At 35.4% G+C, this 72089-nt stretch overlaps 4 protein-coding genes and 2 pseudogenes across 5 annotated transcripts; 5 read left to right on the top strand and 1 right to left on the bottom strand.

Moving 5' to 3' along the window:
* The first annotated feature begins 5750 nt into the window (after window positions 1-5750).
* LOC149398747 (receptor-like protein 9DC1) lies at window positions 5751-7595 on the top strand (annotated as a pseudogene).
* A 179-nt stretch (window positions 7596-7774) lies between these two features.
* Window positions 7775-10504, top strand: LOC149398748 (receptor like protein 24-like). Its single transcript, XM_089614661.1, has 3 exons — window positions 7775-7778; window positions 8217-10226; window positions 10306-10504. Exons 1-2 carry the CDS (start codon window positions 7775-7777, stop codon window positions 10223-10225), a joined length of 2013 nt encoding a protein of 670 aa, XP_089470787.1. The 3' UTR covers window position 10226; window positions 10306-10504.
* A 5408-nt stretch (window positions 10505-15912) lies between these two features.
* On the bottom strand, window positions 15913-18133 carry LOC149398749 (uncharacterized). Its single transcript, XM_089614662.1, has 2 exons — window positions 16095-18133; window positions 15913-16015 (listed from the first exon to the last, which is right to left on the bottom strand). The coding sequence occupies exons 1-2, from the start codon at window positions 18116-18118 to the stop codon at window positions 15913-15915; spliced, it is 2127 nt and encodes a 708-aa protein (XP_089470788.1). The 5' UTR covers window positions 18119-18133.
* Window positions 18134-37862: 19729 nt separating this feature from the next.
* On the top strand, window positions 37863-38676 carry LOC149398750 (uncharacterized; annotated as a pseudogene). The gene is made up of 2 exons (XR_016297173.1): window positions 37863-38275; window positions 38354-38676. The product of XR_016297173.1 is annotated as an uncharacterized LOC149398750 (transcript).
* A 665-nt stretch (window positions 38677-39341) lies between these two features.
* Window positions 39342-42432, top strand: LOC149398751 (receptor-like protein Cf-9 homolog). The gene is made up of 2 exons (XM_089614663.1): window positions 39342-42070; window positions 42155-42432. The coding sequence occupies exon 1, from the start codon at window positions 39355-39357 to the stop codon at window positions 42067-42069; it is 2715 nt and encodes a 904-aa protein (XP_089470789.1). The 5' UTR covers window positions 39342-39354; the 3' UTR covers window position 42070; window positions 42155-42432.
* A 9319-nt stretch (window positions 42433-51751) lies between these two features.
* Window positions 51752-56660, top strand: LOC149398752 (two-pore potassium channel 1-like). The gene is made up of 4 exons (XM_089616104.1): window positions 51752-51947; window positions 53856-54417; window positions 55115-55459; window positions 56401-56660. Exons 2-4 carry the CDS (start codon window positions 53858-53860, stop codon window positions 56564-56566), a joined length of 1071 nt encoding a protein of 356 aa, XP_089472230.1. The 5' UTR covers window positions 51752-51947; window positions 53856-53857; the 3' UTR covers window positions 56567-56660.
* The last annotated feature ends 15429 nt before the right edge of the window (window positions 56661-72089 follow it).

Here is a 72089-nt window from a genome sequence, read left to right on the forward strand (position 1 = left end):
CTCTCCGGCCTTGGTTCATAGTGGCACGTGGCTTCGAGGTGGCTAGCTGGACAATGACTCGTCGTCGCTTTGCCGAGTAGTACTCTCCCGTCTCGTGGCTCGTCGCCTCGCCGAGTACATCCCTCATGCTTATGTTTTATGTGTTGGGCTTATCCATCTTGCCGAACGGTCCATCCGGTGCATCATCCCGTGACCTCGTTGAGTGGTCCGTCGGAGACTCTCCCGTCTCGTGGCTTGTCGCCTTGCTTGAGTACGTCTCTCCTGTCCATCTTGTGGCATGTCGCCTCGCCGAGTACGTCTTTCATGTTCATCTCGTGGCATGTCATCTCGCCTAGTGCGTCTCTCTTGTCCGTTTCATGGCTCGTCGCCTCGCCGAGTGGTCCATCGGAGACTTGCCCATCTCGTGGCTCATTGTCTCAATGAGTACGTCTCGTGGCATGTTGCCTCGTTGAGTACATCTCTCTTGTTTGTATCGTGGCATGTCGTCTCGCCTAGTGCGTCTCTCGTGTCCGTCTCGTGGCTCGTTGCCTCGTCGAGTGGTCCGTCGGATACTCCCGTCTCGTGGCTCGCAAAACGCACACATCAACGGTTACATGCCGAGCGCACAAGGAATATCCCAAATTACGCATGTCATGGGAACAATTACTCTTTAAACCGTCGAGAACGTGGGACTGGTCACCCCACGTACTTGACCAAAATACCCCTATAAATAAGGAAGGAGTTCGCTCAGGAAATGATGACATATATTTTATGCATGCACAAGCACTCGCCACAAACTTCACCTATCATTCAACACCCTCGTTTACTATCTCTCTTTTACCAGATTCGTCTGTATTTAGAGATAATCCTGCCTAAAGACTCGGACTTCTCGAGACTGCGTTCTCAGAACCAAGTGCTCTTAGTGAGACGATTGTTGTACTAATTTTGTCTATCAACAAAATGCATGAAAAATTACAATTCGTATTTAATTTGGAGAAAAAGTTGGGCCAACTTGATGTCTCAACACGCTAGAAATAATTCACATAAGCTGAACATTAAACTGGCAAGTATAAAGGACAATGTGTTAAGAATAAGATCAAATTTTGCGTGGACAAATTCATATTTATGGCAATAATAATCCGCATGTCTCTTAAACAATAAGGCTGAATTTTGGAGAAATTGGAAGTCCCAATTTACAAATTTGAGTTTTGAAATTTTAATGGAATTTTGACACAATTAATTATGTTTTCAATAATCGTTTCTTAAAATAAAGTTGAATGTCCAAATTTTTTTCTTTCCTGTTCTGATGGTCAAAATTTAGTTTAATAAGGTGGGACCTATAACTTAATTGATATGTTAGAGTGTCACATCAACAATTTAATCTCCCCATGTTAGTCTAGATAGACTTGTTTATGTTGAATTTTCAAACCCAGAAAAAAGACTAAGGCCCCGTTTGGTTTACTTTTCCAAATTCATTTTCTGTTTTCTGATTCTAAATTCTAGAAAACAGTTTTAGAAAAACTGTTTGCTTATGTTTTTAGAAAACAGATTTAGAATCATGTTTCTGTTTTCTTTGAAATTTGTTCAGAAAACAGAAAACAATGAAAAGTTGTTTTCTATTTTATCTCTATACAATTGAATGAAAAACATAACCAAACAACATTTAAAATATTCTGAAACGTAATTCTAAATCTGTTTTTTAAATTTAAAAATTAGAATCAGAAAACAGAATTTAAAAACAGAAAACGAGTTTAGAAAACTAAACCAAACGGCCCCTAAAGACTTGAAAAATTGTACAGGCTGGCTAGTGGCTAGTGGCTAGTGAACGATCATAAATAATGTAGATATTGCTTTTATTTACAGCACAGAAACATTTATGTATGATATTATATTGATATGTTTAATAGCGCATCATGAAAAGTTACACATATCACATGTAATTTACCGAATTGACTTCAGTTGTGTTGATTTCATAACTCCAAAGTCTTATCATTGATCAATTGAACATAAATCTGATATTCTTGTCTTTGAAGCAGACGAAATTCTGAAGCTTCCTAGGCAACCTTATAGATCAACATCTGGAAATTAAAGATCCCACTCGTCAAAATATCATTCCATCCTGATTATCGAAACTATTTTATTTTGGCACAAATCACCATTTTAATTTGTCCTATTATCGACATATTCGCCTCTAGCACTGCTATGAGCTTTCCTAAACTTAAGATCTATTCCAAAATAAAAATAAAAAACCCACCAAAATTGACAAACAAAATCGAACGAGCGCAAGATAAACAGAGGAAACGCTGAAAGGCGGAGCAAAACAAATGCTAAACATTGTGAGGAACAATTTCTGAAGTTTAAGACTGATCAAATGCCAATTTATTTTAATTCCTTAATAATTGAACCCGCAAAAAAATATATTTTCTTTCTCCTTATTATAGCTTAATGACTCGACCATATTTGAGTCCTATCGAAATGGTATAACAATAACGTGAGAGAAAGACCTGAACTTGTTTGGGACAAGTGGTAATTACGGATAGAACGCGAGATCGAATTCTGTTTATATTTTGGAGTGTGTTTATGAGGCATAATAATAGATTCTCATATTTGTATACATCTGTTATTGTATTATTGGCTAATAATGCCCTCTTCAAAACATAATAATAATAATAATAATAATAATAATAATAATAATAATAATAATAATAATAATAATGATAATAATAATAATAATAATAATAATAATAATAATAATAATAACCTCGATGGTCATCACGCAAATCACATTCCGCTGAAAATTATCATGTGGTTCTATATATGTGAAGTCAATTTTCAATAAGGTGTGTAACTTATATTTTTATAGATCTCATTCACTTTTTTCAGGTGAATTCCTAACGGGCACTAACTTATGAATCAAAGATTGATAGTTTAAAGTCAGTTGTATTCATTAACATTCTTTATCGAAATAATAAGAAATAAACGATCTAATAAAGAGTCTTTTGATTTTGCTCAGAATCTAAACTTGGTCTTTGCTCTACTCAGTTGTAAATTATATTTGACGTGTGTAGCCTTTTGTGTTGTGGTATTAATGATAATATTCAATCGCACATGATATATCTTTATTTTGTAAATAAAAACAATACGAAATACTACTTCATTTATTGTGGTCATAGACCCGGTCAAGATAACACAATCATGATGTTTTTTCATCTTCTTCTATCAAATTGTGGAACAATACAATTTTGAACGTTCAGTAACCAGGCAAAACAATTTTCCATGAGGTTTCCAAGATTATTGCTGCTACAAGTCCATTTCATTATGTGGATCAATAGATATATTAATGATAAATCAATATTGAATCACGCATGATATCTTTATTTTGTAAATATAAGGAAGGAAATACTTTCTCATTTTCTGTGGTTATAGACCCAGTCAAGTTTACACCATAACAATGTTGTATTTATATTTCTTCTATCAACTTGTGAAACTGACATGACAATACAATTTTCCATGAAGTCGTTGGTCTTAGTTGGGCAAGTATTGAAACGTCTAATTCTGAATAAAGTCTTTAATCTCCATGTAATCAACACATTAAAGTTTTTTTAGTCATTTTCGGATGTGGAAAGTAAACACAAGCAAGCATGTCTTGACTAACATAAATTTAGTTAAACTTATAGGTAATTTACGGAAAATATTGCCGGTGGCATTATCAAGTTATAAAACTGGTATGACACCAATTATCAAGAAACAACATTTTTACATAATTGCCGATATAGTACATTCACTAGCCAACCAATACATGGTTGAATAGAAGTCTTTGTGGTCCAACATTTTTATTCAATGCTGATAAGAACACTCACCAGCCAAGCAATACAATCTTCCATCAAGTCTAGCCTTTTTGTTTTTTGTGTTTTTTTTCCTTTATGTATTTGAAAAGTAAACACAAGCAACCAGGAACAAGTCATGAATTATGTCAAGGAGGGCTAAAATTAATATAGATTTATAATTTTATAGATTTAAAAAAAAACTCGATAATGTCAGATAACTAGTTTTATTATGTATAAAAAAAAATAAGAATTGATTATACAATTAAAAAAAGTAATCATAAATATATAACAATTAAGATGTAAAATAAATAGACCTACATTAGCAACATATTTTTGTATCTATTATTTGTTTGATTTATTCATACTTCTCTTTCATGTCTATTACATGTTTATACAACTAAATGGCCTTTGTAAAAATAAAAAATCAAATGAGCCCAATATAGCAATAAAAGAAAAAAAAAATTATAACTTATTAACCCATTCCAAACATCACGTTTGGTATATAGCCAACGTTTGAAAACTTTAGGAAAATAGCTAAACAGATGAGGTGTCACTTGAATAAGCCAGTCAAATTTCATATTTTGTCTTTCCAGTTTTTATTTTTTATTTTTTGCTACAGTGATTCGTCACTTTCTCTATCATAAAGTTTTTTTTCTCATCAAAACTTCAAAAATCCATATCTTTCTCATATGAACTCGAAATTTAGTGATTCCAAAATCCTACGGATTCGTAGCGAGAAGAGCTTCAAAAATAGACCCATTGTGTTGGATGAAAAATCATGTCTACGACTGTAGAATTCCGTCGGAGTTCACTATTGGTACATTAATTGTCAAATTTTTAAATTATTTACATTTTTTTTTTGTAAATTATAACATGTTTAATATAAGGATATTTAAGTAAAATATAATTGTCATTGACTATTTTTCTAAAAGTTTACAAACATTGGCTATATTCAAATTTTATAGTTTAGTTTTGGTTACAAATCTACAACGCAAAAAAAAAATGTAGATTGTGAGGAGTTTTATCAATAGTATATATATGGAGATTCAAAATGACGCATATAATTAAGGTCTTTAAAAGTATTATTTTACTATGATTTTATTTCAGAAACACATATACAAATATTAAAATTTACTTAGTAATAACATATTTATTTTAAAAAAAAAACTAGATGATTAATTTAATTATATGTTTCAATATGTTAGATTAAATTATGATCATCGGAGAAAAATTTCATTCAACCTAATTTTAGAAAATAATTAGAATAGAAAAAATTCTCAAGTTGTGTCTAATTTCCATTAAAATTTAAAAATGCATCTAAAATTGTATGTCAGCATTTTAAATTTATCCAAAATTAAGTCATAACGTAACAGACACGCGTATTATTATTGCATAAAGTGAAAGATCAGGTTTCATTAAAACCTGTTTTTCGGTAGAGTTCATACTGCATTGGTTAACTTAAGTCATGATACCCATCGATGCTAACATTTAATGGCAAATATGAATCTTTCCAAACAAAATTTGAAAAAAAAATCATCCAATATAATATTTCATTATTGATAAATTAAGTTTGCCTAACAGTTCTCGATATTAAATACGAACGGTAATTCTTCATGCATATACTAACATTAGCACTAGTGTTGTATGTAATATCAGTGGTTTATATAAAAATTAAAAAGTTACAAAGTCCGCTTTTGTAATTCTCTGGATTGATTGCAATTACAACACTTTTTTTTTATAGTCTCGGACCAGACGAAAGTTATTTTTATCGCTGGTCCCGATTTATCTAATTTATTGTGGATGTAATCCGTTGCGAGTGTATCTTAGAACTACGAATATGCCAAAAAAAAAAAAATTAAATGATATTTATTGGGCGAACTTATATATAAGTTGTATCTTCGAATGTGATAAAATAAAACCTCATACAATAATATCTCATCAGTACTCGATCAGATAATGGGTTGGGTTTTGTGTGTGATTCCTCTGTTTCTCTTCTTCCTTAATCCTTTTTCAACAAACTCTTCGCCAATACTCTGTCATCCTCATGAAAGATCTTCTTTGCTCACTTTCAAAAACTCTTTTCATATTGAATCATGGAATATGAGCAAAGATTGTTGCAATTGGGATGGAGTCACGTGCGACGATGTGACCAGTCACGTCATTGGTCTCTTCTCCAACAGCAGCCTTTTCTCTCTCACTCATCTCCAATCTCTCTCTCTCTATCGCAATGATTTCAAAGGATCTTCAATCTCACCCAACTTTGGTAGGTTTCCCTTTCCCTTATAGAATCCAATTTCAGTGGAATATTCCTCCAGAACTTGCTTACTTGTCTAACTTGCTCATACTTGAAATCGGTTCTTTTGAATTCGGTCAATATTATGAGTTAAGAGCCGAGACAAGTAGCTTGAAACGAATCCTGACGAACCTAACTTCTCTCACAGGCTTGAGTTTATATGATGTCAACATGTTTGACGTCTTACCCAATTCTTTCATGAACCTCTCAACTTCTCTCACAGATCTGTATCTTACATCCAACCAACTCAAAGGGAGATTTCCAGAACATATTTTTCAGCTGCCAAATCTTACACGTCTCTATTTACTAGATAGCCCAAGTCTCAATGTTTCGAATAGGCTGGCAATGTCTTGTTATGAGGAATTTACTGGCTTCTTTTTTTTTTTTTTTTTTTTTTTACATGGCTAAAAATTTCATTATGAATATCTACTCTTGATTAAACAATTCGCTCTCATAAAAAAAAAATGAAAGAAAAGAAACTCTGAGTAAATGTTTCTTCTTAATAAAATGTTTAATAAGTGGTTAAATATTTAAAACGGAGAGGTATTCTGGTAGTTGGAGTGACTGCACTTAATATTCTAAACCCCGAAAGGAATCCCTTCTCTAATAATTTGCATTTCAAAGTACTTAATGTACAATGTTTCTTCTATAAGGTTAAATAAGTTCTGGATTTTCCGGCTTTGCCGCGGTTCTAATAAAGTCAGCTGTTTCTTTAAAAAAAAAAAAGGTTTAATAAGTTGTTAAAGGAGAGGTTTTGCTGTAGTTGAAGTGGTGACTGCACTTAATGTTCAAACCCCGAAAAGGAAATATCTTCTCTAATAATTTGCGTTTCAATTTGCTTAATTATAAATTTGGAACTGAAAAAAAAGCAAGTTGGTTATGTTAATTGCTCAATTATAGGATCGAAGTTATATTGGTTTCTGTTGCTCATGTGTCGGAATTTTAGGGGTCTCGATTTTTTATAGATAACCGAGAGATGTCGGCATTCTTATAGAGCTGCTAAAAGAACTTAGTAATGTTCTGTTAAGAGAATTAGTATTTGCTTCAAGGGAGAATAAGGCTACTTACTAGAAATAAGACCGTGGGTTTGAATTATCTAGTTATCTTATCTTAGTTTGTAATTTAGAAGTTTATTTAAGTTTTTAGTTTTACCATTCTCGTATTCGAATAGGTTTCTTCGTATAAAGAGTCAGCTTCATCCATTGATAAATAATTCAACCCATCTATTTTCAGTCTTTTACTGATAGTCTCAATGTAACAACGTTGCTTAAGGATACGGCTACGAACCGTCTTCTTGCTTTATTTAATTCTAATAACTACAAGTTTATATCTATGAAAATCTCGGTTCGCCTACTGTCTAACTCAGCAAAGATAATTTCTGGGTTTCGAATCTTTCTCAATGTTTCTGACAACGATATAGAGTTCTATTCACGGTCTTTTTTCAATTGAGTTTTATTCTTTGTCAGATACTAGCCGTGATTGTCGAAAGCTTATAATGTATGACAACCTAAAAATTGCAGGCTTATATTATGTGCCTTCAACACTTTAGCCAGCGACGATGATTTTGTGGACTTGTTCTGATTACAGACTTCTCAAACATCAGTCTGGAAAGCATATTTATTGTAAGTTTTGACATTTTTTAACACTTTTGAGAAAAATGTGTAACTCTCTAGCCATGGGTAGATAGCCACAAAAAAAGCTCTTCAAAGCTTCGGGTGAAGTTTCAGTATGTTCTTCGAAACTTTGGTGATCTTAAACGTTGACACTTCTTCTCAACGGGAAAAAAAATGAAAAATGTTTTAAGTTATTCTGTGTGGAAAATCTGTCAATGTAATTTGCAAAGGTGTGCTGATATTTAAAATTTTAAACTCGTTATCTTTTTTCCCCTCACTGTAACTTTCCCATTTGTTAGTAACTTTTTGTGTAAAATGCGACTGAATATTATTTATGAGATTTTGCTTCTGCAGCCTTGGTGGTGAGCGTTTTCTTAATTTCTTCTTCTTGTTGAGATGATTATTTTGAAAAGGGTGCGCCGATATATAAACTTGTTACTTATTTTTAATTTTTTTCCCATCACTGTAACTTTTCAATTTGTATTATTATTGATGTGTAAATAGAGACGTGTAAGATAAGATTATTAGAAAGAGATATAACTTTTCATTCCCAACTCACCGCATTGACGCTTTCCAACATAAGATTATTAGAAAGAGATATAACCTTTCCAACATGTTTCAGCAGTGAAATCACTTTCTTAGATCTTTCATACAACAAACTTGAAGGCCAGCTACCCTATCTTTGTAGCAACTCATCAACTAAAAAAGCTTTTCTATGTGACTCTTCAAATCATCAACTCTTGGGACCTCTTCCATTGAATTTACAAATCTTGAGATTAGACAACAACCTTCTTTATGGGACAATACCCACTTGGTTATATTCCCTTCCAAATCTAGAGTCCTTGTTTCTAGGGAACAATAAATTGAGTGGTGTCGTGATATTGGAACATTTTTTAGAGCTTAGAACACTTGATTGGCTGGACCTTTCTTTTAATAGCTTATCTGTTATTTCCATCCCCCATTCTAACCACACTGTCTTGAAGTCAAAAACTCTTTCAACTTTGACATTGTCTTCTTGCAATATTTCTCAGTTCCCAAACGGTCTGAAAAGCTTAGAGCGATTAGACTATTTAGACCTTTCCCAAAACAAAATTGAAGGTAGTATTCCCGCATGGTTGTGGAATCTCTCCAAAGATAATTATCCATATTTTCGTAGTCTGAATCTTTCTTACAACTCATTTACACACATAAGCCCAATTCCTCCACTGAATCATAGCTTCGAATACATTGACCTCCGATCTAATCGGCTTCAAGGCCATCTTCCGATTCTGCCTCAGTCTACAGTTGCATTTTTTGCATCCAACAATCAATTGAGTGGAGGAATATCATCTCTGCTTTGCAACCACAATTTTCTCGAAGTTCTCGACCTGTCAAACAACAGCTTCAACGGCAATATCCTTCCGTGCCTTGGAAATTTCAGCAACTCTTTGTCAGTTTTGGATTTGAGAATGAACAAGTTTGATGGCATTATTCCTTCAGCGTTTTCAAATGGAAGCTCTTTGAGAACGCTAAACCTCAACGGAAACAAATTGGAAGGCCCGCTGCCGCGATCTTTGCTTAACTCCAAGCGTTTGGAAGTTCTAGATGTCGGAAACAACGAACTCAATGACGTTTTTCCTCAGTTCTTGGAGTCTCTTCCAGAGCTACGAGTTCTTGTATTGAGGTCTAACAGATTTCATGGTGCAATAAAGAATCCCAAGAGTAGCTTTCCTTTTCTGAAGTTGAGAATCATGGATCTCTCCGACAACATGTTTGTGGGTGTCTTGCCAGCAAAATATTTTGAGAATTTCAAGGCAATGATCGGTGCGCATGCAAATACGTTGGAATACTTGGATAACAAAGAAAACCCGTTTGCCTATTATCACGACTCTGTGGCGGTGTCAATGAAAGGAAACTACATCGAGCTGGAGAAAATCCTAACCTTGTTCACAACGATTGATTTCTCAAGAAATGGATTCACGGGTGCGATTCCGAAAACGATCGGGAAGCTCGATTCGCTCAAAGGCCTCAATTTCTCTCACAACAGCCTCGTCGGTCCGATTCCACACACGTTGGGAGATTTGAGTAATCTCGAGTGGTTAGACCTCTCTTCCAACGAGCTCGTCGGAGAAATCCCGCAGCAATTGGCCTCGAATCTAAATCAGCTCAGTTTTCTAAATCTATCCTACAACAACTTGGATGGAAAAATACCTCGAGGAGGACAGTTCGATACGTTCAACAACAATTCGTACGGTGGAAATTCGGGGTTGTGTGGATTTCCATTGACGAAGCCGTGTGGCGACGAAGAGGATGACAAAGAAGAGGATGACAATGAAGAGGTTGACGATGGCGATGATGAAACACTGACGTGGAAGCTGTTTGCAACTATTGGATACGGTGCAGGTCTCGGAATCGGAGTATCCATTGGGTACGCTCTGTTCTTCACCAGAAGATTCGATTTTTGGCTTCAAAAAAGGATTGCTAGAAAACCATACTGCAAATGTCTAGCGGACATAATAAAGCATATTAAATAAGGTGTGATTTTCGGTAATTTCCTCTTTGATATTTTATATCTTGCTGTTCATATTTTAACTCTTTTTTTTTTTCTACTCAGGAATGAGCACGAGAAGTGGTGCTGCGAGTTCTACATTTGTTTGAAGATGCACTTGTTTTTTTTTCTTCTTTCTATTTTCATGTAATATGATCTGAATGGACCAGAGGATTTGCCGATTCTTCTCTGTTCTTTTTAAGTGTAATCAAGTTAAACGTAATTATCTACCTTAAATTTCGAAAAAAAAAATATCTACCTTAAATTGGGTCTTTTATTTATTTTGATGGGAAGCTAACAAATATATATTCTCGAGTTTGGTCAAAATTCACTTTTTTTGCTTGTAATTTCAGTATCAAATAATTAACCCCCGACTTTGTGATCAGGATGTGAAATATATATACCATGCATGAGCCAATTTTATCATTATATTTTACCATGCAAAAAGCATGAATCCCGACTAATTTACATTTTTTAATGAATGAAAAAGTAAATCAACGGCTTGATGATATTTCACAAAATCCCATGGTAACGTTATGCAAGTATTTAATATATTTGTATTAATGAATTTCGACCAAATTACTGAGAGGATATATTTGTATTTTCACATGTTGTCTTTTTGTACATATCTCACTCATTGTCATGAAAAAAACTACATTAACGATATTTAATGACAAAATGTTATATGATAAAATGTTATTAAACAACTGTTTTTCATGACATTACTGTTAATAGTTTTAGAATAAATGGCTCATATTGAACAATGAGAAAAAACACTACCAAGATGTCATATTTTTAGCCCTATCATAAACTCTATTATTGCTATATAATAATTGCAATTAAACTTCGACAAGAGAGGTTAACCACTTCTCAAAAACACATGGAGAAGGGTAGGTTAGTAATCCTTTGGCCTTGGAAGGTTAGTAATCCTTTGGCTTAGAAGAATTGTAGATTGATTAGAAGTTATAGTTATTAGGGAATGTTGGGGATTAGGAGATTATAATTAGACTTAGCGAAAAATTTGATGTAGTTTTGAGGGCAGTCTTGGATAAAGTAAGAAAGAATGACAAGAACCAAATAGTATTACTGTATTAGCACTACTATATTGATACTTGATTTAATGACTGTTTCTCTTCTTCTCTTCCTTGTTTCTGAAAAGCTCGAATGCAATACAGTTTGTTCAAATTGGTAGGATTTTGGCTAAGTGTCATCTAGCTTGTAAAATGCTTTGGTAGGAATATGATGCTCTAACCAAAGTCTCATTAATCAAAAAAAAAAAAATAGCATTGCTAATCAGAGAGTTTTAGGTTATAATGATTTAGGTGGTTAGCATGGTTACCCATATAAAAAGGATTAGCCCAAAGTGGCTCTTTTTGAATGTAAAGACAGTTTGAGAACATAGAGCGATCAATCTTTTAGCAAAAATTCTTGTGTGTCAGGTTCGCGAGTTGGCCGATAGAGAGTCAGAAGACGGTAAATAAGCTATTTTATTCTTTTTTATTGTACATAAATAAGTCATTGGGGTGGGTCAATTGAGGTACGATATTGTTGTCCTTTTCACACCGAAAAAGTTGGGCGTTCCAGTCATTAAGAAAATTTTATGTCATAAATAAAGATTTCTTTTAGCCAATCTGTGCGTCAAGTTAATTTGTTTTCCGATTTTTTACGCTAACTACGATTATTTTGTTGATATTTATTTTTTGGTAGGATATGATTGAAAATGTGTTGGAGATCAAAGACACGCGTGTTAGAGAGGTAATTGATATTCAAGATATTGCAGATATATTACTTACAATAAGAGGAGCAGAGGACACAGAATCCTCTGAGAACGAGTCTTAACTCTACTGTGAATATATAATTGCAGATTAATTAAACGTACACAAACATTTAGACGGACGATGGCGCTTGGGACTGCTCGGAACCACAGCGGGTGCGCCTCTCTTCTTCGTCATCTCTGCAAAAGTCCGTGAAAACCACATTAGGGCTGACAATGCTAATAGATCAATGAGCATAAGTGAAAAATCACGATCGTATAACACTTACTTGAATAGAGGTAGCGGTAGTAGTCGTCGAGAAAGTCAGAGTCCGACAATGTAAAGGTAGAGAACGCTCTTCTTTAGACAAGTCAAGGATCTCAGAGATATCTGAGACTAAGTATAAGTAATCGGGCATTGGTCAAAACCATAAGCCCCCTCAACCCAAAAGAAATAATCCTTCCGGTTCTTCTGACTACTTGGAAGGCGCTCAACTATTTTCTCAGACTCCTAATGAGTATAGTACGGTTGATCGGTACTCGACTTCAGACTTCAGAATATGGGACGGGTTTAGGAATCGGAGTATCTATTGGATACACTTTATTCTTCAGCAGAAGATTTGAACTTTGACTCATCAAGAGGATCGCTAGTCACTAGTACAAAAAACAGCATTGGGTGCGACTTTTTTCGCACCTAAAGGTCGAAAGTCGCACCCAATGACACCTTTAGGTGCGACTTTAGGTGCGACAAAATCGCACCCGAAAGTTCGCACCTAAAGGTCATGGGTGCGACTAGTCGCACCCGATGGCCATGACTTTTAGGTGCGACTTTTAGGTGCGGATTTTCGCACCCATATCCGCACCCGTAAGTCAGAAAAGAGGAGCGAAAAAGTCCGCGGGAAGGCCATTGGGTGCGACTTTTCGCACCCAAAAAATTGGCGGGTAGGCCAATGGGTGCGACTAGTCGCACCCAAAAAATTGGCGGGTAGGCCAACAGGTGCGACTAGTCGCACCCAATGGCCTACCCGCCAATTTTTTGGGTGCGACTAGTCGCACCCGTTGGCCTACCCGCCAATTTTTTGGGTGCGACTAGTCGCACCGGTTAGCTTTTTAAAGGTTTTTTTTTTAATATTTATTATGCTTATGAATTCTATAATTATAATCAAATAACTAAATAATTTATTAATTAGAAAATTCATTAATTAATATTCATAATAACAATAAAAACAAACCATTTGTCGTTCGATTACAATAATTATTATAATGTACGATAAATAATTAAAAAAAAATGTTCATTCTTTTCCCTTTCCTTTTCCTCGGTTTGTAAACCAATCCTTGAACAGTTTACTCCCTCTTCCGCCAAATCTTCCTCCAGAACTGCTGCTACCTCCTCGTCCACTGCCGCTCGTACGCTCGCTGCCGCTCGTACGCTCTCGCAGGTAATCTGCTGAACCTGGCGGCGTCGTCTGAGCATCTGCCATTGAAACTGATGGCGGCGTTGTCTGATGCATAGGGTGCATCTGAGGCGATGGCATCGTCTGAGGCATCTGTGGCATCATGCCGGGCGACATCTGAGGCATCTGTGGCATCGTGCCGGGCGACATCTGAGGCAAGGGCGAAAACTGCTGCCTGAACGCGAACAGTTGTCGCTGCACCTCCTCCATATGTTGTTGGTTGGCTCGCCTCATCTCATCCATAGCGAGTTGTTGTGCCGCCACCTGAGCTTGAAGCTCGTCAACCTTTGGATCTGGAACGCGGCGCCGCGACGAGCCTGAGCCTGACGACGAGCTTTCGTCCTGAGCCTGAGCAATAGCCCAAGATGATCTCGGGACCGATGGACCTATTCCAACGTACCAATCTTGACGGTTCCCGAGAATTTCTTGCATCGCGTGCTCCTCTGCGGCGTCCTGGTTAAAGACTACGCCTTGCTCTTCTGCTTGTCGCTGAAGATCCGCCAATAGAGTAACTATCCGCGCCTTTACACATAAAAAAATTATTAAAAATTAATTATTTTGTAAGTAACGTAATCTTAATTATCACATATGACTTACATGTGCTCGTCTCGCCCAATCTGTCGTCCATTCACCTTTTCTATTATGGTGTTTTTGCTCCCACGTCGTTAACGGGGAGCCCAAAGTCCCATCATCCTTACTCTGCAATTGTTATGAAAATATAAGTACTGAATTTATTTCAAATTAAGTATTTCAAAATTAGAATAACTTACGTTCAAATGACGATGAGCCAAGAAAGAAAGAGATCCTTGAGTCGACCTCGTCTTCTTCTTCTTCGAATTCTCCTTGTTGCGATTAGACTTTTTCTGCAAATAATTAATTTTGTCATTATTCAATCTGATAAAGATATTGTGATTTATTACAATCATACATTACGTACCTTCCAATCGTCAGTTGCGAACTCGTCTACCACCGCCTCCCAATCTTCTTTCTTATATCCCGGTGGTGTTTCCGCCTTAGCGTTTTCTGTGCTCCCACAAAACTCCAACCTGAACTTCTCTGATAGCTTGGACTTCTGGTTGCGTCGCCTGATCTTGGCATTCCGAATGATAGTCTGATCAATCGTATTCTGATAGCAATCCGCAGGCAGATTCTCGCCGGTGTCAGGATCCGTGTACACAAATCTGAACTCGGAATGAAGTGCGCTCAAAATAGCAGCCAACATCTGGGGAGTCACTTCACTCCAATCACGAGTCGTAGGCGGGATATGTGCTTTCACCAAAGCACCGAGGCGGTTGTTAAATAGTCCAACCTTTTTATTTTCTTTCCTTACTTCTTGATAGAATGTTTGGTTTATTGGGTCCCACTTGACCACCTTCGCACCCGGTACACCCTGTGTTGCTCGCGCCGACGTCGAGCCGGTTGTTGGTCCCCTTGATTTCCTAGGACCTTGGGAATCAGGTTCCTGTGGCGGACCTTGAGAATCCGGTCTCTGTGGCGAATCTCCACCAGAACCTGAAGCGGTCGACATCCTATAAAATGAAAACAACATTTGTAAATTGACATCGTATAAAATAAAACAATATTTGTGAACATACATCACAAAACAAAAGGAAACAACATCATACAAAAACGTGGGTGACACCACGGATATATTTTATTATAAAACCTCACATATGGCGGAGGAAAACCGTGGTTACATAGATAGTTCTCATTCATCGTCATCACTACATATATCAACATCAACATCAACATCAACATCAACATCTTCTCCCTCAAAAACGATGCATTCCTCATGATCATCATCGTCTTCCTCACCATCGTCAACGATATTTACGAGCTCAACATCTTCGATTTCATGTCGATGATTCAGACGATCGATGTTTGACAATTCTATTGTCAACGGAATTGAGGCTGAGGTGGTGGGGTCGACTTCAGGAACGTCCCAAATCCCTCGATGATTACATTCCTGAACGATTTCCCAGTTACCACCTAAAACAAGATCTTTGATGTAAAAGACTTGTTTCGCTTGAATTGCGAGTATGTACGGCTCCTCTGTAAACCACTGTTTCGCGGTAAAAGCACTCGTTTCTCCAGTAGTCTTATCGTTGTGAACTAGTCGCCGAGAATCGTGCTTGTCACCGTACCATATACATTTGAATAATACAACACGACAGTCGTACCTATAATTCAGCACTATGACGTCTTCCATACGACCGTAGTAAGTGAAACCATCCACAGGCACACATACACCGCTATTTTGAGTGACTCGTTGATTATCGCGACGATGAGTAGTGAACTTCACGCCGTTAACAAAGCAGCATGGATATTGATAAGCGACTTGAAGGGAACCGATAGAAAGCGAGTAGATCTCGTCAGACACGTCAGAGCCACTAGCTTTCATTTCAAAAATCTGGTTATTACGAAACAAAGTATTGGTTAGCACTTGTGTGTTTATCAAAAAACGGGTTATTGTGTTATTACCTTGTTCGCAAACCAATCTTTGAATCCTTTTCTATGCTCCGCTTCAATATCGCGAACTCCAGATTCGTTCAGGAAATCCAAATGCTTGCTGTTGCATGTTTAAAACATTGCTTAAAGAAAATACAACAATGAAATGTTTTAGAGAAGCAAGTTGATCGATTACTTACACCAAATACGGATCCACTTCAGGACAGTTGGTATAGATGTACCACTCCGCTTTTTCTCTTTGCTCATCGTCTAATACTATCGCATTCATCATCCCATAAGGCACACACATCTCGGATCGAAAAACGGAGAGCTCTCGCACTTGAACTTCTTCAACTACTTTCTTATCTTCAATATACCTTGCAATGAACGTTAGAGCTTCTTCTACAACATAAGCTTCTGCAATAGAGCCTTCTGGTCTAGCTCTATTTTTGACAAAATGTTTTAACGTCCCAAGGTATCTCTCAAAAGGGTACATCCACCGCATATGCACCGGGCCGCCGTGCAACGCTTCCTCTGGTAGATGGATCGCCACGTGAACCATGATCGTGAAAAAAGCAGGTGGAAATATCATCTCAAGCTTACATAAGATCTCGACGATAGACTCTTGTGCTCTTTCAAGATCTTCGGCTCTTAATGTTCTCGAACTTATCAACTTGAAAAAGTTGCAAAGCTCAGTGATCGTATCATGTATTGGTTGCGGCACAAAAGGACGAATACCAACAGCCAACAATCTTTGCAAGATCACGTGACAATCATGCGACTTCAAACCCGTGAGCTTCCCATCAGTTGTCACATTTTTTTTTAAATTCCCAGCGACACCATCGGGAAATTTTACAGATTTTAAGTACTCTGTAAATCGATGTCTCTGCTCAAGGGTCAAAACGTACGACGCTCGCGGTTTGTAATACCCACCCCCATTTGGTTCCAAGTGCAAAGCGGTCTTGATGCCCAAGTCCATCAAGTCAAGCCTCGCCTTCTCGGTGTCATAGTTCTTCTTTTCCAAGCTGAGCATCGTCCCGAGAAGATTCTCACACACGTTCTTCTCTACGTGCATCACGTCCATGTTGTGTTTCAACTGCGACTCAGACCAGTACGGCAACTCGTAAAAGATGCTTTTCTTGGTCCAATTCAGTTCGCACTCAGCTCGCTTTCGTTTTTTGCCTACAGAGGCAGCGTGTTTGCCAGTAGTCGTGCAAGAAACACCAGCCAACTGAGCGAGTATGTTTTGCGAAGTCAACTTCTCGGGTTTATTTCGTTTCTCGTGCTTATCTTTATAGTGATCGTTGCTTTTCCTCAATCGGTGACGTCTTTTTAAGAACCGACGATGGTCGTAGTAGACGATCCTGTTTCTGACTTTTAGGGACGGCGTGTCAAAGTTGCACGTAGGGCAAGCGAGATACCCCTGGCCGCTCCATCCCGATAAATACGATCTAGCCGGAAAATCGTTTATCGTCCAAAGTAACGCGGCACGCAACCGAAACACTTCATCTTTGGCTCCATCACGAACGCGGACTCCATTCTCCCACAGTTCTTTCAGCTCTTCAACCACAGGCTGCAAAAAAACGTCCATATCTTTTCCTGGTGAATGGGGCCCCGGGATCAGAAGCGTCAGCATCAGGTACTCTTTCTTCATGCACAACCAAGGCGGCAAGTTGTACGCGGTAAATACTACAGGCCACATGCTGTATGATAGGCTCATATCCCCAAACGGGTTGAATCCATCCGCAGCTAGCCCAAGCCGCACGTTCCGAGGCTCTGCAGCAAAACCTGGGTATCTCTCGTCCAAATTCTTCCACGCTGTACCATCAGCAGGATGTCGTAGAACGCCAGCTTCCCTGACGCGATCTCTTTCGTGCCACTGCATATGAAGCGCCGTGTGTCGAGATGCGTACAGTCGCTTCAATCGATCTTTCAAGGGAAAATATCGCAATATCTTCTGCGGTATCTTCTTACCAGTTGGCTTCCATCTACTCTCGTTACATATCGGGCACACGTCGACGTTCGCGAGATGTTTTCGGAATAGGACACAGTCATTAATGCACGCGTCGATCATCTCGTATCCCATGCCAAAACGCTTCAGCTTCGCTTTTGCCTCGTAGTGCTTCTCTGGTATTCGATTACCGACTGGATGAGACTTCCTCAAAAGCTGCAGCAGTTCTGTGAACGACTTGTTCGTCCAATGGTTCGTGACTTTAAGGTGCATCAACTGAACCAAGAATGACAACGAAGAAAACTCCTTGCATCCAGGGTACAATTCCGCTTCCAACTCAGCGAACAAGTCTTCCACTTGCTCCTCCGCACGCACATCGCTCGGAGCCGGCTCCGTAACACCATCGAAATCCTCGTGATCTCTTATATCCTCCACAGCAGCATGTATTCCTCCTACTCCTCTCTGGGTTGTTTCTCCGATGGGGACTTCTTCAAGATGACCAACGGAACGCACGACCTCGCCATGATGATACCATTCTGTGTAGCCCGGGGTAAACCCTTTGTTTAGCAGATGATGCCTTACAACTCCAATGTCGTGCCATCTCACGTTGTTGCAAGGCTTGCATGGACATCGATATTCGTAATTATCGTTCGGAAATCTTCTTGCAGCACGGATAAATTCATTAACTCCGATTTTATACTGCAAGGACAACCGATTGTTCTCGGTGATCCAATCTCTACTTGGATTGGACATTGATTTCGCTAAACGAAATGAAAAAAGAACAATTATTAAGAGTTGTTGCTAAGTGACGAAGACGAATGAAGTCGATTACTTATTGCTACGGGACGAAGATCAATGAATGAAGATGAGATTATGAATTTTATGTTATTTGAGAATAATAGGCTAGAAACTCAATCTAAAATTCGGCAGAGTTTCCCCTATAATACTAACAAACCAAAAACCTGCAAACTCATTTAAAAGCATATACAAATCATCTAAAACTATCATAATAATCAACTAAACCCTAAACAGAACCTCCGTGGCTCGTTTACAACAAAAATACAATATTCTCAACTCATTTATACAATAACTTAACTAATTTTAATTTCATGATTAACAATTTAACACATATTATTAATTAAACTAATTACAATTTCAATTTCAATTTGACAATTTCAATTAACCTAAACTAATCAAAACTAAACAACTTAAACATATTATTAAATTAATTACAATTTCAATTTGACAATTTTAATTAACCTAAACAAATTAAAATTAAACAACTTAAACATATTATTAAACTAATTACAATTTCAATTTGACAATTTCTATCAATTAACCTAAACTAATCAAAACTAAACAACCTAAACATATTATTAAACTAATTACAATTTCAATTTAACAACTTCAATTAACCTAAACAAATTTAAACTAAACAACTTAAACATATTATTAAACTAATTACAATTTCAATTTTACAATTTCAATTAACCTAAACTAATTAGAACAAATTTCATTTCATAAATTAATTACAAACTAATTAACTAATTCATTACAAATCAATTACAAACTAACTAACTAATTATAAACTAAACTACTAATCAAACTAAACTAGTAATCAAAATACTAATCAAATTATGAAAAATACCTAATGAAGCGGAGGGGCTGATCGGAGGCTCGGGACAAGTCGGAGGAGCTGGTCGGAGAGGCAGCAGCGGAGGGGCTCGTCGGAATCAATCAACACGCAGAAATCAAAAGCCCCCAAATTCGAAACTTCAAACCCTAGTTCATCAAATTTCGGCCAAATCACTAACAAACCAAGGAAATCCAAACTCAATCCACAAATTCAAGCTATAACCATCACTAATCGAGTTCAATGAGCAACCAAAACCAATCAATTTCACAAAAATCATCTTTGAAATCCGAAACCCCAAATTTGAATTTCGGAGCTCAAAAATCCAAAATCAACTCTAGGTCAAGAATCCTCACCTTGTGGTAGTGGTGGCGGTCGGAGTGGTGGCTGCGACGGGGTGGCCGGAGAGAGAGAGGGTAGTGGCGGCGGTCCTCGTGACGGAGGCTGAGAGAGACAGAGGGTACGTAGTGACGGCGGTCGGAGGAGCGTAGTGGTGGCGGTCGGAGTGGTGGCGGTCGGAGTGGTGGCTGCGACGGGGTGGGAGAGAGAGAGAGGGCAGTGGCGGCGGTCCTCGTGACGGAGGCTGAGAGAGAGAGGGTCGTGGCGGTGGTCGGAGGAGCGTAGTGGTGGCGCTCGGAGGCTGAGAGAGAGTGGTAGTGGCGGCGGCGACGGGGTGGTGGCGGCGACGGGTTGGGAGAGAAGGAGAGGCTCGGAGACAGAGAGATAGAGGCGCAGAGGTTTTTTTGGACGAATAGGTTTTTTTGGGTGTTTGAATGAAAACCCGATCGAGCATGCTTTATATATAAAGACTTTTAAATTTGGGTGCGACTTTGTCGCACCCAATGACACCTTTGGGTGCGACTTTGTCGCACCCAATGACCTATGTCAGTGGCTTCGGGTGCGACAAAGTCGCACCCAATGACATTTTGTAAAAAAGGGGGAAGTTTTGGCCGCCGAAAATTTTTAGGACATTTAGGTGCGACTTAGTCGCACCTATAACGTTGGAGACAGTATTGGGTGCGACTAAGTCGCACCCAATAGTAGTACCACACTCTTGGGTGCGACTAGTCGCACCCAAATTCAAAAAATTTCGCGAAAATTTTCCAGCGCTTAATTGATTTTTGGGTCCGACTATTCGCACCTGAAAGTCTTTTTGGTGCGACTTTTAGGTGCGAATAGTCGCACCCAAAAGTCAACCGCACCGGAAAACTGTATTTGTAGTAGTGAGTCGACGGCGACAATGCAAATCTCTTAGTTGAAATTATAAAGAATAAAAAAAAAAAGTTTGATTTTCAGTTATTTCCACTTTGATTTTCAACTTTCAACTCTTTTTTTGTTTATATGTAGGGATGTGCACGAGGAAATTTGTCCATGAGTATCTGACATGTGATTGTTCATCGTTAAATGTGTTCATTGATTTGCCTGCCGGTTATTTATTTTTTCTTTTCTGTTCTTGCACTGTATTTCATAGTGTCTTATTTAGAGTCTTAGACGGGCATAGAAACTTATAAATATCACAATATTGACAAATTCACGGTTGAATAGAAGTCTTTGTGCATACTTAGTGAATGACGTGGTCCAATATTTTTTACATTATTGCTGATAGATCTAAGTTTCCATCGTCTTTTAGTCTTCTGTTCTGGATTTGAAAAGTAAACACTACCACAAAACTAAACTCTGTTTATCAATTACAGTTTTATTTTTAAAAATATTACATTGTGGTCTAAAAATGAAGTATGTTAAAATAGATTACGATCATCAAATTGATGGGATTTATTAGACTGCTTAGCGGGAGATTTTAATGAGTGAGTTGGTTAGCAATTCCCAAAAGCAGGAGGATTTTAATGCAAATCGACCCGTCAATATATAGTAGCTTGTAAAATGCTTTGGTATGAATGTTAATAATAATAATAAATAAATAAATAAAAAGTTGACATAATATCAGAGTTTTAGGTTATAATGGTTTAGGTGGTTAGCGTAGTTTCCCGTATAAAAGGATTATATAATGGTTTAGGTTTATATGAGAAGCCAACACAGAGTGATCAAGATGATAAGCAAACGTGTGTGTTCAAAATCAACGGTAAATTGTATCAAATAAATATAAAATCATACATGTATCCTTGTTGTAAAAATATATATATATATATATATATATATATGAGATATTCATTTGCTTCTTTGGTAATAGACATGGTCAACTAAACTCAATCAAATAAATTCGGAAAAGGGCATATTTCTACATTATTAATGTTATACGTAATCGTAGGACTATTAATGTTTTGTATTTTTTGTATTTTCTTTTCCTTATTCTTTTATTCATTACTCAAGTTGTGAAACTGACATGACACCAGAAACAACATTTTTACACAATTGCTGATAGTTACAATAACTAGGCAACGAATAATATTTTCGTCTAGTCTTTATAGTCGTGAATAGAAGAAGATAATCTTCGCTGCAGAAAAAGAAGAAGAGAAAGAATTCTCTGATTTTGTTGATTCACATTAAATTCGTGAATAGATTAATTTAATTAACGTACTGGATTGAGTTAGGTTAATTAATTAACTGATTCGAGAAGGATTTGAAATTCAAAAAAAATATTACAAAAATAAGAACTTAAGTCAATTGATATTCAAAGCATTCAATTAATAAACCTAATTCCTAATTCAATCATTTAGTAAATTAAGTTTACTCAAAAAAAAAAAAAATCAGAACCTAAGCTAATATTCAACCATAAGTTAATTAATTAACCTAACTCACTCCAGTACGTTAATTAAATTAACCTATTCGCGAAGGAAGTGAGGACATTATGGTCTGAGCCGAATATATATGTTATTTGCTTAATAAAATGAAACTTGAGTTATTCCCTCAATAAGAATGACAAACTTGGCTAGTTACAACAAATTTCACTATGAGATATTCATTTGTTTCTTTGGTAATAGACATGGTCAACTAAACTTAATCAAATAAATTCGGAAAAAGGCATATTTCTACATTATTAATGTTATACGTAATCGTAGGACTATTAATGTTTTATATATTTTTTATTTTTTTAATATTCTTTTATGAGTCCATTAGGTATATAGCCAATTTAAACGTTTGCTTTTGCAAAATAGCCAATGTTTCGTAAATCTTAGATAAATAACCACCGCATTTTATTTATGTTTATTTACAAGCGTATATTTACAAAAATATCCAAAAAACCAAAAAAAAAAATTGAACTTATTTATGGGTAGTTTTGTAAAATACACTTGTAAATAAAATGCAGTGGCTATTTAACTAAAATTTACAAAACGTTGACTATTTTGCTAAATCTAAACGTTTAAATTGACTATTTTGCTAAAAAAAAATATTTCTTCTATTCATTAGTCAAGTTGTGAAACTGACATATGACACCCAAAAACAACATTTTTACACAATTGCTGATAGTTACAATAACTAGGCAACGAATAATATTTTCGTCAAGTCTTTATAGTCGTCTATGGTTTGGAAACTCAACAAAATAAGTCTATCTAGACAAACATAGAGATTAAATTATAGATGTCAAACACTCACACCATTTAATATTGACGAATGCATGGTTGAAAATAGAAGTCTTTGTGCATGACGTGGTCCAACATTTTACAACACTAACTAGCCACGCAATACAATTTTCCATAAAGTCTTTCAAGTCCTTTCTTTTCCTTCTTGATTTTAAAGTAAACACAAGCAACTCTATATCACATACAATTTCCAAATGTTTTATTTATTTATTGTGGATTCAAAGCATCTCATCATCCATAGTCCTCTCCTTCGTAGATAATGGGTTGGGTTTTGTGGGTGTTTCCTCTTTTTCCTTTCTCCTACAACACATTCCTCACCACCACTTTGTCATCCTCACGAATTGTTGATTTGGTTAGGCTAACAGAATATACTAGGTCAAACCGAAACGAATTCACCTAGATTAAATCCCCCTAACACATATCGATAAATGAATTATTTTACAATTTGAAAAAACCAATGCGTAAATAACATTTTTATATTCATGCATTTAATTAGTGGTTTAGCCAGGACTTGCTGTTAGGGGAATAAATTTGATTATATAAGTTATTCTATGTTTTACAATGGGTTTGTAAGAAAACAAATTTTTCATGAGCTGTATATATGAAACAATCATTTACTTTTGACTAAAAAAAAATTATGGTAAATATGTAAAACTTGTTAATATTAATTCTTAAAAGTTCAAGGGCATACACCCCTCTGCTCCTTGGCTAGCTCTAACCTATGCGTGCATTTAAGTGAATAAACTATACACTTGAATTAATTATAAACATCATTATGTATTAAATCATCACGTATACATAACATTCAAATTCATTAAGGAATTTTGTATTCAAAACTAGCGATTCAAAATCTGAACCAGCATCCTTATCTTGGTGACTCACACTGGCAAGGGGCTCTGTTTTACATGCGATGTAATGTACATGGTTTTCCTTGAAGACAAGTCGACCAAGCACCGAACCATAACTTCATGTCGAAGGAATGTTCTCTGGAATGGCTTCGAACATTGGACTATTCATGTGTGGAAATTATATCTTGACGGTGCTAAGGCGGCGTTGAGCTTCAAATCGTTAGCCAAGACGATTCACTCCGGCAAAGATGTTGATGGGACATAGCATTTTTCATAAAATTATACCTTGTGCAAAGATGATAATTCAAAAATATCTCATATTTTTCAAACTTTTTATATATACATCATTTTTAAATTTTCATACCATTTTTTCCTCGTTTTAAAATAAAACTACGAATAAGGAAAATATAGTAGCTAAATTAAACTGTTCGTACATAGTATAAGGAAAAAAAATATCAAATAAAACTATAAATAATAAGGAAAATATAGAAAAATGCGTATTCTAAAATTAAAACAATCAATTCACGAAAATATTTGTAGATTAAATTTGAAAAGAAGGTAGGGTGGTAAATTCTTCGATCATTGGTTTAGGGTTTATGAGCCCTGATACTATGTTATTATCTAGAGGTTCTTTGTGAACTCAAATTTTAACTTATACTTCATAGGTCTCATTCGCTTTTCCATGTGAGATTTCCTAAGTGGCACTAACTTATGAATCAAAGATTGATAATTTAAAGTCAGCTCGTATTCATTAACATTATTTATCGAAATAATAAGAAATGAAGGAACTGATAAAGTTAGTCTTTTGTTTTGCTAGGAATCTAAAGTTGCTCTTTGCTCTACTCAGTTGTTATTTATAGGGAAAATTTCGTATTGTGTTGAATCGAAATGCGCAATTTATATTCTCAATTTTTCAGACATATTCTTTCAGTTTAATATAAACGACATACATCTCCCCCATAAATATGTTATATTGCAAATACCACTTTTTCACTTATTTTTACATTTTGTTTTTGAACTCATTAAAATACCCTTAATGAAAGAACTCTTTTTAAAGAGAAGTTTTTGTTTTTTTTAATATAATCGCAAATAAATTTATATCCTATTAAGGGTCTTTTGGGGAGTTCAAATTATTTTTTTGTAAAAAATAAACGAAAATGATAGTATTTACAATATAACAATAATAAGAAATGAAGGAACTAATAAAGTTAGTATTTTGTTTTTACTCGGAATCTAAAGTTGGTGTTTGCTCTACTTAGGTCAAGCTTGACCTCTAGGGAAGTCAAGCAATTGCTTAAGGTCTCCTCTAAATAAACGTTTATATCTAAATTTAATATATTTTAAGTTTTAAATATATATTATTTAGGATCGGATATATTAAATAGTCTAAATAAATTTAAAAATACTTATAAAAATAAATTTGCTTTAGCCTAAATATTTTTAGAGCTGGGCTCAGTGCTAGATTATATTTGACGCGTGCAACGTAAATAAAAATAAAAACAAGAGATTTGTAACTAACTAGACCACTTTGAACATGTAATTTTGGATCTAATTTATGTTTGACAATTTTTAGGGATATAGCCAAATGGCTTATGTTATGTGGCAATAATTGGCAATAATTAAGGTCTGATTTGCCCTTATTTATTAACAAATTCGTCACTATCTCTCTCCTATTATTTTCAAATATTTTTTTTTTTGCATCAAAACTTCAAAAATTCGTATCTTTCTCATACGAACTCGAAATTGAGTGATTTCAGATCCTACAAATTTATGACATCGAGATCTTCAAAAATAAACCCATTGTGTTTGATGAAAAATTATATTTATGTCGATAATTTCAACGAATTTCAGTTATTTCCATATTTAAGGTAGTAACGTGATTTTTTTACATGTATGATATTAAACATGATTTTTCATTAAACACAATGGATATATTTTTGAAGATCTCGGCGTCACGAATCTGTAGGATTTTGAATCACTCAATTTCGAGTTCATATGAGATAGATACGGTTTTTTGAAGTTTTTATGTAAAAAAAAGTGTAGGAAAAAAGTAAGAGAGAGAAAATGACGAATTTGTTAATAAATAAGGGCAAATCAGATCTTAATTATTGCCATATAAACCTATTGACTATATTCCCTAAAAATTATGAAACGTAAGCTAAAAACAAATTTCATAGTTTCGTTTTGGCTATTTTACTACACTGCCCTACAAACAATATGAAATACTTTTTTCATCTTTCTTCTATCAACTTGTGAAACTGACGTAACAATACAAATTTCCATGAAGTCGTTGGTCTTAGCTGAGCTGGCCAAAAACTCAACACAAGCAAGTATTGTAACGTCTAGTTCTGAATGGATTTTTTAATCACCATGTAATCAACACGTTAAAGATGTGGCCCAAGTGATATTAATCCTTATTGAACGGTCATTAACTAGCCAAAACAACTTTGCATGAAGTTTTTCGGATTTGAAAAGTAAACACAAGCATGTCTGTGACCAACATAAATTTAGTTATACTCATATGTAACTTATTGCGGTTAATAAGATTTCTAGTTGTTCTTGTTGTGGTATATAAGATTTAATGTTGTTTTCATTACGGTTAATAAAATTTATTATTTTTTGTGCTACCGTTAATAATATATATTTACTATTCTTTTTGTTACCGTTAATGAGATTTACTATTTTTCTTGTTACGGTTAATATTATTTACTCTGTTAGATTAGTTAATAATATTGAACCTAAAGGGTATTATTGAAATATTGAAATGTTATTCTAACAAATTGGTTACTTTCTTAAATATCTTAATAGTTGGGCTATAATTTTAAAGTAGAGGCTGTTTGGGCTAGTTATTTAGTCCGCCCTTAATATATTTGTATTAATGAATTTCGACCAAATTACTGAGAGGATATATTTGTATTTTCACATGTTGCCTTTTTGTACATATCCCTCCCATTGTCATGAAAAAAAAACTACATTAACGATATTTTAATGACAAAATGTTATATGATAAAATGTTATTAAACAACTGTTTTTCATGATATTACTGTTAATAGTTTTAGAATAAATGGCTCATATTGAATAATGAGAAAAAACACTAATTAAAGATGTAGTCCAAGTGATATTTTATTCATCCTAATTGAACGCTCACTGACCAGCCAAAACAATTTTCCATCAACTTTTTAGTCTTTTTAAGATATGAAAATTAGACACGAGCAAGTCTGGCTTGACTAACATAGAAATTGCTGATAGTACATTCAAGTCTTTCGTCTTTTCTGGGTTTGAAAAGTAAACACAAGCAAGTCTCTATGTTGACTAACAAAGAAATTAATAGATCTCACACTGAATAATATTGACAAATTAGTGATGTGGTTCAACATTTTTATTCATTGCTGATAGAACACTCACTACACGTTAATACAATCTTCCATTAAGTCTTAGTCTTTTTTTTTTTTTTTTTTTTTCTGGATTTGAAAAGTAAACACAAGCAAGTCTATCTAGAGTAGACTAACACATAAATTAATTATAGGTCTCATACTATTAGACTAAATTTTGATCATCCACAAAAAAAAAAAAAAAACATTCGAAATTTTCGGACATTCAACATAGTTTTTAAAACCAAATAGAATTTGTGCCGAAATTCCATAAAAAATAAAAAAATGTTCTTCAAAAATGGTAATCCAGCATTTTAAATTTCCTCCGAAATACAGCCATAGCGTAACGCGACACGCATATTATTATTGCATAAAGTATAAGTTCAAGTACATTGAATTTTAAATCCGCTTTTCCTAGAGTAATCCATATTGTATTGGTTTACTAGGTTATGATACGATCGATACTAGCATTTAATGGCAAATATGAACCTGTCCACTCAACATTTGAAAATCTTCACACATTCTCCAATTTGATATACTGCTTTTATGGATTGCTTTAAAATTATTGATAAGTTAGAACTGTAATTCTTCATGCATTCTAACATTAGCTGCCCAAATTCAAATAACAGACAATTCACTCCCCAAAAGATGATGATGGGACATAGTATTTTTCATAAAATTATACCTTGTGTAAAGATGATAATTCAAAAATATCTCATATTTTTCAAACTTTCTATATATACATAATTTTTTTTTAATTTTCATACCATTTTTTCCTTGTTTTCAAATAAATCTACAAATAAGGAAAATATAGTAGCTAAATGAAACTGTTTGTACATAGTAAAAGGAAAAAAAAATATCAAATAAAACTGTAAATAATAAGGAAAATATAGAAACATGCTTATTTTAAAATTAAAACAATCCATTCACGAAAATATTTGTAGATTATATTTGAAAAGAAGGTAGGGTGGTAAATTCTTCGATCACTCATTTGAGGTTTATGAGCCGTGATACTATGTTATTATCTAGAGGTTCTATGTGAACTCAATTTTTAACTTATATACTTTATAAGTCTCATTCACTTTTCCATGTGGGATTTCCTAACTGCACTTACTTATGAATAAAAGATTGGTAGTTTAAAGTTGGCATGTATTCATTAACATTATTTATCGAAATAATAAGAAATGAAGGAACATTGGACTATTCATGTGTGGAAATTAGATCTTGACGGTGCTAAGGCGGTGTTGAGCTTCAAATCATTAGCCAAGACGATTCACTCCGGCAAAGATGTTGATTGGGACATAGCATTTTTCATAATATTATACCTTGTGCAAAGATGATAATTAAAAAATATCTCATATTTTTCAAACTTTTTATATATACATCATTTTTAAATTTTCATACCATTTTTTCCTCGTTTTAAAATAAAACTACGAATAAGGAAAATATAGTAGCTAAATTAACCTGTTCGTACATAGTATAATGAAAAAATATCAAATAAAACTGTAAATAACAAGGAAAATATAGAAAACATGCGTATTCTAAAATTAAAACAATCAATTCACGAAAATATTTGTAGATTAAATTTAAAAAGATGATAGGGTGGTAAATTCTTCGATCACTGATTTGTGGTTTATGAGCCCTGATACTATGTTATTATCTAGAGGTTCTATGTGAACTCAATTTTTAACTTATACTTTATAGTCTCACTCACTTTTCCATGTGACACTAACTTATGAATCAAAGATTGATAATTTAAAGTCAGCTCGTATTCATTAACATTATTTATGGAAATAATAAGAAATGAAGGAACTGATAAAGTTAGTCTTTTGTTTTGCTAGGAATCTAAAGTTACTCTTTGCTCTACTCAGTTGTTATTTATAGGGAAAATTTCATAGTGTTGAATCTAAATGCGCAATTTATACTCTCAATTTTTCAAAAATATTCTTTCAGTTTAATATAAACGACATACATCTCCCCCATAAATATGTTATATTGCAAATACCACTTTTCACTTATTTTTACATTTTTTTAACTCTTTAAAATACCCTTAATGAAAGAACTCTTTAATTTCTATTTATATATAAAAAATTAAATTAAAAACTTTCTTTACAAAATGTTAAGGATTTTTTTTAAAGAGAAATTTTGGTTTTTTTTTAATATAATAGTAAATAAATATATATCCTATTAAGGGTATTTTGGGGAGTTCAAATTATTTTTTTGTAAAAAATAAACGAAAATGGTAGTATTTACAATATAACAATTTTTAGAGCTGTGGCTCAGTTCTAGATTATATTTGACTCGTGCAACCTTTTGTACTGTTGTGGTATCAATGATAATATTAAAACACACATAATATCTTTATTTTGTAAATAAAAATAAAAATAAGAGATTAACTAACTAGACCACTATAAACATGTGATTTTTGATCTAATCTATGTTTGACAATTTTTAGGGATATAGCCAAATGGCTTATGTTATGTGGCAATAATTAAGGTCTGATTTGCCCTTATTTATTAACAAATTCGTCACTATCATTCTCCTATTCTTTTCAAATAATTTTTTTTGCATCAAACTTCAAAAATTCGTATCTTTCTCATACGAACTCGAAATTGAGTGATTTCAGATCCTACAAATTTGTGGCATCGAGATCTTCAAAATTAGACCTATTGTGTTTGATGAAAAATTATATTTATGTCGATAATTTCAAAAAAATTCAGTTATTTCCATATTTAAGGTAGTAACATGATTTTTTTACATCTATGATATTAAACATAATTTTTCATTAAACACAATGGATCTATTTTTGAAGATCTCGGCGTCACGAATCCGTAGGATTTGAAATCACTCAATTTCAAGTTCATATGAGATAGATACGATTTTTTGAAGTTTTTATGTAAAAAAAAAGTGTAGGAAAAAAGTAAGAGAGATAAAATGACGAATTTGTTAATAAATAAGGGCAAATCAGACCTTAATTATTGCCACATAAACTTGTTGGTTATTTCCCTAAAAATTATGAAACGTAGGCTAAAAACAAATTTCATAGTTTCATTTTGACTATTTTGCTACTCTGCCATACAAACAATATGAAATACTTTTTCATCTTTTTTTTATCAACTTGTGAAACTGACATGACAATACAATTTTCCATGAAGTCGTTGGTCTTAGCTGAGCTGGCCAAAAAATCAACACAAGCAAGTATTGGAACGTCTAGTTCTGAATGAAGTTTTTAATCACCATGTAATCAACACGTTAAAGATGTGGTCCAAGTGATATTAATCCTTATTGAACGGTCAGTAACTATCCAAAACAACTTTCCATGAAGTTTTTCGGATTTGAAAAGTAAACACAAGCAAGTCTGTGACCAACATAAATTTAGTTATACTCACATGTAAGTTATGGACAATATTGTCGTCGTAGGCATTATCAAGTTGTTCACATTCTAACTCTTTTTTTTTCCCGTTTTTCTACTCAGGAATGAGCACGTGAAGTGGTGTTGTGAGTTCTACATTTGTTTGAAGATGCACTTTTTTTTCTTCTTTCTATTTTTATATAATATGATCTGAATGGACCAGAGGATTTGCCGATTCTTCTCTGTTATTTTTAAGTGTAATCAAGTTGAACGTAATTATCTACCTTAACTTTCGATAAAAAAAAAATATCTACCTTAAATTGGGTCTTTTCTTTATTTTGATGGGAAGCTAACAAATATATATATTCCCGAGTTTGTTCAAAATTCACTTTTTGTGCTTGTAATTTCAGTGTCAAATAACCAACCCCCGACTCTGTGATCAAGATGTGAAATATATATAGCATGCATGAATCAATTTTATCATTATATTTTACCATGCAAAAAGCATAAATCCTGACTAATTTACATTTTTTAATGACTGAAAAAGAAAATTGACGGCTTGATGATATTTCACAAAATCCCATGGTAACGTTACGCGGTTATTAAGTTATATAGCCACACGGTTATAGTGAATTGAGATATAGCCCACCTTTCGTTAATTTCTTGTAAATTGCCAAGTTAACTTATTAACAGATTAGTAAAAGACTTATTTAATCCAGCCAAACATGTAAAAAAGGTAGTTAATGAGCTGCCACGTATGCAAGTTGGCTATTTACAAAGTATTTACCAAAGGTTGGCTAATTTACAATTCCTATAGCTTAGGTGGCTTACGTAGCCAATTTTATATGATATTTGTTAACAGCTAGCCGAATCTAAAAGGGGAAGTAAAAATTCTAGCCAAAATATTAATATATTTAACATAATGGCCAACTTCAAATTGAATTCCAAAAATACCCTTTACCCCAATTTCTCTCTAAACTATCTAAACAATCGTGTCTCTCTCCGATTTAAGTCATCTTCTTCCTGACAGATCATTAACAATCAAACTCCCAAAAACTCTAACCCTAATCCTTCTTCTGCTTCCGAAATGGTGGTTCCTCTCCTTTCTTGTGCCTCTGAGGCTCACTAGTCCATGGGAGGCCTGAGCTTCAAGCACCTCCGTCTCCATAGCCGGATCGAAGGCTCGATCTCCAAGCTCCACGGCTCCACCAAGACTATAGTTGTTCCCTCTGCCTCCGCCTCCGTGCCGCCGCCTCTGTCGACGATTCGCGACTTGCCTCCGATAGCTCTGATGGCGATCAAGCACCGCCGATTTTTGGCGATGATCGTAGAGAAAGAGGAATATTAGAAAGCGAGGCCGGTATAAGAAAAGCCAAGATCGGTTCTGTGTCTCTTGAAACTCCAGTTCGGCAACAGTTAATTCGATTAACTATCACAGTTAATCTGATTAACTGTCACGCGGATTAACTACCACAATTAATCCAATTAACTGTCACAGTTAATCCGAATAACTATGACGAACTTCTTTCGAAAACGGTTTTGAACATCGGCGAGTCACGCGGTTGCGCCGATCCGACCGTTCGAAGGTCGCAAGTCCACTTATGCGCATTAACTCTGATAGTTAATCAGATTAACTGTGAAGGTTAATCTAATTAACTGTGAAGGTTAATCAAATTAACTGTGACGATCCTCCACCGAAAATGGTCTCGAATATCAGCGAGTCCTGCGGCTGCAATGATCCGACCGTTTGAAGGTCTTGCAAGTCCAGTCTTGAAATCGCTGGAAAAAGCTGAGATTTGAGAGTTTTGTTGCCGAATGTCAATACCTTGTTTCCGACAGAGACAAGCGAGATTTCGTCGGAGAATGGAGCGACGTTGGAGGTGATCCAGTTAACGGCGGCATTCGAATCGGAAGCTAAGACTGTGATTTCGCCGTTTGAAACTCCGATGAAAACACAAATTTACTGTTGTTCTTATTGCGGTTAATATGATTTCTAGTTGTTCTTGTTGTGGTAAATAAGATTTAATGTTGTTTTTGTTACGGTTAATAAAATTTATTATTTTTTGTGTTACCGTTAATGAGATTTACTATTTTTCTTGTTACGGTTAATATTATTTACTCTGTTAGTTAATAATATTGAACCTTAAGGGTATTATTGGAATATTGAAATGTTATTCTAAAAAATTGGTTACTTTCTTAAATATCTTAATAGTTGGGCTATAATTTTAAAGTATGGGTTGTTTGGGCTGGTTACTTAGTCCGCCCTTTATATATTTGTATTAATGAATTTCGACCAAATTACTGAGAGGATATATTTGTATTTTCACATGTTATCTTTTTGTACATATCCCTCCCATTGTCATGAAAAAAAAACTACATTAACGATATTTTATTGACAAAATGTTATATGATAAAATGTTATTAAAAAAATGTTTTTCATGACATTACTGTTAATAGTTTTAGAATAAATGGCTCATATTGAATAATGAGAAAAAAAAACTAATTAAAGATGTAGTCCAAGTGATATATATATATATTATTCATCCTGATTGAACGCTCACTAACCAGCCAAAATAATTTTTCATCAACTTTTTAGTCTTTTTAAGATATGAAAAGTAAACACGAGCAAGTCTGTCTTGACTAACATAGAAATTGTTGATAGTACATTCAAGTCTTTCGTCTTTTCTGGGTTCGAAAAGTAAACACAAACAAGTCTCTATGTTGACTAACAGAGAAACTAATAGATCTCACATTGAATAATATTGACAAATTAGTGATGTGGTTCAACATTTATATTCATTGCTGATACAACACTCACTACACGTCACGTCAATACAATCTTCCATTAAGTCTTAGTCTTTTTTTTTCTTCTATGGATTTGAAAAGTAAACACAAGCAAGTCTATCTAGAGTAGACTAACAGATAAATTAATTATAGGTCTTATACTATTAGATTAAATTTTGATCATCCACAAAAAAAAACATTCAAAATTTTTGGACATTCAACATAATTTTTAAAACCAAATAGAGAAAAAAAATTTCTCAATTTGTGCCGAAATTCCTTCATGAATAAAACAAAAATGTTCTTCAAAAACTGTAATCCAGCATTTTAAATTTCTCCGAAATCCAGCCATAACGTAACGCAACACGCATATTATTATTGCATAAAGTATAACTTCAAGTACATTGAAATTTAAATTAATAAATAGTCTTTTGTTTTTACTCGGAATCTAAAGTTGGTCTTTGCTCTACTTAAGTCCAACTCGATCTCTAGGGAATTCAAGCAATTGCTTTAGGTATCCTCTAAATAAACGTTTATATCTAAATTTAATATATTTTAGGTTTAAATTATGTAGAAAAATATCTAAATTTAATATATTTTAAGTTTAAAATATATATTATTTTGGCCTGAATATACTAAATAGTGTAAATAAAATTTAAAAACTTATAAAAATAAATTTGCTTTAGCCTCAAAAACTTTAGAGCTGGGCTCAGTTCTAAATTATATTTGACGCGTGCAACCTTTTTGTGTTGTGGTATTAATGATAATATTAAAACACACATAATATCTTTATTTTGTATATAAAAATAAAAACAATATGAAATACTTCCTTATTTATTGTGGTTATAGTCTTATAGACGCAGTCAAGTTTACACAATAACGATGTTTTTTTTATCTTTCTTCTATCAACTTGTGAAACTGACATGACAATTAATAAAAAAAAATTATGAAGTCGTTGGTCTTAGTTGAGCTGGCCAAAAAAATCAACACAAGCAAGTATTGAAACGTCTAGTTCAGAACGAAGTTTTTAATCGCAATGTAATCATCACGTTAAAGATGTGGTCCAAGTGATATTAATCCTTATTGAACGGTCAGTAACCAGCCAAAACAATTTTCCATGAAGTTTTTCGGATTTGAAAAGTAAACACAAGCAAGTCTGTGACCAACATAAATTTAGTTATACTCATAGGTAACTTACGGACAATATTGTCGTCGTATGGCATTATCAAGTTGTTAAACTGATATGACACCAAATATCAAGTAACGAAATTTCTACATGATTGCTGATATAGTACATTCACTAGCCAGCCAATACATTTTTCCATCAAGTCTTGAGTCTTTTCTGGGTTTGAAAAGTAAACATAAGCAAGTCTATATCTTGACTAACATAGAAATTAAATTATAGATGTCACTTTGTTTATTATCGACAAATGCATCATTGCATAGAAGTCTTTAGGGATACTTAGCGATGTGGTCCGACATATTTATTCAATGCTGATAGAACATTCACTAGACAGTCTAGTCTTTTTTTTTTCTTATGGATTTGAAAAGTAAACACAAGCAAGCGGGGACGAAGTCATGAATTATCGTGTAATGAGGGCTAAAACTAATATAGATTTATAATGTTATATATATATAAAAAAAGGAACTTGATAATGTTAGGTAACTAGTTTTGTTGTGTATACAAAATGAAGAATAGATTATACAATTAAAAAAATTAATCATAAATACACAATAATTAATAAGATGTAAAATAAATAGACGTACATCAGTAACATATTTTTGTATTTATTATTTGTTTGATTTTATTCACACTTCTCTTTCATGCTTATCACATGTTTATGCAACCAAATGACCCTTTGTAAAAAAAATAAATAGTCAAATCAGCCCAATATAGCAATAAAAGAAAAAAAAAATGTAGATTGTGAGTTTTATCATAGTATATAGAGTTTCAAAATGAAACATATAAGGAAGACTTTTCTAAGTAACTAGGCCACCTATAACATTAGGTTTGAGATGTAGCCTATGTTTGACAATTTTTAGAGATATAGCCAAATGGCTTATGTGACAATAATTAAGGTCTGATTTGCCCTTATTTATTAATAAATTCGTCACTTTCTCTCTCCTATTCTTTTCAAACAATTTTTTTTTTTCATCAAAACTTCAAAAATTCGTATCTTTCTCATACGAACTCGAAATTGAGTGATTTCAAATCCTACAAATTCGTGGCGTCGAGATCTTCAAAAATAGACCCAATGTGTTTGATGAAAAATTATGTTTAATGCATCATATTTATATTTCTATTTTTTTATAATTTTAAAAAATTTCCGTTATTACCATATTTAAGGTAGATTTTTCTACATCTATGGTATTAAACATTATTTTTTATCAAACAAAATAGATCTATTTTTGAAGATCTCGGCGTCACGAATCCGTAGGAATTGGAATCACTCAATTTCGAGTTCATATGAGATAGATATGGTTTTTTGAAGTTTTATGTAAAAAAAGTGTAGGAAAAAAATAGGAGAGAGAAAATGACGAATTTATTAATAAATAAGACCTTAATTATTGCCACATAATCATGTTGGCTATTTCCCTAAAAGTTGTGAAACATAGGGCGGCGCAGAAAAACCGTAAAAACTGTAAACCGGACCGGACCAGTGGTTTTTAGATCGCCGGTCCGGTTTAAAACGGTTTTTTTTTCACCCGGTCCGGTCCGGTCTAGACAATATAAACGGTCCGGTCCGGTTTTTATTTTTTTAATTACGGTTTAACCGGACCGGACCGTTTATGTATAATTAAAAAAATATATATATACAAGAAGCAGAACCAAATTAGGTTTTTATTTGTGCGTTTCCTCCCTAACATTTTCTCATTTCATCTTCTCCAATCTCCAATATCCATTTCATCTTCTCCATCTCCGGCCAAGCCATACCTCCATCTCCGACAAAGCCGCACCTCCATCGCCAACCATCTCCGAGTCCGACCAAGAAACACTGCCAACTCTTACCAAGCCGCACCTCGATCTCGACCAAGCCGTGCCTCTCGAGCCCCGACAAATACTTGAAAATAAGGTAAAGATTAGCCCCTTTTTTTTTATTCTTGCGGCGGACATATCTTTTGAGAAAAAACGATTAATAGATTCCATTATACTGTCTCGTTATATCAAACGACAAACACTCTGTTTTTTTTTTCCAATAAGGTTGTACTACTGCTGTTATGTTGTTTCAAACATAGGCTAAAAACAAATTTCATAGTTTCATTTTGGCTATTTCGCTACAATGCTCTATAAGGAAAGTATTATTTTACTATAATTTCATTTCAGAAACACATAAAATTTACTAATTAATAACATATTTATAAAAAAAAAATAAGACGATTAATTTTATTATAGGTCTCATACTGTTAGATTAAATTTTGATCATCCAAAGAGAAAAAAATTCAAAATTTTCAGACATTCAACATAATTTTATAAAATAATTAGTAGAAAAAAAATTCTGAACTTGTTTCGAATTTCCATTAAAATTTAAAAAATGTTCATATAAAATTGTAAATCGGCATTTTAAAAGTTCAGCCATAGTGTAACAAACACGATTATTATTATTGCATTAAGTATAAGATCAGATAACAATGAAACCCCTTTTCCGTAGAGTTCATACTGCATTTGTTGACTTAAGTCATGATACGGATCGATACTAACATTTAATATTCACACGAAATATGAAACTTTCCACACAAAATTTGAAAATATTCACACATTTTCCAATTTAATATTCAGCCGTTATGAGTTGTATCAAAATTATTGATAAACTAAGTTGGCCTAACTGTTCTCGAAATTAAATACGAACTGTAATTGTTCATGCATTCTAACATTAGCTGCCCAAATTGAAACTACAGAGAGCACTATTAGATATATGTAATATCAGTAAGACTGTAAAAGTAAACTAAAAGCATTAAATTCAATTTCATTGTGAACATCAGCCTAAACAGAAGACAATTAAAATATAAGAGAACAGACTACGAGATTAAAACGTAGAAGTGAAATGCACAAAACTTGTAATTAAGTCCACTTTTGTAAAACTCCGGATTAATTGCAATTATAAATTTATTTCTATAGTCCAGACCAAAGTTATTTTGTCGTTGGTCCCAGTTTATTTAATTTATAACAAATTACTGGAATGCCCCCTGAACTATAACTCGAGTCCACAATTACCCCCTCATAAAAAAAGTTGATCGTCTGTTTACCTTTAATTCTTATTTTGTGTCGAAAACAGTCATTCTGTCTATTTTTCTCTTATTCTGTACTGTTTTTGCTCGGGTTTTTTGCCACGTGAGCTTATTTCTTAGTGTAATGTCTAAAATCTCCTTAATGAACTTATCATAAAAAAAAGAAAAAAACTTCCTGGATCTAAAGAACTTTTTCTTCGCCTCGAAGCAGAAGATCGCAGAAGCACATAGATCAAACTTCAAAGCCGATGGTGAAGCACAATCCAATGGACAAGGCAAAGGAATTCCTAGTACTAAGCAAACAAGACTCGGAGCTCGTCTCGAAAATCGCTGTTCCTCCGCCACGTCATCACGGCGGCGACCTTGGCGCGGTGTACGGAGCTTCTACGAGGACTTCGCGCTGAGAGGCATCCGAGTCGGCCGAGTCGAGCCCCGGACTCGTCGTCTGCGCCTTCAAAGTCCCTCCTCGACTCACCGTAAGCGAAATCCCCAAACTCGGTCGGCGAATCTCCGTCGCTAATTATATTGATTGGAACATGACAGGAACGGGAAATTGGCTTCGGGAGCGATCGCGAATCTGGTGGACGAGGTCGGGGGCGCGTTGACCCACGCGGAGGGGCTTCCGATGAGTGTCTCGGTCGATATGTCGATCTCATTCCTCTCCTCTGCTTACCTTGACGTATGTTCTTTCTCATTATCTCTCAATGACCTTTTTATTTGTTTATTTTAGGATTTATTTAGATTGGTAAAATGGCAGGATGAGTTGGAGATCACGGGAAGGCTTTTGGGGCGAACAGGAGGGTATTCAGGGACTTCGGTGCTCATGAAGAACAAGCTCACAGGAGAGCTTATCGCTGAAGGTAGACACTCGCTGTTCGGAAAACACTCCAGCAAGCTCTGATCGACACACACAAAAACAATACATTGACTTTTTTCTTCTTCTTTGGATTGAATAAAGTTTTATGTTTTCTTTTTATTCACGTGTTGTAAATTTTTAGAGCGGTGTGATTCATATGTAACCAAATCTCTCAACTAATTCCACTGATATTTACATGCTTTTCTTGTATAATACACAACTGAAACTACTTTAGCTTTTGCTGTCGAGAATCAAATCTTTACGCATGATTTTGTCACGATAAAGAAGAAGAACTCCGGTCTCCGGCACCGGAATCTCGCCGCCACTGCCACGAACAGTTAGGCGAATCCGGCGCGCCACCGCGGTCGCGACCGCCACGTGGGCAGCCACGGTGGTCGGCGGGTGGGCCCACGAGCGGACCTCGTCTCAGTAAATCTAATGAAAATAAAATAAAGAAATGAAATCAATGAAAATAAAATAAAGAAATGAAATCACTCCATTTACTATATTACCCTCAAAACATAACAGGATGAGAGAAAATTAGACGGAATGACCGTTTTCGACACAAAATAAGAATTAAAAGTAAACAGACGATCACGTTTTTTTTATGAGGAGGCAATTGTAGACTCGGATCATAGTTCAGGGGGCATTTCAGTAATTTGTTCTTTAAATATTAATTTATTGCGGATGTAATCCGTTAGAACAAAGTTATTTCGTCGCTGGTCCCAATTTATTTAATTTATTGTGGATGTAATTTGGTACGAGTGTATCTGAGAATTACGAATATGCCCCCAAATAATCGATATTTATTGGGCGAACTTATATATAAGCTGCATCTTCGAATGTGATAAAATAAAACCTCACACAATAATATCTCATCTCATCACTACTCAGATCAGATAATGGGTTGGGTTTTGTGTGTGATTCCTCTGTTTCTCTTATTCCTTAATCCTTCTTCAACAAATTCTTCGCCAATACTCTGTCATCCTCATGATAACACTTCTTTGCTCACTTTCAAAAACTCTTTTCATATTATCACAAATTCGTACAGCGTTGGATCATGGAATATGAGCAAAGATTGTTGCAATTGGAGTGGAGTCACGTGCGACGATGTGACTGGTCACGTCGTTGGTCTCGACCTCAGAGGGCTAGAAGGTGTCATGGACTCCAACAGCAGCCTTTTCTCTCTCACTCATCTCCGATCTCTCAATCTCGAGAGAAATGATTTCAAAGGATCTTCAATCTCACCCAACTTTGGTAGGTTTCCCAGCTTGCTTTATCTTTCCCTCGTAGATTCCAATTTCAATGGGCATATTCCTCCAGAACTTGCTCACTTGTCTAACTTGCTCAGACTTGAAATCGGTTCTCTTTTCGGTCAATATTATGAGTTAAGAGCCGAGACCAGTAGCTTGAAACGAATCCTGACGAACCTAACTTCTCTCTCAGAGTTATTGTTATTTGATGTCAACATGTTTGACGTCTTACCCAATTTCTCTTTCATGAACCTCTCAACTTCTCTTACATATCTGGATCTTGATTCCAACAAACTCAAAGGGAGATTTCCAGAACATATTTTTCAGCTGCCAAACCTTACATATCTCTCATTAGCAGATAGCCCAAGTCTCACTGTTTCATTCCATAAACAAAATTGGACCAGTCAACTCACCGTTTTGAGGCTTTCCAACATAGGATTAGATATAACCTTTCCATGCTTCAGCAGTAAAATCATTAGGTTAGATCTTTCATACAGCAAACTTGAAGGCCAACTACCCTATCTCTGTAGCAACTCATCAACTAAAAAAGCTTTTCTATGTGACTCTTCAACTCATCAACTCTTGGGACCTCTTCCATTGAATTTACGATTCTTGATTTTAAACAACAACCTTCTTTATGGAACAATACCCACTTGGTTATATTCCCTTCCAAATCTAGAGGCCTTGGATCTAGGGAACAATAAACTGAGTGGTGTCGTGATATTGGAACATTTTTTAGAGCTTAGAACACTTGATCATCTGGACCTTTCTTTTAATAGCTTATTATCTGTTATTTCCATCCCCCATTCTAACTACACTGTCTTGAAGTCAAATACTCTTGCATATTTGATTTTGTCTTCTTGCAATATTTCTCAGTTCCCAAACGGTCTGAAAAGCTTAGAGGGATTAATAAATCTAGACCTTTCCCAAAACAAAATTGAAGGGAGTATTCCCTCATGGTTGTGGAATTTCTCCAAAGATCCATATGGGAGTGGTAGTCTGAATCTTTCTTACAACTCATTGACACACATAAGCCCAATTCCTCCACTGAATTATAGCTTCGATTACATTGACCTCCGATCTAATCGGCTTCAAGGCCATCTTCCGACTCTGCCTCAGTCTACACTTGCATTTTTTGCATCCAACAATCAATTGAGTGGAGGAATATCATCTCTGATCTGCAACCACAATTTTCTCGAAGTTGTCGACCTGTCAAACAACAGCTTCAACGGCAATATCCTTCCGTGCCTTGGAAATTTCAGCAACTCTTTGTCAGTTTTGGATTTGAGAATGAACAAGTTTGATGGCATTATTCCTTCAGCGTTTTCAATTGGAAGCTCTTTGAGAACGCTAAACCTCAACGGAAACAAATTGGAAGGCCCGCTGCCACGATCTTTGCTTAACTCCAAGACTCTGGAAGTTCTAGATGTCGGGAACAACGAACTAAATGGCATTTTTCCTCAGTTCTTGGAGTCTCTTCCAGAGCTACGAGTTCTTGTATTGAGGTCTAACAGATTTCATGGTGCAATAAAGAATCCCAAGAGTAGCTTTCCTTTTCAGAGTTTGAGAATCATGGATCTCTCCAACAACATGTTTGTGGGTGTCTTGCCAGCAAAATATTTTGAGAATTTCAAGGCAATGATCGGTGCGCATGCAAATAAGTTGGAGTACTTGGATAACCAAAATAGTTTGATTGGTAGGTATGCCTATTATCAAGACTCTGTGGCAGTGTCAATGAAAGGAAACTACATCGAGCTGGAGAAAATCCAAACCTTGTTCACAACGATTGATTTTTCAAGAAATGGATTCACGGGTGCGATTCCGAAAACGATCGGGAAGCTGGATTCGCTCAAAGGCCTCAATTTCGCTCGCAACAATCTCGTCGGTCCGATCCCACCCTCGTTGGGTGATTTGAGTAATCTCGAATGGTTAGACCTCTCATTCAACGAGCTCGCCGGAGAGATCCCGCAACAACTGGCCTCAAACCTGAAACAACTCAATTTTCTAAATCTCACCCACAACAACTTGGATGGTGAAATACCTCGAGGAGGACAGTTCAATACGTTCAACAACAATTCATATGGTGAAAATCCGGGGTTGTGTGGATTTCCATTGACGAAGCCGTGTGGCGACGAAGAGGTTGACAATGAAGAGGATGAGAATGAAGAGGTTGACGATGGCGACGATGAAACACTGACGTGGAAGCTGTTTGCAACTATTGGATACGGTGCAGGTCTCGGAATCGGAGTATCCATTGGGTACGCTCTGTTGTTCACCAGAAGATTCGATTTTTGGCTTCAAAAAAGGATTGCTAGACAACAATACTGCAAATGTCTAGCGGACATAATAAAGCATATTAAATAAGGTGTGATTTTCGGTAATTCCCTCTTTGATATTTTATATCTGGCTGTTCATATTTTAACTCCCTTTTTTTTTTTTTTTTACTCAGGAATGAGCACGAGAAGTGGTGTTGTGAGTTCTACATTTGTTTGAAGATGCACTTGTTTTTTTTTCGTCTTTCTATTTTCATGTAATATGATCAGAATGGTTAAAATATATATTCTCGAGTTTGGTCAAAATGAACTTTGTGTGCTTGTAATTTCAGTGTCAAATAATTAACCCCCGACTCTGTGATAAGGATGTGAAATATATATCCCATGCTTGAACCAAATAATTACATTTTTTATGAATGAAAAAGAAGATCGACGGCTTGATGATATTTCACAAAATCCAATGGTAACGTTACGAATTTTTCAAGTATTTAATATATTTGTATTAGTGAATTTCGACCAAATTACTCAGAGGATACATTCGTATTTTCACTTGTTGTCCTTTTGTACATATCTCACCTATTGTCGTAAAAAAAAACTACATTAACGATATTTTAATGACAAAATGTTATTAAACAACTGTTTTTCATGACATTACTTGTCATAGTTTTAGAATAAATTGCTCATATTGAATAATGAGAAAAAACACTACCAAGATGTCATATTTTTAGATTTATCCCTATCATAAACTCTATTATTGCTATATAATAATTGCAATTAAAATTCGACAAGAGAGGTTAACCACTTCTCAAAAACACATGGAAAAGATTAGTTGTTCGAGTAATTAACGAAATCTCAACAGATTCGGAATAGGAAACGGTTATCATAGCTTTCCCTAACGTATTTCTTTTACGATTCACTTTATGTATTACCTAATCGAAAGGGTAATATATATCAACCCTTTTTTTATAATAAATTATATCAACCTTTTTATTTGTTGTGGTATTAATTATATTTTAGGACTTTAAAGGCAGCATGGTAATTAAAAATTAATAGTTAGTTATAATAATTACTTCGTATAAATAAAACGTGAATGAAAGGAATAGGAATGCAAATATTGAGCAAAGCATTGGGATGGTTTCCTTGGGATTGGGATGTTAAATGGTGGATGTCATGTGTGGAGACAAATCTAAGGAATAGGAAAAAGGTCCCACATTGGTCAGGGGTAGCAATTTTTCACTTTTCCTTAGTGTATATAAAGTACCATGTGCGTTGCATTTATTGCACCCAAAAATAGAAACACCTGTACACTTGTAACCTTTCCCAAATTGGGTTTATAGTGCAGCGGCAAAAGTGGACGTAGCTTTCTCTTTGAGAGTGAACCACTATAAATCTTGTGTCTCTTCTTTATTATTTATTTTTCGTTTTCTGTTCCGCTGAGAGAGAGAGTTTTGACAAAGTTAGTCCAAGACGTTTTGGACGAACTGACGAGCTGCGAACTGACGAACTCATTCCAGCTCGACTGGACGAACTGACGAGCTCGACCAGAAGAGACGAGCTCGACTAGCTCGACTGAAGAGGTCAAAAATCTCAACATGGGAGAGAACAAGCCTCTCCAAAGCTTGTTAAATCTTGTATCTTTCCTATTTTGTTGCAATGAAATATTTTTCAGGCGCGTATCATCATACCAATAGAAATTCCTACTTGTAATGTTTTATGCAATTAAATAATAAAATGATTTTTATTTATCGGTTTTCATTGCTCATTGACAGGTCAACTCAAGTCAATAAATTTGGACGACGAGATCTTTCTATAATAATATTTTGCTGAAGAACATAACCATTATTGCGTTCATTGTTATTACTGAAGCTTTAACCACTATATCAAAAACCATGTTTAAATGGAGTTTTGCTTAGCATGCATGAGAAAGATGTTCCTCTCCTCTCTTGTATTTTTAGGTCTTTAGATCTTATTTTATTAGAATGTTTCGTGGAAGTAAGAGAAAAAAAAACAATTAGGTAATTAACTAATCCATTATCAATTTTGTTACCTGTTGAAAAATTCACTGGACACCCACTAAAGATGTGGTCCAAGCGATATTAATCCTAACGTTCACTAACCAGCCAAACCAATTTTCCATCAAGTTTTTAGTCTTCTTCGGATATGAAAAGTAAACACGAGCAAGTCTGTGTTAACTAACATAGAAATTGCTGATAATTCACTAGCCAGCCAATACATCCATCAAGTCTTCCGTCTTTTTTGGGTTTGAAAAATAAACACAAGCAAGTCTATGTTGACTAACATTAAAATTAATGGTCCAACATTTTTATTCATTGCTGATGGAACACTCAGTACACGTTAATACAATCTTCCATTAAGTCTTAGTCTTTTTTTTTTCCTGGATTTGAAAAGTAAACACAAACAAGTCTATCTAGAGTAGACTAACACATGAATTAATTATAGGTCTCATATTGTTAGTTTAAATTTTGATCATCCACAAAAAAAAAAAAAAAAGCATTCGAAATTTTCAGACATTCAACATAATTTTTAAAACCAAATAAAAATAAAAAAATGTTATTCAAAAATTGTAAATCGGCATATTATTATTGCATAAGTATAAGTTCAAGTAACATTGAAATTTAAACCCGTTTTTCGTAGAGTAATTCATACCGAATTGGTTTACTAGGTTATGATACGATCGATACTAACATTCAATGGCAAATATGAACCTGTCCACACAACATTTGAAAACTTCACACATTGTCCAATTTAATATACAGCTTTTATGGATTGCTTTAAAATTATTGATAAATTAAGTTGACCCAACTGTTTTCCGAAATTAAATACGAACTGTAATTCTTCATGCATTCTAACATTATTAGCTGCCCAAATTCAAATAACAGATATAGAGGACTATTATGTATTATATGTAATATCAGTGGGACTGTGTAAGTGAACTAAAAAGCACCAAATTGAATTTCGTTGTTGCAAACCTAACTTGTCTCACAGACTTGTATTTAGGTTATGTCAACATGATTTACACATTGTTATATTAGATCCAAAGGAATGCTTCTTTGGTGACCTAAGTCCAAGCTCTGAAAGACAAAATGTAAAAAGCGGGCTTGAGTGATCAATCATATAAGTCTTTTTTTTTTCTTTTTCATTTGAGAGATTCTTTGAATGAACAGACTACTTAATTTAACTAGTTTAATTATAAAATCAAAATATGCATTTTCCTTATCAGCTAAGATCAATTGCGTTCTAAAATAAATAAATAAAGGGTTCAAATAGATAAAATTTGACGTCTTACCCAATTCTTTCATGACCCTCTCAAATTCTTTTATAACTTTGCGCCTTGATTCCAACCAACTCAAACGGAGATTTCCAGAAAATATGTTTAGTCTGTCAAATATTAAACTTCTTTCTTTATCTGATAATACCCTAGGTCTCACTAGGGTCATTTGTCTTTCACTAATGTCACTTGGTTTGATATTAGTGATAATAACTTCCATGGTATCTAACCAAGCTGACTTGGCTAGATCTTTCAAACAACAAATTGTCTTGCCAACTACCCTATCTTTGTAGTAACTCATCATTCACATCCACTGAAAAGATATTTTTGTGTGACTCTTTGAATCATCAACTCTTGGCATCTCTTCAATTGAACTTAATATCAAGGCCGACTCAATGTATAACGAGGCCTTAGGCGAAAATTAAAATTTAAGCTTTTTTATAAATAAAAATATATATTAAAGAAATAATGATTTATTAAAGAAAAATAGTAAAATTTTAACCATCATTGTTATTAAGAAGATCAAAATATTACCACCCGTTAATAAATTACAAAAAAAAAATACTAAAAAAAATAACAAGAATGCCAATTGGTATCTCACTGTGTCTATTTTCTATCCATAGAGAGTACACAAGCATATTCTCCATAAATATAATAAAACCATTTCTTCTAGAGATTTTCTCGTTTGCCTACGAAAACAAGAGTTTTTTTTTTCGTTACAAAAATAATAAATATATTGTCCAAAATAAATAAATAAAAGCCATTTCATAATATGCAAAGATAGGACGTTGGTTTACTATTAATAGCCAATCAACACCAGCCACATCATCAGTTACACTGAGGGAACTTTCAACCAATGAGCAAGGAGAAATCCGTGACACGTTGGCGCAATAGAGTCGGTTTAATAAAGATTCTGTTAAGAGTTGTTAGGCTGTTAAAGATTCTGAAGTGTATTTATAACAAACTCTGTAATACTTGAAGGTTAATGAAAAATCTGACGAGAAGAGCATTATCTCTCTCGATCACCAAATCTCTCTAGATTCATCTTCTTCAAAATTATCTACTATCATTTACTTTGGTTTAATGTTTATGATGCGCGTGTAACAAAATCTCAAGAGACTAGCTGACTATATAGTTTTTCTTTTTTTAATCTTCTCCTATCAGTTAGTCTTAAATTATCATTTTGTTACCAGTTTTAAAATTCACTAAACACCCATTATAGATGTGGTTGAAGTGATATAGATGTTAAAACACCCATTGTTTTCAAAATTTGGTAAAAAAATATCGAGTTACAGTATTTTTTTTTTTATCTTTTATTACAAAAATTATAGTATTTTTTCTTGTTTACCTGTTACATTTGACTTATAATTTTTTTTTTCCGCTTATACAATTTCATTCAAAAAATGAAGTATTTATCAAAGGCTTTGAAAATACTAATATTTAAAAAATACCATAGTGATGAGGACATCTTTATGGGGTGTTTTTTATTTTGTCTTTATTGGGTTTTTTAAAAAACGTTTGGAGTCTTGCTGTCAATTGGGCCGGGCCGGGCTGGCCCAGCCCAAAAAAATGAGGCCCTTGGCAGGCCCGGGCCTAGGCCCCACCCGGCCCAAAAATGAAGGGGCCCGGGTCGGCCCAACCCAAAGTAGAAAACCATCAGGACCAGCCCGGGCCCAGGCACAAGGCCCTCTGGATCACGGGCCGGGCCTGGTCCTGGGCCGGTTCTGGGCTTGGTCTTGGGCCGGGTGAGGGCTTGGTCCCGGGCTTTGTTCGAGCTTGATGTTGGGCTTCGTTTGGGGTATATTTTGGGTCTGTTTTGGGCTTTTTTAAAAGTTCATGTTTTGGGCTCTTCGTTTTTTTTAATTGTTTTGGATGCTTAAGGGTCTATTTTGATATTGGGATTGATTTGTATTTCTTTTGTATATAAAAGATTGATAGCTTGTTACAAAAAAATAATAATTCCCCAAAAAAAATTTATTTGATAAATATAAAAAAATAATATTAATAGAATTTGGGATTTAATTTGAGAATATTAATATTTTAAGCAGGATAAGTATTATAGATATTATATATAATACATATATTTAGAGATTAAAAAAAAATTGGGCCTCAAACGGGCTTGTGCCTGGGCCGTGCCTGGTCCGTGCTTGGGCCGTGCCGGTTCTGTGCTTGGGCCGTGCCGGTTCTGTGCTTTTCAAGGGCTTCGGGCCGGGCTCGGATTTTGGGCTTAAAATGAAGGCCCAAACAAGGACCAATTTAAAAACCGGACCGGCCCGACCCTTTTTTAATCCGGGCTGGGCCGGCCCAAAACCAATTAAAATAAGGGCCGGGCCGGGTGGCCCGCGGGCGGCCCGGCCCAATTGACAGCTTTATTGCTGAGTATAGAGAGTTGTAACTCCCATATTTATTTTGTCTTTATTTGTGTCTTTTACGTGTGGAGTCTGGTTGTTTTTTTTTTTTGGATGTTATAATTAGGAGTTATGTTTTTGTAATCAATTCCTGGTCTTAAACCCTTGAATTGAGGTCAGTTTTATTTTCTTAGAAGACACTATATATAGTGGTTGTAACCGTTGTATTGGTCTTTGTTTTGGATCCAGAAATATATATAACATTGAGTGTGTTTGTGTGATTTGAGAGGTATTCTCTTAGCTCTAGAACTTATCAAGAATTTGTGCTCGAAATTCTTGTGGCGTTCGTCTGATTTATCGACGGGAATTCCGCAACCCATCGTGGCATCATTCGATCCATCCTAATTCGAAGGTTTCGAGCACGAAAGCTTCATCTATATCCGAACCTTCCGATAGACGGTCCGCTCTAATTTGAACTCCGACGAATTTCTCCGACGAATTCACATCAAGTGGTATCAGAGCCAATTTCTATCAAAGGTGTCAGTTTTTTTTCTCCTCCTAGTTTTGTATCTGCATCTGCAACTTCCAAAAAAAAAAATCGAAAAAAAGAAGCAAAAAAAAAAATTTCTCCAGAATACTTTCCTCCAGAGAGTTTTGTCCTTCCAGAAAACTTTTTATTTTTAATATTTTTTGTGTGTTTTAATTTATCTCTTTTCTTTTCCTCCAAAATACTTTCTTCCAGATTATATATTCTAGAATACCTCTTCTCCACAAAAAAAAGAACAAAAAAAAATAAAAAAAAAGAAAAAAAAAATAAAAAAAAAGAAAAAAAAATAAAAAAAATAAAAAAAACAAAAGAAAAAAGAAAAAAAAACAAAAGAAAAAAAAATGTCTTACGATGGAATCAACGACATGCCGAGGAATTTTGAATTGCTCCAAGGTTTGATTGAAGATATGAATAGGAGATTCACCATCCTCGAAGAAGCCATACTACGACCTCCCGCACCACCACGAAGTCCTAACCCACCGGCCGCGAGAAGACAACCAAGGTATGCACTCCATCAATATCCCGACGAGTCCGAGAGCGATGACCAAGGCGAATACCGACTCCATCGACAAGACTATCAACGTCGAAGACATCGGCGAATACAATCGCCACACCAAAATGGCATCCAAGACGATGAACGGGGGTCGGAAAGAAGTTACGGCCGATATTGAAATCACAATCGAGATGAACTAGCCAACGTCCGAATGAAGGTTCCTCCATTCTATGGGAAAAATGATCCCGAAGCCTATCTTGATTGGGAGAGAAAAGTCGATATGATTTTTGGCGATCGACGTTGTTCCGAGGTAGGCAAAGTCAAACTCGCGTCCCTTGAATTTTATGACTATTCTTTGGTTTGGTGGGATCAAATGGTATTAAATAAAAGAAAAAATCGCGAACCCGCCATCGACACATGGGAGCAAATGAAGTCAATCATGAGGAAAAGATTTGTGCCAAGCCATTACCACCGAGGAATTTATACCAAACTTCAACGACTCAACCAAGGAAGCCGAAGTGTGGAAGAATACTACCAAGAGATGGAAATGTTGATGAGCCGCGCCGACATTGAGGAGGACCGAGAACAAACAATGGCTCGATTTATAGCCGGGCTCAATATCGACATTGCCAACGAAGTAGAGCTCCACCACTACGTAGAGCTTGAAGAAATGGTCCACATGGCAAATACCATCGAGAAACAATTAAGAAGAGGAAGCAATCGATCCTTCAAGACCGCCGAAAAGACTCCTTGGAAGACGCCCTACCAACAACGAGAAGATAAAGGATCAAGCTCCTCCAAAATAGTGGTTCCACCATCGCCCACGCCACTCACTCATGATGTTCAAGACAAGACCGGCATCAACATGTCAAGAAATAGTGACATAAGGTGCTTCAAATGTCAAGGTCGAGGGCACATCGCTAGCCAATGTCCAAACAAGCGCACCATGATCTTGATGGAAAATGGAGAGTACGCCACCGATGAAGAGTCGACGGAAGAACAAGAAGAGAACAAAGAAGATCCGGCCAATGACATCCCAAAAAGTCTCACACTTGTGAATCGTCGGTCCTTAAGTGTGCTCGCTAAGGAAGATGACGACGCTCAACGAAAAACAATCTTCCAAACACGGTGCTTCATCAAGGACAAGGTATGTAGTTTGATCATTGATGGTGGTAGTTGTACCAACGTGGCTAGTACTACCTTGGTCGACAAGCTTGATTTATCGATGACCAACCACCCACGACCATACAAGCTCCATTGACTCAACGATAATGGAGGTGTGAAAGTTGTTCAACAAGTTGTCGTTCCATTTAAAATCGGAATATATGAAGACAAGGTTCTTTGCGACGTGGTTCCAATGAAGGCCGTACATTTACTACTCGGACGGCCATGGCAATTCGACCGGAAGGTATCTCACAACGGCTTCACCAACAAGTACACTTTCCGCCATAACCACCGCGACATCACTTTGTCACCACTTTCTCCAAAAGAAATTTTCAAAGACCAACAACAAATGTGCCAAGAAAGTGAGGTAATAATAACAAAAATAAATAAATAAAGGAAAAGACAATTTGATTTGAGGGCAAATCCTTCTCAACCCGGAGGGAATGATGAGGACATCTTTATGGGGTGTTTTTTATTTTGTCTTTATTGGGTTTTTTAAAAAAACGTTTGGAGTCTTGTTGTTGAGTATAGAGAGTTGTAACTCCCATATTTATTTTGTCTTTATTTGTGTCTTTTACGTGTGGAGTCTGGTTGTTTTTTTTTTTGGATGTTATAATTAGGAGTTATGTTTTTGTAATCAATTCCTGGTCTTAAACCCTTGAATTGAGGTCAGTTTTATTTTCTTAGAAGACACTATATATAGTGGTTGTATTGGTCTTTGTTTCGGATCCAGAAATATATATAACATTGAGTGTGTTTGTGTGATTTGAGAGGTATTCTCTTAGCTCTAGAACTTATCAAGAATTTGTGCTCGAAATTCTTGTTGCGTTCGTCTGATTTATCGACGGGAATTCCGCAACCCATCGTGGCATCATTCGATCCATCCTAATTCGAAGGTTTCAAGCACGAAAACTTCGTCTATATCCGAACCTTCCGATAGACGGTCCGCTCTAATTTGAACTCCGACGAATTTCTCCGACGAATTCACATCACATAGTTTTATAACATGGAGGTTGTGATGTTGTACTCTCTGCCGGATTTGAGAGCGGTCAGGCTTTCTTCGACGGAGCTCTCTATTGGGTCTACAAACACGAAAGCATCAACACGTACGGATTGGAATCTTTCCCCCGAAGAGCCTATCACGAAAATCTCGCTTCCCACTCGACCGTGGCTGTCCTCAGAGGAGGCTGACTCTGCGCTTATCGTTCCTATATTCCCGGGAAAATCGATGTGTTGGTGATTACACCGTGTAAATCAGTTCAATTTCAATTATCATGAATTATAAGCAAAGAAACTGCATAAATTAAATTCAGGATCTCCATTTCCTCAAACGGTTATTAATTCTCGACCAAGAGAAGAAAAAAAAAACAATTTACAAGAACTAGAGCGCGAGCGAAACAGAAATAACATTGAGCCGGAAGGGAAAAAAAAAATCAAACCATGAATCATTGGATTTTGAACAGTAATTGCTGAACCGATCGATGGAAAGCACAGGAGATCGTCCATTGCCGAGATCTTCCACCACAGCTAGAGTGAAATCTGATGGAAAGAGAGTCAAAACCAGTCGAAAATCGAATCGATCAAAAAAAAAAAACTTCAAAATCTGACCTCTGATTCTCTTAAGCAAATCGCTAGGGCTCGAGTTTCGCCTCCGATACTTTCCCGCCATTTTTCTCCTCCTCCAGCTCAACCAATTTCGTAAACGATCCACTTTATAGTATATACGGTCGTAAAAATAGAAACAAACGACATCGTTTTTACCACTCAACGACGCCGTTTTATTATCATCCCTCCCTCTTTCGCGTGATTGACGCGTACGCCGAGTCGTTTCACACTCTACCTCAACGTGTGTGCCACGTGGCTGTCACATCGAGTTCTGGATAAAACGATATTCTGACTTTTAGCTTTAATTATTTAAAGGATTTACTAAATTAATTTCCACAGCAGTACACAAGATCTATGGCGTGTATCGATTCGTATTCCCAGAGTCATCAACTTCAAGCATTCAATTTTTCAAATAATTCTTTATTATTTTGGAATTTTGCGCTGTGAGAAGAACTCAAAGATCTTTCTGGATTTTCTCGGAAAGTATTTCTCTCTCTCTCTCCAAACAGAAAAGCTTTTAGAGGTAAGTTTTCTCTCCTATCCCCTCTTTCTATCTCAGGCTAGTCAAATTTCTCACTCTTGAATCAAATTTTAATAGATTTGTAGCTATGAATGAGAGCTTCGATTTCTAATGCAAGCGTTTTTTTTTTCGTACATCTAACCTTGTTGAATATATGAATTAGATCCACTTATTTTGATTTTTTTTTTCTTGTTGAATATAGAAAAATGAATTGGGAAAATTGATTTGAATAATGAAACTGGTATTTCGTGACAGTGACACTAATTTGCTTTTTTCTCATATAAAACATCCATATTTTTTTTTTGTTAACTCAATATTTTATTAATTGTTATTGATAAAATTTATCTGTATAAGTGACATAAGTTTGAAAACATTTCCGTGGTGATTAGGATCTTTGATCATGAAATCTATTAACAAAAAATTAGATTAACTTACAAGTTGATTTTGTCACTTAACCCTCAAAGTTGACTTGAACTCTGACTAAGATCAATGAATCTTGTAATTCACTCTTCTGCTTGCCACTTCGTTTTGTTTTGAGTGAAAAACGTAATATTAGAGCTAAATATGCTCAAACGAACGCCCATTTTAAGATAATAAGATTATAATTAAAATCAATGAGCCCCAAAAATCGCCATTTTAAAGGAATGGAATTTTGTGATACCTTAAATTTCCATAGATAATTTTTTTTCTTTTCTTTTTGTGACTTAAAATTTATGACTATACATTGTTATGAAACATCACCATTGTAGTTTTCCAATTGAATTTGAGTTGACTTAACATTGCTCTAGGGCCTATTAATTTTTTTTTTTTTAAATGGCGAGCAACAACGATATGGGAGAGAAACAACCGTTTCTACTTTCTAGCCCTAAATTTTGTAATAACTTAATCTGATTTTATTTAGTGACATAAATTTAGTCACACATTGTTCCCTTATTATGAAGCATCACTATCCAATTGAATTTGAGTTGGCTTAACATTGTTTAGGGCCCATTAAAATTTTATATATAGAAAAAAAAAAAAAACATAGTGCGCGACGAATAGAGAGGAGAGAAACAACCATTGCTAGCCCTAAACGGTCCGGAGAAAAGAGACATGGTAAAGAGGAAAGCTTTCCGGCGATGCGAGAACGGCCAATATATGCTCAACATAATATTAGATCTAAATATGCTCTAACATAATAATAAGATTATACTCAAAATCAATGAACCCAAAGAATCACCAATTTAAAGGAATGTAATTTTTCGATACCTTAAATTTCCCTAGATATATATATATATTTTTTTTTACTTAAATTTACAAAAATTTAGCGATATAAGCCACAGAAACATAAGCGTTTGCCATTTTAGCCAACGTTTTGTAAATTTTTCGTAAATAGCAAAAAAAATTTGTAAATATTTAGTAAATAGTCATATTTATTAGAAATCCTCATCGTTTTTTGTTATTTTGATAGCTTAAATAGATTGACGTGACTATTTACAAAAAAATTAACGAAACGTTGGCTATTTCAAAATTTCTAACGTTTCATATGGCTAGATAGCAAGTGGACCGTTAAATTTATGACTATACATTGCTCTATGGTTTATTAAAGGGACATTGCTTTATGTAGGATTAAATTAAGGCCCATTTTCAATTTCCTACTATTTTTAAAAGTTTACCAAATTAGGACTAGTCAAATAAGAGATAACAAAATTAACTTCTATTATACCATCATACTAATTACCAACCTACCATCTCCCCCTATAAAATCTCTTTCTTTTTTCTCTTTCTTTCTCTTTTTCCCGCTCAACCCATCGAGCTCACCCTAATTTTTTATTTTTACTAGTCCTAATTTGCTAAATTTTTGGAAAAAGTAGGAAATTGGAAATAGGCCTTAATTTAGTCCTATTTTTGGCAATTTCCGTTTATTAAAAGAAATGGCGAGCGACGAAGAGAGAGGAGAGAAACAACCGTTACTACTATCCCTAAACGCCCCGCCGGAGAGAATAGACACGGTGAAGAAGAGGAAAGCGTTCCGTCGATGCAAGAGCGTCCCGATCGAGAACTTCGCGACCCTGAAACCCGACCCGACCCAGCCGACCCGCCCCGACGGAGCGGTGTTCGGGACAATCCACCCGAACCTGTGCAAGGCCTCGGCGCTCCTCGCGCTCTACCTCGGGGCGGGGACGATATGCTTCTACGCGGCCCGAGACCAGCTCGCCGGAAAGTCGACCGGCGGGGCCCTCGACGCGGTCTACTTCTGCGTCGTGACGATGACCACCGTCGGGTACGGAGACCTCGTCCCGAGCACGACCGTCGCGAAGCTGTTGGCGTGCGCGTTCGTTTTCGTCGGGATGACCGTCGTGGGGTTCGCGTTGAGCGGCGCCGCGGATTACTTGGTCGAGAAGCAAGAGATCTTCCTCGTCCGGGCGCTCCACATGGGGCAGCGAGTCGGCCAGGCTGAGATACTCCGAGAGGCCGAGATCAACCGGGCGAGGTACGAGCAGGGGCGGGAAAACCTACCTCTGTTTTTTTTTTTTTTTTAAGTTTTTCTATTTTATTTTTGGGAATTAGACATGGATATATCAGCATTTGTGATGATTTTTACCAAAAGAACAAAAAAATGAAAGATTGTTTTTTGAAACGTCTAAACCTCTCACAAAAAAACGGGATTTTGTGACAAGTTTACGAGTCTTTCACCATTTCGGAGTATTTTACCGAAACAAAAAAAAATATATATATTTGACATATTTATCACGAAATTTTTCTTAAAATACTGGATTTTCAAAAGAAAAAAGGGGATTTTGCGTTGTGACAAGCTTACGAGATTTTGTGACAAGTTTACTAATTTGGTAACATGTGAAAAAAAAAACAATTTTATTTATTTAGGCCTTAAAAAAAATTAAAATAATATCCAAAATACTAATATTTATGTCCAATTCTCTTTTTTTCTATAATAAATTAGTAATTATTTTTTTTAATTCTTTATGCATTAATTTAGTTAATCAGTAGTGATTGAACCCACGACCTCCACTTTAGAGGTAGTGTGGAATTACCAACCAGACTATGCTTGGAACCACGATTACAAAATTATATCAAAAGCTTATTTTGAATCTGTTTTTTTCATTTAGTTTTTTTTTTTTTTTTTTGCATTTAGCCCCCCCGTAAATTTAGTTTCTGGCTCCGCCCCGCAGGTACAAGTGTGTGCTGGCGTGCGCGGCGCTCCTCTTGATCGTGGTGGTGGGGACGGTCTTCTTGTGCGCCGTCGAGGAGATGAGCGTCGTGGACGCGATTTACTGCGTGTGCTCCACCATAACGACGCTGGGCTACGGCGACAAGAGCTTCTCGACGAAGTGGGGCCGGGTTTTCGCCGTGGCCTGGATTCTTCTCGGCACCACCACTCTCGCGCAGGTCTTCCTCTACGCCGTGGAGCTCAGCACGGAGAATCGCCAGCGGAGACTCGTGCAGTGGGTTCTCACCCGGAGAGTGACCAATATGGACTTGGAAGCCGCCGATCTCGATGATGATGGGAAAGTTGGGTAAGTGCTCAATCTCATTTTTTTTTTGTATATTTATTCATTATTAAAGTTGGGCAAATAGTGTACGTACAAAGTATTTTCTAGTTATGGTCTCTGAACTAATTTAGTTTTGTAGTTTTTTTCATACCTAAGAAATATCTTAAAATCTGAATAATGAACATAAACTAATTGTTATTTAGAATACGAGGTTTAACATAAATTGTTATTTAAAATACGAGGTTAACGTAGTATACAAATATTATGGCTAGATTTTATTTTAGTTTTTTTTTCTCCGTAACGAAAGCTGATCCGAGGGCAGCGCAAGAAAACCCTAATCCCCGAATAGAAGGACTCATTTTCCAAAATAATGTTTTTTTTTTTCATTTTTGTGTAGTAGTTTTAGTGGAATTTTATTGTAGTTATGGTGTCGGGGTTGAATCTGAGTCCAAAAGAACAAAAAAAATGTAATCTTAAAAAAGAAATCGTATCTTGTTATTTAGTGACTGCATTTGCACATGTAATTTTTTGCACAGGAACTCTTACAATTGGCTAAAATACTTGTAGAACTGTTGTTTTTTAAAATTTTGCATATTTTATCTTTTGCCTTAAAAAAAAACATGTATTCATGTCCCATTCGATTCATGGTGTCCCAATAAATTTCATTTCACTTGGATCTCGGATGTCTCCGGATTGCCCGTGTCTGTATTTAGTTGGTTTAATTAAATAGTTACAAGGTTTTATTATATCTAAAGCAGTCTTTTTTTTTTTTTTTTTTTTTCTTTTTTTGAAGAAATATAAAGCAGTCTAGATGTTAGAATCTGTTAAAGTATCTCTTACTCATTCCAATTGCTACCATTAACAATAAAAAAATTTTAAAAAAAAAAATTATGGTCTCTTTATTTTTATTTTTTCTTCCGTGGTTGGAGTGTCGTTTTATTCACTTGATTTTTTTGCCATTACAGTGCTGCCGAGTTTGTCTTGTACAAAATGAAAGAAATGGGAAAGATTACACAAGAAGATATAACCCTTGTAATGGAAGAGTTTGAAGATCTTGATGTTGATCAGTCAGGGACTTTATCACCGTCTGATATTTTCCTTGCACAATCGACTCAAAATGATCCAACATGATTTTTTTTTTTTTTTATTGAGCGCTTGTTACGATCGATCTTTGTATCACTGTACAGGGTATTGGTTTTGTAAGAGAAAACTGTTATGTGCCTATTGTGTGATAATACTAATAATCAAAGTTACAAAAGTAATTTAAATCAGTTGTGTGGTAGTACAATTTCTCCCGCTCCTCACAAGCCCACAGGAACGGAGTTGATGCTCCCACATCCATAGCATCACAGAATCCATTGACAGCTGCATAAATGACTAGAATTTGTTTTTCCGCGCACAAATAAGTGTTTTTATTTTAGGCACCATAAGGGAAATGAAAACTATTAGCCCCGCAGGAGATTTGTGAATAAGTGATTTTCTGATAATGAGCAAGGAATATCCGTCTTTCTGCTAAACAGGATGAGCCTATACATATACCGCAGTTGAAGGCATTCCTCTCTACGGTACGGTTTTATGGGAAAACCACATAACCACATCCCGTTTTAGAATGAGGAGATTCGAGAGCCCCTTTCAAGCCAATCGCCTGTCGGATCAAGGACCGATATTTTTCTGAATATCTCAACCTTCACATCGAAAAGATCAAGCCTTGCAGGTAAGAATTCAATAATGAGTTATCTGAGACAACAGATCATTGCCAAGATATAGAGTCTTCATTTCTATTACAACATTCAATGAATAGGTACCTGAAATGCAGATCTTTAGCTTGTATGTTGTCTATACTTGTCTATGTTGGAATAATGCAGTGTTCATAGTATCTTGATTTAATACAATGCTTGTATTTCTTGTATTCAAGAGAACTCAAGAACAATAACATCAATTGTTATCTTATCCTGAATTAGAGATAGCATTATCAGAATCTATAGATTCAATAGATCAGATCAAACACATGAATAGATTTGAAATGGCTTTCGCTATTAATGCAGTTCTATCACTCTTTATTGGTTTTTAGTTGCTATCGGCCTCTCAGATTTCTCTTCGAGTATAGATCTCCGATACCTCATACTTCGGTCCTTGTCCTCTCTGTAAATGAGCATCTCTAAAACTGACTGAGTCTAGCTATACCTCAGAGTTAACTCAAATGCATTTTTCCCCGATACCATTATAGAACTCTTCTGTTAAACACTATTCTTATAAAGAACTGAACTTCTATGCCCGTATATTAAAGTCCCAAATTGAAATGCTATGTCTGACAGATCAGATTCAACATAGCGTTCGGACTCATGTGCCTTAAAACCGGTCTTCACCTTCAAGAACTGTAGCGTACAATTAAATAAAAAAAAAAACAAGATATCTATAATAATCAATCCTTGCGGAACTTCGCCACAATCATTCGATCATGCATTAAATAGGCATTAACCAAGAATGATGAATAACAAGCATTAGAGTCTTAGAATAATAGACTCCAAGAACTATCATGAATTAAATAGAGAAAAGAACAATATACAGCATTGAAAGAGACCCATTATAAAGAACTACAATAACTACATGAGCGGAGTTCATGAATCATTCAACAAATCAGATATAATGATAGCATTGATATTTTTTCATTTCTGCACATTAAAGAAATTGGTTGGAGCAGAATGAAAGGTAAGTGAGTCTAGAAAACAACGTAGACATGATCATGCCTCCAAAAATGGGTATGTACGTAAGCAGTCCGGAGACATAAGGGTTCAGTCACAAACAAGGATAGGAAGGATCCTACGAGGAAAACAAGCCTCCACATAAAGAAAATCACTAAACAACACGCCTCTTCCTCTATGGCTCGATTGTTAAGACCTTACTAACCGAAAGAACGAACCTAGCCCCTAGTCGGGGATCACACTTGAGAACGGTTGAGTCCCCCGGGTAGTTTTTTTGAACGAGAAACCCAACCGGAGAGAGGGATGGCACCTCTAAACCCGGAGCTGTTATCGCTGCTTCTTCAGAAAGATTATGACGTGTGCCGCTGTGATCGTGGTGTAGGATGTTTTTATCCCACTTTGTGAAAAAAAATCGATAGCCACCAAGATGTATTCATGTCTGAAATTCTGATTAGTCGCAAAGACAAGATGTCGCACACAATGTGTTGACAATGTGTCCGACAACTTGCTTGAACACAGATTATGGATAAACAACAAACAGTGCAGTAAATAAAATACACACGATATGGTTACCCAGTTCGGTGAAACACACCTACGTCTGGGGGCACTCTGCCAGTGGAAAGGATTTCACTATCTTGTAGTCAATAGTACACACAAGGTTTATATCTGATTACAATCGACAAATCAATAAAACCTAGAGACTATTACCACCAGTGATTACCTAGTCAGGGACTCCCCCTGAATTTGAGCTCCGTCTCAACTCCACCCTTCGAGCAACCGCCTGGCTCGGATGACCTTTAGTCTTTAGCTGTTCGTGAATCTTCAATCACGTGAACACAAAACCCAAATCTCACAAACACTCAATCTTTGTGGAATAGTGTTTGGGGAATTACACCGCTCTTATCAAAACACAAAGCCTCCTAATCCGCCGGTCTTGCACGTCTAGGAGCTCTAGGTATTTTGATAAAGCGTCAAGGCTGCTAAGGGGGGAGCGCATGGCTTTTATAGCAGCTGTACAAAACCTGGAAGTGTATCTAGGGTTTCCTTACCCATTCTCACAAGAATATCACGTAGTAAAGACACCAGCAAGGCAATCTGGCAAAGCTGTACAATACCTGGACGTGTATCTAGGGTTTCCTTACCCATTCTCGCAAGAATATCACACAGTAAAGACACCGGCAAGGCAATCTGGCAAAACTGGAAACTTGCCCGAAATACTGTCTGCACACAGGAGGAGGGATGTCGTACCAGAAGCTGGAGCATGAAGACCGACATCTTTCCAACAACTTGCACTAAAAAATAAAGCCAACATATAACGTAACAACAATGTCCAATTGGCTGCTTTCGGGTTAACCTTCCTATGATATCTAGGCAATATACTGCAAAAGGCCATGATGTGGTTTGGTTATGAAGCTCAGTTGTTTAATGCTATCTGTCTCATCCCACTTTCTCCATACCCAATGCCATGTACTCGGTCATGAAGTCTGCTAAGACCTGCCCCTTCTTTGCTGTTCGTGGCCTGATTGTGATGTCATAAATACCCAACTCCATCGCCCTGCCCGACAGGTCGGTCTGGCTTAGCCAAGACAGCCTTAAGTGGCTGACCTTGACAACAACTCATACAATGAAACAAGATATCCCGACAATGCGCCCAAGCAGACCAACATTATAGAGCCGACTTAGAATCCGAAGAACACATGGCGGAGGCATAGATGTTATAGAAAGAAGCATATCTGGTAGTCATGCGGATAACTGGTGCAAGTTCTTTAATGTTAGCCATGTGATGTGTTGATGCCAGAAATGAAAAAATATCAATGCTATCATTATATCTGATTTGTTGAATGATCCGTCGAAAATCGATTTTACGGTATAGACGCTTATGACCTCCCCCTCTATGCCCTGCGGTAATGATTCCTCTGGCATTACGACCTTTAGCACAACGATGTTGTCCATAGATCAAATTATTTCGTGGATTGGATTTCATTTGATTTAAGTTCCTTTCGTTCTAAAAGGTGGAAAAAAGGAAAGTTCTCTGTTATAGGAGTGAGTTATTGAATGTCAGTTAATGTTGATAGTGATGAGCCAGCCTACGGATGATGAATGATGTTGTTTATATGAGTTCATGTTGCCTGTTTCCTCTCGTATGGTGTATTCCCTCTCGTATCCTCGAGCATCTCCGTTCGATTCCTATTGTTATAGGTCCTGAATCCAAAATAAAATGATAGTTAAGGGATCAAGCCCATGTACAGAGTTATTTGAATAATGAAAAAAAAGAGTATTAGTTCTTTAAAGGTATAGAGATAATTCTTTAATGTTTCTTTCGTGAATAATGCAATGCTATCTGTTTCTATAATCAATGCCAGGTTCTATAGAAATGGTGAATTAGAAATGCATGGAGGTCAATGATAGGACAGACCAACATGAAGAGTTGAGTTGTTATAGGAAATGAATAATGAATAGTGATCGATCATCTTTTCATAATGTCATTCCGGACGTAACGTAAAAGATCTGATCTGTCAGACATAGACTTTCTCTTTTTGGATTACTATAGTTGGATTTCAAAGAAATGTGCCTCTTCAACATGTTCAACCATGATATGAATCTTTAAGGCTCATGGTATTGGTCTCATTCCAGACGTAACGTAAAAGATCTGATCTGTCAGACATAGCATTTCAATTTGGGACTTTAATATACGGGCATAGAAGTTCAGTTCTTTATAAGAAAAGTGTTTAACAGAAGAGTTCTATAATGGTTAATGCAGATTGTTTGGAATAATGATCAATGATTCATGAATAATGCTTCTTGGTTAATGCTTATGAATGCTATGCCATTGAGAGCTGTATATGGTTCCGCTTTATTTAATGCTATATATCTTGTTGATGCCAGCCAGTTTAGAATAGATAAATAGTAATATGTTCTACGTAAGACATATAATAGCTCTCTTTAGGAACTTAAAAGTAGGATTATGAATACACTACAGTAGGATTAGGTTACCAAAAAAATTTGCATCCAGTTTTATAAGATTAATAAAGGTCCGTTAAGCGCCTCACGGCTATGTCATAATAGATACGAACACTTGCCCCTCGTCTTAAACTCGGCCTTCCAATTGAGTTCGGAGTCTCAGCTCCGTCTCTCCGTTTTTGGGTGACCAAGTATGCGATCCTATCTGTGCAGATTTCCCAACAGCACCAATAAAAAGTAAAATACAAATAAGAGTTATGGCATTCAATCTCATATTGCAAGAAATTAATACGGAATTCTCCATTTTCCTTCCAGTTTTTATGGTCTTATCGGCTCTTTCATGCAGTTATAGTTATTCAGTTATCCGAATGATGTTCTAGTTGGAGTTATTGGAGTTATCGCCTCTTTTTCTTTCTATATTTTCTTTCATGAACTCCTATGATCACATTAACTCAAGAATCATTACTAGCTCTTATATTCTTTGAGTAATGTCCGCGGCATTTCTTGATTGGAATAATTCTATACTTCTATGACTTCTATGAACTAAGTATTGGAGTATCCATAGGAAGAAATAAATCACTATAGTTATGTTCAGCTCTTTTCTTCTTTTATTGGTTGTATCGCCTCTTTTTTTGGCCTAGCATCATGAAAGAAACCAAGGACAGCATTATAGAGTATCTTCATTCTGATTAGGTATATGTATAGGAAATGTTGAAGGATCATAAAAATTTGTACGAAATATTGATAATGTCAGCGAAGACATGGTCGTGGCAGTACGCCCTTTCTAAAAATAAGGGATCTTTTTGAGGCATGATTGAGAGAAAAGTGTAAAGAAAAAACTGATATGGTCTTTCTTATTTAATGTAATGGTACCTATCCGGCAGCATGATAAGAACCTCTCAAGCCTGACAAGAACCTTTTTCTTTAGAACAGCTCTTCCTAAACAGTAGAGAAAAGCCCTAACACGGTCTGGTATTCCTAGGATTATCCCTCCTTATCATAGAAAGTTAATTATGAAGAAGTATGATTCGAAGATGGAGACTCGATAGATACGAGAGGGATCGAACGAAGATTGGCATATTCTAGCCAGTAAGGTCTTGTGTGCATGTGAGGTGAACATAGAAAGCATTTGAAGATTATTCAGAGTGCTAGTGCTTAAATTTACAAATGTAAATGACGGTGTATTGTTAAATGTTCAATGTGAGAGATGATGTATTGGAAAGAAAAAATATCTTGCAATATACTCTGGAATGGTCACTGTGCGCAAAATCTATATATTTGGTAAATTTCCTTATTTGTCAAGATTGTCAGCGTAAGACCTACGAATATTTGCTCTGCGTAAATAGAAATCCTATTTTGACTACCATAGTTGTTGACCACTATAAAAGAAGCCTTTTATCCTTTGGTTGTCTTTGACGCATTCATTCACACCATTAGGGATCTTTGACGTGCAAGATTGACGGATTGAGAAACTGGTTGTGTAGTGTGTGTGGTTATATTCATTGAGCGTTATAATCTTGTTTGAGTTTTGTATTTTGTGTTGTGTATTCACGGCTGTTGACATTAAATATAAATTAACATTTGGGGAGTGTTCGAGTGGAAGTGAGGTGAGTTCACCCTTATTAATAGGAAAAGAGTCTTGAAGTGGAGATCATTCATATAAGACCATCGTGTACGATCGTAGTGTACAATTGACTACTTTTCATATGGTGAAATTCATTTTCACTGGGCAAACTGTCCCCTCGGAGTAGTTGACACTGCACCAAATCAGGTTACCATTTTTTGTATCATTTACTTTTCGGGACTGCTTTTTATTTTCCATCTATTGCATTGTCGCATACATCAACTCTGCATTTGTGTGGCACATCTTGTCTCTAACTAATTTTTATCAAAAAAATTAGGTAACTAGCCAACTAAAACGTTTGGGGATTGCTATATAGCCAACGTGTCGTAAATCTTAGGTAAATAGTCATAAAGATGACGTGACAGTCTTAGTTTACTTTTTCATTGAAATAAAAAGGTGGGGTATTTACATCAATTTACACGTGTAAATACATGGACGTGACTATTTACCTAAGATTTACGAAACATTGACTATATAGCAATGTGAAACTGTAAATATGATTATATACCTAGTGGATTACATGGTGATTTTAAGTTCAAAGCATTATAAATTACATGATTTGCTTACATTTTACATGTATCTGTGATTATTTGCTATCGTCTCTACAATTAAATAGAACTTTTTTTATATTTTTAAAATGTGTAGCTTTCATAGTGGGATTAATTTAGTTACACTTTGAGTACAAGGTGAATTTCAAAAAGAGTAGAGTTGTTATAGACTCTACTGCTTTAGAATATTCTAATTAGGAAAAGAGTCTTGAAGTGGAGATCATTCATATAAGACCATCGTGTACGATCGTAGTGTACAATTGACTACTTTTCATATGGTGAAATTCATTTTCATTGGTCAGGTTACCATTTTTTGTATCATTTACTTTTCGGGACTGCTTTATATTTTCCATCTATTGCATTGTCGCATACATCAACTCTGCATTTGTGTGGCACATCTTGTCTCTAACTAATTTTTATCAAAAAAAATTAGGTAACTAGCCAACTAAAACGTTTGGGGATTACTATATAGCCAACGTGTCGTAAATCTTAGGTAAATAGTCATAAAGATGACGTGACATTCTTAGTTTACTTTTTCATTGAAATAAAAAGGTGGGGTATTTACATCAATTTACACGTGTAAATACATGGACGTGACTATTTACCTAAGATTTACGAAACTTTGACTATATAACAATGTGAAACTGTAAATATGATTATATACCTAGTGAATTCCCTGGTGATTTTAAGTTCAAAGCATTATAAATTACATGATTTGCTTACATTTTACATGTATCTGTGATTATTTGCTATCGTCTCTACAATTAAATAGAACTTTTTTTATATTTTTAAAATGTGTAGCTTTCATAGTGGGATTAATTTAGTTACACTTTGAGTACAAGGTGAATTTCAAAAAGAGTAGAGTTGTTATAGACTCTACTGCTTTAGAATATTCTAATTAGGATCGCCTATAGCAAAATGTATTATTAAAAGCAGGGAATAATGATAAATGATGATAACGTTATTTTCCTTATTTTTCTATGCATTTTAATTATAACATTATTACCTAAGTTTCGAAGCGCGTCTCTATAAATAATTGTCATCACAAATTACGTTTACTCCCAATGGGAAACTTATTTTGTAGAATTTTGTATCGATTCAATATTAATGAGGTATCAATGTTAAATAAGGAAAGCGTATTTTCGCTAGCTAATGAATCGAGGAAGTTTTTCCAAACGCTAGCTAGTTCTGTTGATGGCACAAATGTTAATATCTTGATATTTAAAAGACAAACTTGTAATTTCACTTCACCTGAACAGTAAGCTGAGTCATGAACATGGACAGTAAACCATTTCTCCCTTTCATATATATATATATATATATATATATATATATATATATATATATATATATATATATATATAATAATGGGAGACATTCATAAAACTAACATATTAAAATTGGATATTTATGGAAGACTGAATAATTTTGAAAAGCCATGGGCTTTTAAGACTAGCCATAAAATAGAAAAAATGGTATGAAGTAGCCAGTTCAAACTATGACTTTTGCAAAATAGTCATAGTTTCATTAGATATAGCAAAATAGCCAATTGAGAGTACTATGATTTTTAATCATGTTTCGATTAATTTTAATTCAGCCTTCATAAAACTTACATTTTATCTTTATAGTTCGTTGTGATTAAATTTAATCCAACCTAGATTAATTTTACTTGGGCTAATTTGCTTATAGTTGACAAACTATGACTATTTCGCAAATACTTAAGTTCTATTGAGCTATATAGCCGCTTGACCCCATAAAAAAACCCAACGGGAAACATCATCGATCGACCAAACTAAACTAACCTGACATATTGTAGGTCCCTATAATGTACCTTGTGGGACCCACTACATCATCAACGCCTATGAAGTCAAGCTCATGAATCGCCTTGTGGGACCCACAATCCACTACTAGATATCATGTCTCTCTTCCAACTCACTCATTCGCCTTAAACACAGGATTCCGGTAGAATTCCACCTAATTTTGTTATCTAGGTGAAAGGTGCATTCTTGGAGACCGTTTAGTCTAAGGCGTCTCTTAAACTCATCTACTCTAGAGGTTGAACTATTTATCCAACTAATGTAATTCCTAATCTTGTTGATCGAAGGGTCATAACTAGCGGCTCCGGCTTGAACTATGAGGTTTATGATATGGGTAGCACAACGTTGATGCAAAAGGGTATCGTCAACGTTAAGTTTCTCCTTCAACTCCCTAATCATGGCGTTGTTGCTTGTGGCATTATCTAAGGTTACAGATATAACCCTATTGGTCAAACCCTACTCAGCTATAACACTAACTATGATGTCTAAGATGTTTTCACCAGTGTGAGAACCTTCTATCCTCCTAAAGGCTATGATACGTTTGTTCAGGTTCCAATCGTCGTCTATATTATGCACTACAACGCTCATGAAATCCATCTTAGATTGACTAGTCCAGATATCCGAGGTTAAGGCTACGCTATACCTACCAGATGATATTGCGTCTTTCATTTGTTCATTTTCTCCTAAAAACCATTTTAGGATATCGGATCTCAAGGCTTTCCTAGACATTATTTGGACGTTTGGAATTATAGAACTCATGAATCTAACGAAGCCTTGAGATTCGATATGACTAAAAGATTGATCGGTGGATACAAAATATTCTACTAAATCACGTCTAAAGCTTACAGGATCGATGTTACTTACCTGGGTTGACGAGGCTCCAGATTGTGCCCCCTGGCAGTGCCTGTGATGACTCCACAATAGCGACGTCCCGACCCTTGTGTTGTGAGCGCTTAAGATTTTGCCACAACTGTGACATTTTCCGGCTTTTTCGCCGTTCGCAATCACATCTTCAAAGAAGGTCCACACAACAGACCTAGCACGACGTCGTGGTGGTTGTTGTTGTTGAGGTGGTTGTTGTTGTTGTTGTTGTTGTTGTTCTTGTCGGGCTCGTCGTTGTCGGGTCTCCTCTTGTTGTTCACGTTGTTGAGGTCGTGGAACTTGAGTTCGAGTTCGAGGTGGTGGTGGTGGTGGTAGGTCTTCTTCTTCTTCCTCATCCTCTTCTTCATTTGGATTTTGGGTTTCATCGTCATCTTCTTCTTCATTTGGATTTTGGGATTCACGATAATGTTGCTCGAATACTTGAAATTCTTGAAAAGCCACTTCGGATGGAGGAATTTGAGCTTGATAAGCTTGCTCGGGATCCATTTGAGGGTAATATGGCATTTGGGTGTTTGGAATTTCGGTGAATTCCGAATGGTGGAAAGTAGGAGCAACATAATTTGGATCGAAAGAGTATTGGGTGTTTGGGTCGGGGGCGTTTTGAGACAAGTGCAACCAATTAATTTCTTCAAAACGGTGCATTCGTTCACCTCGGGAAGCTCTTCCCCTTCGACCTCCTTGGTTGCGGGATGAGGATGCCATGAAAAAATGAAAGCGTTAGAGAGAATTTGAGATTAAAATCGAGAGAGTGTGAGAGAATTTGAGATTGAGAGAATTTGAGAGAGTTTGAGAGAGTTTGAGAGAGTTTGAAGGAAAGGTGTGAAGAAAATGAATGAAATGGGGGGGTATTTATAGATTTTAGAAATAAGTGGGTAAAAAAAAATTAAAAATTCGGCCGAAATTGTATATAACGGCTATATTTAAACGGTAAGAAATAAAACGGCTCTTTTTTTTGGGCCGTTGGATCAAAGATCCAACGGCCGAGATTTAAAAAAAAATAAATAAACAACGCGACTAACGGGATCACCGGATCCCGTTAGCCAAAGTAACGGGACGGGAGTCCCGTTACTGTGCCTAACGGTAGCGGGGATTCCGTCCCGTCCCGCTACCGTTAGGCCAGGATTACGTGGTAGTAGTACTAGACTACTAGTAACTAGTTTAGAAAGCTTTGATTAACTGATAATATAATAAAATTAATATGAATAATTTTATTTATTATGCTAAAAGTTCTTTTTTTTTTTTTTGCAAGGCTAATTAAGACGACATGGCATTACATTACACGTACCACTCTATGTGGCTTAGACAGGTGATTCCATTATAATGGAAATGCCACGTGTATCATTTAATATATACGAATTTTATAACCCGTAAAAAAATAATTCAGATTCAACTTTCTTTTTCAAAAAAAAGAAAAAAAAAACTTTCAACTGTCAATATATACATATATATTTATTGATTAATTTTTTTTAATATATGTATTGATTAATTATAAAAAATTAATTTTACATCAATTGTTCATAAATAGAATTCGAATGTGTCATAAAATATGAATACCATATCATCATTATTCTATTATCTAACGAAGAAAAATAAAACGTCTAGAAATGTCATAAAATACCATTCATTATTCTTCTGCTCAAAGATCATATACAGCAGAAGAAAAAAAAAAAGAAAAAAGAAAAAAGCAAAGTAGCTATGTTAACTTAAAAATTACAAACTACAAAAATTAAAATTAAACATACAAAAAAAAAAAAAAAACATCATAATCCTTTTTCTCTAATCGGACTTAGAACTCGAAGAGACTAGCTGACTATATAGTTTTTCTTTTTTTAATCTTCTCCTATCAGTTAGTCGTAAATAATTATCATTTTGTTACCAGTTTTAAAATTCACTAAACACCCATTATAGATGTGGTTGAAGTGATATAGATGTTAAAACACCCATTGTTTTCAAAATTTGGTAAAAAAATATCGAGTTACAGTATTTTTTTTTATCTTTTATTACAAAAATTATAGTATTTTTTCTTGTTTACCTGTTACATTTGACTTATAATTTTTTTTTCGCTTATACAATTTCATTCAAAAAATGAAGTATTTATCAAAGGCTTTGAAAATACTAATATTTAAAAAATACCATAGTTCTGGTTGTCAAAATCCACGAAAATGGTGTGATTTCATATCAAACTGATTCCAAATATAGTACTGAGTCGTAGCTCTGAACACGGGTCGTTACGACTTACGAGGTTGTCATGTTGTACTCTCTGCCGGATTTGAGAGCGGTAAGGCTTTCTTCGACGGAGCTCTCTATTGGGTCTACAAAGACGAAAGCATCAACACGTACGGATTGGTTTCTTTCGATTTGGGCTCGGAGCTCTCTATCAGTTGGTAATTACAAACTGATAAAGGAAATGCATAACCATTTTACCATATGCTTTTCTGGCAACTCTAATGTTTGTTTTTGCTTGAATATGCGTGATTTTCATATATCAAACAATTTTATCATATCAAGGTTTATGTCAAAGTCGTCAATAATGGGGTTTTTCCATCATTGGTATAGCTTCCTCTTTGCTCTTTCTCTTCTGTTTTCCCCCACGTAACAGCATAGAATCCAACCAATATTATTGTCGCTCCAATCACACTGAAACAAAATAATTAAGCACACGAAAAAGACAACTCATGAATTATTCAGTAATAACAAAAAGTTTAGTCCGATTTCACCTATTTTAAAAATTGAAATCAAATTTTTTGGCATTTGACAAATTGTATTGTGTTGAAAACTAAACACAGTCATACAATTGATAAATCGGGTTGGTTCTGATATAAAATAAAAATCAAAAGTAATTATAGCTTTCAGTTTTACCATTAGTTATTATGAAACCGGTTTTTCAAAATTCGTTTATTTGGTTATGGTTAAGTTTTAAGATTCATGTTCATCAAAATCGATGACTAAGTTATGAAATATATTTATTAGGGTTGTGCACGAATCGATCAGTTGGTGAATCACGCACGACCTTTCCGAGGAATGAGCTCGTTTACTATGACCCAAGTCGAGGCGGCCCGAGATTCAAATCATTGCTTACACTCTAATGCGGAGGTACTCAATGTTCATTCTGAGGTATGGATTTTTTTATTTTATTTTATGAAATTCCATGGAAGTACTAGTTTTTTTTAGGCCGGGTAACATGGAAGTAGGCAAGGATATCTCATTTTATTTTTATTTTAAGAAGGTTTAGCCGTTATTTTTAATTTTCGTACATGTCGTTATTTTTCCATTAATTTGCTTGAAGTTGGTGTATCTTTCATATTTCAGTTTTAGAAGATGGTTTCATTTCTCCACGAAAAGAACATTTAAAATTCATTTACTACATTTGTTTTTGTTTTTGTTTTTTTTACTTGTATCCGTTAGCATATTGGTTAAAGAGGGTGAACAACTCAGTTATTCATACTCTTATAATATGTGATGTAGATTTATATGTGTCTTACAAATTTGACTTTAATGTGAGTGTAGGGTTGAGAAGCTGACGAAGATTCCTGCTCGATTTCAGTTTGTGAAGGACAACTGAAATAGTTTGTTTGACTTTGACTTTGACTTTCCCTGTTTGTCTCGCCCGGTTTCAATTTCTAACTCATTATTATGCTATTGTAAATCTTAGATAGAACTTTGATGTGTTTAGTTATTGAGTATCACGTTTTAATAGGTCTACGAGTTTTTTGGGTCTGAATTCGTATCTGTTTTGTTGTTGGCTTTGAATCCAAGTATGTGAGATAAGTATAAATTGTCTGAAGAAGAACACACAAGTGACAAAATAGAAACAGAAAAACAGATCATACTGAAAACTAGAAAATAACTTGAACATGAAACCCCCAAATAGAAGGGGCTCAAGACATTGCAAAACCTGAGAGTAAAGCAATTTTGAGTCTAGGAGTGTACTATAGGTTGTTTGACTTCCGAGCAAATTTTAATTATTTTATGTATTAAAATTTGGTGTTCGTGGTGACATAAATTTGGACATTTGGAAGAACAGAACCCGTTCCTCGGCTTCTTCCGGTCGAGACTAAAAGAAATATTTTCGGTCACTGATGACCTGAAATTTCGTGTATGTGAAAATATATCCGTTCTGGCAGAGGAAAAGTTCACTTCCACTGGAAAAAAAAAATAGAACTAGTATGGGAAGAAATTCCTTCCAAGTCTTATTTGGTATTTTTGCACTCCACACATGATCAGAACTTTCACTTTCAGTCACCAAGGAACTGGAAGCTACGTGAAAGTGCAAAATGACGGAAGGAGCTGGAATTTCGCTTCAGTTCCGGTTCCGGTCCCTAGATTTTGTGACACTCGAAATTTCATACAATCTTTATTCCAAAACCGTCACGGGTCCAATTTGAAATTCTAGACTCGCTCATTTTTTAGTTTATTGTGTTCAACGGGGATCACTCTCTATTTGGGACTTCCTAATAGAGTGAAGAAGCGTACAAGCGGATGGGCCCATAAATTTTTTTCCATGGGAGGGAAAGAGACTCTTACAAAGTACGTCATTCAATCTATACCGACCTACACGATGAGTACTTTCAAAACTCCGGCTGGGAATTGCGAAGAAATTGTGAAAGCTTGTGCTGATTTTTGGTGGGGCTCAGATAATGGGAAGGATAAATATCGAAATTCATAAAATATGTGACCGAGAAGACCAAAAGACGAAATAAGCGTTGATCCGGCGGTAGAGACGAAAGGTCAGGATGATTCAAAATAAAAAATAAACTAAACGACGCCGTGTCGCTATCGCAACCACAAAGGTTCGAGCAAATCATACTCGGAACATATCGGGAAGAAAATAGTAAATATGTTCGAGGTATAATTGAATTGAACATCATACCATATAGTTCTTACCATTTTTACTAAAATTCTAAGAAATTGGAAGGCTGTTGTTACTCGTATAAATTGCGTAAGTCCGAGCATGAGGTCGGAAGGACTGAGAACAAGAGGAATCCAACAATGAGCCCGAGTCAAATAGGCCCGATGACTCGTGAAGGTTAATGAACAACTCATTCATAAGTCAAGAACGAACCCTATCAGGCAGAACTTCAGAGAGAATAGAAGATGGTAAGTCAAAGACTAGTCAAAACAAAACAAACACGTGTAAATAAATTAAAATTAACGCAAAACACACACCTCAACGGTTATATGCCGAGTGCACGAGGAACTCCCTCCCATTACGCACGTCCTGAGAACGGTTACTCTTTAAACCATTGAGAACGTGAGACTGATTGCCCCACGTACTTGACCAAAAGACCCCTATAAATAGAGGAGGAGTTCGCTGTGGAAATGATGACATATATTTTATGCATACACAAGCACTCACCACAAACTTCACCTATCGTTCAATACCCTCGTTTACTATCTCTATTTTACTAGATTCGTCTGTATTTAGAGATAATCCTGCCTAAAGACTCGGACTTCTCGAGATTGCGTTCTCAGAACCAAGTGCTCTTTGTGAGACAATTGTTGTACTAATTTTATCTGTCAACAAAATGCTTGAAGAATTACAATTCGTATTTAATTTGGAGAAAAGTTAGGCCAAAACTAGATGTCTCAATATGCTAGAAATAATCCACATAAGCTGAATATTAAACTGGCAAGTATAAAGGACAATGTGTTAAGAATAAGATCAAATTTTGCGTGGACAAATTCATATTTATGGCAATAATAATCCGCGTGTCTCTTAAACAATAAGGCTGAATTTTGGAGAAATTGGAAGTCCTAATTTACAAATTTGAGTTTTGAAATTTTAATGGAATTTTGACACAATTAATTATGTTTTCAATAATCATTTTTTAAAATAAAGTTGAATGTCCAATTTTTTTTTCTTTCCTGTTCTGATGGTCAAAATTAATTCAACAAGGTGGGACCTATAACTTAATTGAGATGTTAGTCTGGTATAGACTTGCTTGTGTTTACTTTTCAAATTCAGACAAAAAAAAAAAAAAAAGACTCAAGAGTCATCGGAAATTTGTATAAGAGTTCTATCAGCAATTATGTAAAAATGTTGGACCACATCATTAAGTGTGCACAGAGACTTCTAGTCAACCATGCATTTGCCGATATCATTATTCAAATAACGATACC

This window comes from Urtica dioica, chromosome 5, assembly GCF_054948205.1.
Source record: "Urtica dioica subsp. dioica isolate 48M chromosome 5, U.dioica_male_clone48M_v1_H2, whole genome shotgun sequence".
Classification (NCBI taxonomy): Eukaryota; Viridiplantae; Streptophyta; class Magnoliopsida; order Rosales; family Urticaceae; genus Urtica; species Urtica dioica.

Bases quoted from the DNA above. Each gene is read 5' to 3' on its own strand.
- LOC149398749 (XM_089614662.1), bottom strand. From the start codon at position 18,118: ATGCACCTTAAAGTCACGAACCATTGGACGAACAAGTCGTTCACAGAA. The intron at 16,016-16,094 runs GTAAGTAATCGA...AACATGCAACAG, and splicing joins GAAGTGGATCCGTATTTGGT to CAAGCATTTGGATTTCCTGA.
- LOC149398751 (XM_089614663.1), top strand. From the start codon at position 39,355: ATGGGTTGGGTTTTGTGTGTGATTCCTCTGTTTCTCTTATTCCTTAAT.
- LOC149398752 (XM_089616104.1), top strand. From the start codon at position 53,858: ATGGCGAGCGACGAAGAGAGAGGAGAGAAACAACCGTTACTACTATCC. The intron at 54,418-55,114 runs GTACGAGCAGGG...TCCGCCCCGCAG, and splicing joins GCCGAGATCAACCGGGCGAG to GTACAAGTGTGTGCTGGCGT. The intron at 55,460-56,400 runs GTAAGTGCTCAA...TTGCCATTACAG, and splicing joins GATGATGATGGGAAAGTTGG to TGCTGCCGAGTTTGTCTTGT.